This window comes from Durio zibethinus, chromosome 5 (assembly GCF_047325235.1).
Source record: "Durio zibethinus cultivar Kanyao isolate XHJ-2024 chromosome 5, ASM4732523v1, whole genome shotgun sequence".
In the NCBI taxonomy this organism is placed as follows: domain Eukaryota; kingdom Viridiplantae; phylum Streptophyta; class Magnoliopsida; order Malvales; family Malvaceae; genus Durio; species Durio zibethinus.
Genome location: NC_143166.1, coordinates 32836951 through 32888927, shown reverse-complemented (window position 1 = coordinate 32888927; position 51977 = coordinate 32836951). Strand labels below are relative to the sequence as shown.

Genomic DNA, 51977 nt, shown 5'->3' with positions numbered 1-51977 from the left:
TTATTTTTTTTATACTTTATTTTTTCAAATCAAAATTTATAAATATTTTAATTTTTTTTAAGAAAATAATTATACTCATTTTATAAAGTTTAATAATCATAAAACCTTAGTTAATTGTTTCATCTCTTTATTTTTATCTTAATATTTATATGAAAAATACTTATTTATATTGAAATATTGACTCAAATCTCATAAGAGATTTGTTAGAGATTTGTTTGAGATTTGTTAGATATTGCTTGATGGACAAGAAGACTTGTAAAAGAAGAATTCTAAGAGAAAGAAGATTCTTAATAGGTAAGTTTGACTTGCAAAAAAAAAATTCTAAAAGGAAAGAGATTCTTAATAGGCAAGTTTGACTTACAGGAGAAGAATTTTAAGAGGAAATGGATTCTTAATGGACAAGTTTGTATGGTTATAAATAGGTGAAGTCTCTACAAGATTAGGTATGAGAAAAAGATATAAGAGAGTTGTAGGATTTTGTGGGATAGATATCCCATAAGAGTATTTGGGCTCTACGTCTTATGGATGTGTATGTTTGTTTGTGAGTGAACTAAAAGAGACTGAGAAGGTCCACATAGGTATGATGTATGGGAGCATATGAGTATGTGTTTGGTTATGCTGAAATGGTGCACAAGGGTTTAAGTTTGTGTTTGTTTGGATTGAGAATACTTAGGACTAGAAGAAATTGAGAGTGTCTTATAAATATTGATTGTTGAGTGAGGTTGATGATTTGATGTATGTTTATAATTCTTTACAACTATTGGATCTTATTTCTCATCCGTGGACGTAGGTTGATTAGACCGAACCACGTTAAATTATTATTTCTTGTGTGTTTGATTTATTGTTTGATTTCGTTTCCGTTTATGTGATTAAATTAGAGGCTTTTAGCTCAACAATTTAAATATCATATGATCAAATTAAATGTTTAAAAATATAATGAAAAATTTATGATATTATTTCTTATACTTTTAAACTTGTTTATTTTATTTTTGAATATATTTCATATTTATTTTATAAATTATTAATAATATTATAATATATAAATTCATATATGTTTATAAATATATTTATATTAAATTAAAAAAATGAAATAATATGTTAAAATAACTTATATCAATATATATAATTAAAAAAAATAAAATAAAAGATTATTCGATATAATATTAACAACCTTGATTTGAACCCTTTCCCCTCCGATTTGAAATTGGAAGGACAGTGCAATAGCCCAACCAAGGGAGAAGTTAGAGGGGCAGGCAAAGGCAACGGCCCTACAAAATTTTTTACCGTCAATGTTATATAATGATCAATCTCGCTTAATTATTATTTTGATCTTCTCTTTTCTTTTGAAATTATTATTTGACTTGCTTTTTTTTTATCAAATTTCTGCCTTCGTCTCTAGGCCAACCGTAATGCGAAGGTACCATCTAAATTTATTCACGGTATAATTGGCAACCAAAATCCTCTTGGATTATTTAATTTAATTTGCATGTTGCTGCTTAGAAGAAAGAACCATGTGGAGAAGCAGAAGCAGTAGGTCTAGGAGCTGAAACTATTCTAAGACATAGCAAGCTGGACATGTTTGGCTGCATGCAATGGGAAAACGTGCTTCTGTTACTACTTATTCTTCATGCAATTCCTACTTATAAAAGTTGTCAATGCTACAATTCACCATTTTTTTCTAATTTTGAATTCTTACTCTTAAACGCGGGTTTGGATTCCACTCCATCTTCAGTGTGATACAGTTAAGTTTACTGCACCACCAATTGAATTTAAATATCAATTTCAATAAGATTCATAAAATTCTTTTATGAAATTTTTTTTTCAATCTCTACTACAGAAATTTTTTAAAAAAAATTTTAGTTACAATAACTTTTATTATTATTTTCAATCACATCCAAACCAATCACTCTGTCCAGGGATAAGAGGTACATAAAACCAACATTACGTAGCTTCATCTGGAAAATAAAAACAAACAGCATTTCAAAGCTGTGAAAATTCCTTTCAACGGTGTCAAAACGTAGGGTCCAAGAACCCATATATCATTTGAATATAGGAGTAACTTAGAAAGTGCTGGTAATTAATTAGAGTAACTCAGATGATTCTTTAATATTTGACATATGAAAGTTTGACTACTTCATTGTATGATAAAAGTAAAGGTCAAGGAATTAAAGGATCAATTCAAGTTTCAAGTCTGCAATCAGCCAGATCATTATCTCATTGCAAATAATCAGAGCAATTCAGATCCCATTAGTTTATAATATCCTTTGAAGCAATCCAGAGTTTTGACTGTTGAATAAATGAACAAAACAAAGGTGTCACCATCCAGTTCACAGCCACGTAGTTCCTTACTGTTTAAATTTGATTTTTTTTATCAATAAAAGCGTGGAATTTGTCAAACATAATTAAGCAAAAGCCACCATTTCTAAGCTCTTATATATTTTCATGAGGTCAGTCAAACAGAAGAACTGATGTCCAACTACAAGAGCTTTTACAACAACAGACCTATAAGCCATAACAAAGCTTACTTCACATATACTGTGCTTATAACTATATATTACGGTAACAGGGCTTGCATCACATCTCTATAATTAAGCCCCATTTACAAACCAACAACCCGATAAGCACAATCCAACTGTCCTACACTTTAAACTGATTACTCACCACTCCCTAATGATAATCATATCTTAAAAGACTCTGAACCAAAACAAAAGTACTAGTAAACATTAACAATCACTCTTCTCTCTCTTAATCATTTTTATTTTCCTCCCTTTGATTAGTACTGAAACATGCTAGCTGCTGATGCCGTGATAGGCTGATTCAAGTAGGCCAAATTGAGTGGGTTAAGGAAGCTGTCAGCAGGCTCAGTGAAAGCAAGGCTTGTATTATCAGCATAAAAATTACCACCATTGCTGCTATTCAGGAAACTGATGATCTCATTCAAAGACTCTAATCTGTCGCTAAGCTCATTGGCATGAGCTCTAAGCTCATAGTTGTCAGCCTCAACATTCAAGTAATGCTGCATGGTGATGTTTATCCTTGTAATGATCTGATGGTTCTGTTTCCGCAGCTGAGTTACCTGAGCCATGAGATCATCCAAATGCTTCTGCTTCTTCATCCTGGACCTCCTTGCCGATTCTCTGTTTGATATCATTCTCTTCCTTTTCCTTTCATCCATCAATGCCTGCAAGTCCTCATCAGACCCTGAGTTTTGAAGCAAAGTTGATGACCCTGTAGATGTCCCACCGGGGGAAGCCATGGAAATTGCAGATACTTCGAGCAAATTTTTTATTTCTTCTTAACTCAGAGACTCAATCAAGAGAGAGATAATAATAATAATAATAATAATAGCAGGACCCAAATGAAAATAAAATACGCCTTGTAAAGATAAATAATGCAGATATATAGTATTAGCAGTAAATTTATTTATAGATTATAGACTAAATAGTAGATTAAAGCCAAAATCATGAAACGTAATAAAACCAGTAGAGGAAAACAACTGAGAATGATTGAACAAGATGGGTCCTGCGAATGAACGTGGAACTGATCATAAACTCACAAAGAAAGATTTCACTGAGAATTGGAGACATGAATCTCAAACATCAAGAACAAAAGATTGAGCATGAAGATATTGCTGTTAAAAAACCTCTCACTTGGAAATTTAAACAAAAAAAAAAAAGAAAACTTCGACTTGATGCTGCTTGAGACAGTCTCAAGAACACCAACCTAGCAGCTCCAGCAGAAATATAAGACAAAAAGATAGATTTCTTATGATGGGTAATGGATTCTAAACCCAAAAAAACTCAACTTTGAGTTCAAAAAGAAAAACCCAGAACTTGGGTTTGATCAAAGAGAAGAAAACACGAGCTTGAGTTTCATATCAGGAAAAAAATTTTCTAACAAGAGGAATCTAGAAGAAAATATGCTAAAGGACTGATGATGAGAAGGAGGAAATGTAGAAGAGCTACCTAAGTGAATGGAGGACGACTTATAGAAGGAAAAAAGGCCAACAAGTTGATGAAAATTGATTTAAAAAAGAAAAACAAATATTATGTTGAGAAAATGAAAGAAAAACAGATAAAGCTAAGGAAAAAAAAAAGTTTTGGAATCTCCTCTGATAGAAAACAAATTATTGAAAAAGTTGATGTAACATGTGAGTGGGGGAGAGAAAGAAGGCTCCACAATTGGGCAGATCCAGCTGGGAACCATCTCCGTTTACATCGTGGTGGGTAGCGGTTGCAAAGTCATCAAATTGTTGCTGTCAAAGCAAAAGCACATACAAATGGTAGAAAATTGACGTAGAAAATTGACGGCTTACTCCAAAGGAGAAGGTAATAAGAAATTTGAGTTTCTAAGTGAAAATGTTTTTTTTTTAATAAGTAAAAATTTAAGTATTAAATTATATTACTATTATATAAAATAATTTGTTGTATTGATTGGGAAGCCTATTGATTATGTCTACAACAAAGAAAAAATTGGTTGATAATAAGTTAAAGAATTAAAAAAATCCTTAAATTATAATTAAAATTTTTTTATTACAATCAATTAATTCTTTCAATATTTATTTATATTCAATTAAGTTTTTTTTTAATGAAAAAAATTAACATTATTGATTTTTTTACCAATTAAAATAAAATTCTATATAAAATCAATAAAATTGATAAAAGTTTATTATATGATTCAATTAATATATATGAAAACTAAATAAAATAAATGTTTTTTTCTTTATTTTCTCTATCCTTTTTTCTCAAAAATCTCTTTAAAGATTCAATTTATTGTAGATTGAGGATTAATCAATTAAATTTTATCATGTAATTAGATTTCGTTTATTTAAATATTTAATTGAGTCGAAATAAAAAATTAATGGTTTGATTAATTATAATAAAAATATTAAACGTTTAAATGATTATTAAATTATAATTTTAAAATAATTTTATTCTTTAACCTTGATAATAATATGACAAAGTAAAATGATACACTCATATAAATAATACTAGCTTTTGTAACCTGTATAATGTATGGGATTTTTTATTAAATTTTTCATAATTTTAAATTTATTTTTAATTATTTATCTAATATATAATAATACATTTATAAATGTTAAGTTACAATTAAATGATAATTTATACATAATATATTATAAATGATATTATTCATCTAAAAGAAGTCTAAACTTTGGTAAATTTTCGAGAATTATAAAAATCATTTTTTCATTAAAAAACATTTTCTTCAATTTTTTTGCTAAATACTAAAAATTTTGCTATCACTTTTTTCTTGTTTGATAAAAAATCAAGAATCAATATTTCAATAGTTAAAATTAATAATCGTTTTTATCATAATGTTTATTAGGTGGTGTGTGTGTGTGTGTTTGTGTGTGTATATATATATATATATATATATATTTGATTGAACAACATATCACAATTATTAATTTTGTTATAATCATTTATTAGTTCTTATTTTTAACATACTTCGAGTAATTATTACACAAATATATTGGACTAACAATTATTTCTATATATGTTAACAAAATAAAGTTATTTTTTAGATAAAAGGGAAAGAATAATTCTTTATGTTATGCTTAAAAACTTCTTTTGAAATTTTTTTTTATTTTTAATCATTTTTAACATAATTGATAGTATTTTTTATGAATTAGATATGGTAGTGATCATCATTATTCTCATATCATCCATTGTAGATAAAGAAATTCAATAATATAAAAATGTAAACTTTTATTACTTTAAAAATATATGCTTTCTAGTCAATAATTTATTAACTTATCTAAAAGTATTAAATATAAATAATCTATTAAATAATTTTTAATTTTTGATAGATTTTGATTTGAATTTAAATAATTATCTAAAAATATTAAATTCAAATAATTTATTAAATAGAATTATTTGATAAAAAATAATATTTTATTAAGCATATATATTTGGAACTGTAACTAATTTTAAAAAGAAAAGATAAATTATGATTTAATATATTTGAATTCAAATCTTATGCAAAAATTTTAATTTTAATTAGAAATTGATTTCAATTTAAATAATTATCCAAAATATTCAATTTAAATAATTTATTAAAAAAATTTTGTTTGATAAATAAAATAATATAAATACTATCCTATGTGTTATTAAAAGATATTATCCATCCAAGCATCCACATAAGTAATTTTGATTATGTAACTTTATATGTTGTAATATAATATATATATATATATATATATATATATTAGATATATTAGATTTTGAACTTAAAATAACCTATGCTTTTCACCTGTTGTTTGAGATAACCTATGCGTTTCACCTGTTGTTTGAGAATTTCCAATGTTCCATCACCTTCTAGACATTTGGTTTGTTGACAATAAAAAGTTATAATTTTAAATAAAAAATGATTAAGATAATAGTTTCCGGCTTAATTTTTTCTACAATATTTGGTAAAAAAACACTTTTCTGCTATTTATCTTCATTTCATTGCTGATTTGTATATTTTTTATCTTAAATTTTATAATAATTCATTAAAGTATGATAAAATGAAATTATAGTCTTTGATACAAAAAATGCAACATTACTGCTAATGTAACTATATATGTTATTATATTTAAAAAAACTATATATTATTAAAGAAAAATTATAATACAACTACATTGTGTTATTCAAACAAAATATTCTTAAATTTTCAAAATTCTCCATCTTCTTTTAAGTTTCTTCATAAACTCCCAAGAAAATTACAATCTTTTTTTTTACTGTATGTGAATAATTTTTGAATTTAATAAAAATACAAGTCTTTCTTTAATTTAATAATTTAAAATCTTATTATCAAAATATTTCCATAAAAAGGAACAAACTCTGATTGACAATTCTTTATTAGTACTAGTCTAAAATTTGTCCAAACTACCTTTTGATTTCACATGATATATTCAATATTTATAGGACAAATCTGTCTTTTTTTTTAGTAAAAAAAAATTTAAAAATAAATAAATTACTCAATCTCTCAAGTTAAATCAAAATATGCCGTACTTAATAACTTATAATAAATGATTGTATGTTGTATATTTGAAATTACTCCAACAAATAATCACCAATAAAATTTGAACTCAAAATTTTTTCATAAAAAAATATAAATTTAACTGATTCACTTATTGATTATCTTTCAAACCATGAGATTCCTCTTCCAAACTTATTGCTTCTTCGACAGTAACCGCCAGAATCCGCAGCTGAAAAAATAAATAAATAAATAAAATTACTGTTGGAGAAAGCAACTCGATTGAAAAAACTTGTGCTGTTGATGAAAATAATAATGTTTAAAAATTGGAGATTAATGGAGTAATTGAATTTTTTGAGCTTTTTAGTTAGCAGCCAAAGTTGTAAAGTTAGACACGAAAAATGTTCAATCGTCAATGGGCGGTGCTGAGTGCTGACTTTAGCAATGGATGATAAATTGATAATTCTAATTACAGAATAATTACAGAAAATATGCTTTTAAAATCGTGTTTGAATAAAAATTAAATTCAAATAAAACTTAAAAAATATCTTTAATTGTATTACAAAAAAAAAATTCCCTCTAAATGTCTAACTATATTTATGTAATATAATGCTATATAGTTATAATCTTCAAGTTAACAATTTCAATATTTTATATTTATTAATAAATTTATTGTTTAATTTAAGAATAATTTAATATTTTCAATTATTTATTAATTTTATAAATATTAAATAATTTAAAATTTTAATTATATATAATTTTTAATCAATATTTTTAATGATTATTTTCTCTTCTTTCTATAATTTACTTAATTTTTACCGATATTTTTTATCTAAATATATATATCTCATCATTAATTTTAATTTTATTATTATAATAATTAATTACTATTATTTTTAATTTTACTAAAATCAATTTTACCATCAATTCAAATAAATTTAATAAAAAAAAAGTTTTTTAATTTTAAATAAAATGTAAAGCACTTTATCTTTTGAATGTTTTGACTTCGTCATGAAGAAAACATTAGCGGGTAGCCGGCCCAAATACGGAAATGCAAGCAGTGGGTCTTTAATGCCGTAATTCGTTGGTTTTAGACAAATTGGGTCATGTTTTTAAATATATTTCATAAACTGCTTTCGGTTCCTTCTATCCTTTTGCTTCGTTGCATTCATTCCCTCGCGCAAATTTTTTGTAATTTAAAAATAAAAAAATATTTATGTTAAATTTTAAAATTTTAAAATGTTAAATATAATATTTTTAAAATATTATATAAATTAACTAAATTAAGGAACGAAATAAAATATCACATATATCATGCATAAAAAAAAATCAATTTTATCCATATTTCATAAAAAATTTAAAATTTTTATCTGAATGAAAATTAAAATGAATATTATATTATATGAATGAAGATAAAAATGAGCAATAATTTTAAATTTTTTATTAGATACGAGAAGACAGATAAAAATGAGTAACATAGTACTTATCTTGTATTCCTACCCATACTATATATATATATATATATATATATATATAGCAAATGGATTTTTATTAAACAATATAAATTATTATTTTAAATTAATTAAAATCATTTAAAATATATGTTAATATATCTATAACAAAATTATATAATTATGCAAGATATTTTTTTAAGTTAAGAAAAATACATTTTAATTTTTATTCTTTAAAAAAACTATACTACAGATATTACACATATTCATTAAATATTTATGAGGGTATAGATAAAGATAAATTTAAAATATTCATTGAGTATAAATATGATGATGAATATAATATAAAAATTTAAAAATAAAAATAAAAAATATTTTATTCATCTCATATCCTATTCATTGATATCTTTACATGCATATATCAATTATAATAATAAAATGTTTAGTATAGTTATCTTAATGCAACAAAACTAATAAAACGTGAATTAAAAATTCATCAATTTATTTTTGGCCTTCAAAATGTTTTGTTCAGATAAAAAAGAGAGCCTTTTGTTTTCTTTTTCATTTTATAAAATGAAATGATGAGCAAGCTTTTCCAAAGTGAAATCATTCGATCCAAAAATAAAAAAAGAAAAAGAAAAGGTTGGAAGAGAAAGGGTTAGTCGATGATTCTTGTTTATTTGACCATAATTTCATTTCGATGAATGGTGAAAAAAATTTATTTATTATTTTGGAATTGAACCTCCCCCCAGTTATCTAAGTGAAACATATATCATTGAAGTAAAGAGTGAAGATTTATCTTGATAAATGACATATTTGACCACAAAAATTAAGATATACTACTTTCTTCATATTTTTTTTATTATTTAAATCTTTATTATCTTAATGGTAGGGGTGATAATGGTTTGATTTGAATCGAATTCGACTCGATTTTTAAGATATTTCATAATATTATGAAAATTTTAATTTGAACAAAATTTTCTTTTGATTTGAGTTAAACTGAACTAAATTTTATCGATTTGGTTCAATTTATCGATTTTTAATTTTTATATATTATGTTAATATCAATTTTTAATATATTTAAATAAATTTTGATATAAATTATTAATTTTATTGTATAAAAATTTGAAATATATATAAAAACTAAAAAATATATATAATTCGATTTAGTTTTGATTTTTTTTTTTTTACTTTTTGATATGAAATCTGACCTAAACTAGTATATATTTAATATTTAAATTTGATTAAAAATAATCAATCAGAGCTGAATCAAACACTATCATGTTAAATTAATTTTCGGAATTTTTAAATTTTTTTCTCACCCCTGTTTACTAACTAAGAACTAAAAATGTGAGGTAAATTTCATTTATGGAAGTGAAAAATACCATTATCAAATGGGCTTAGTTTATTTGGGCTTGTGCAAGTTTCGAGACCAAATAAGAGGAAGTTTGTTCCATCTTTTATTACATTGGTGTATTGAACTTCAATCCGTATGGCCCATGAGTGGTGCGGACAGGAGTCGAGGATGACTTGACTTTGCCTCTTCCACTTGAATTTTACACTCCGTAAAACCTTCACACCTTTTTCTTAGCTTTGTTTTCTTTCAAATATATGATAGACAAGTTAACAACCAACAAATATTATGCCCTAAACGTGTTTTGTTTGTTCTGACATTTAAATTCTAAACCACTTGTATAATGTCGAGTAGTGTTTTTTTTTTTTTTTTTTAAGGTTTTAAGATTTAATTTTTGATTATTAAAATTAAAAATTAAATATTTTATCAACATGTCACAGATATATTAAATAAAAGTCGTAAAATTCTTTACTAAAAACATTAAATAAAAATTAAAATTGATAAATTAAAAAAAAATTTATTACATAAACTAAATATGTAAATTTTGAAAAATTTTAATAAAATTTGATTTATTTATTAATTTTTATTGTTAGTAAAAATTTTGATATATTTTTTAAATTTAAATAAGTATTAATCAAATTTGAATTATAAATAATTTTTTAAATAATTTTTTTACATATTATTAATTTTTATTAAATTTTATCAATCTATCGTTTTAAAATTTTTATTAATATTTGATTGAATAATTTTACTATAAAACTTTATAAATTTCACCTAAAATCATCAATTACACTAAATTTCGGATTCATTATTAGATTCATTTATATGACTAATGTGCAGTAGATGTTTGGTGAACTATAACTTCTTAATTTCTTACCTGTACAACCAAACAGCTAATACAAACACCATATTACCCTATATTATATATTGAAGAAAAATACTGGCACCACCCATGTAAGTTTGCAATAAATAAAGAGGATCGGCAAGAAAAAAAAAAAAAAGAAAAAAAACAGAGGAGGTTATTTAATCGATTGGAGGACGCGTCAAATCATCTGTCTGGGGTTGGGTGCATCTATTTATGCTGTCTGCTGCATTTGGGCTTTTGCAGCAATTAGTGTTCGTGTCGGTCAATTTTTTTAATGCAATTATTTTTTTTTATTTCTTAATTTTTAAATGTTTGATAATTATTTTAAATTTTAATTAATATAAAATTAAATTAAATAAAATTTTACAAGAAAGTAAATTCTTTTAATTCCTATTTTTCTCATTTAAAATATTCAAAATCAAAATATTATTTTAAAAAATCGAATTCTTTAATCACTTTATATATCAATTCTCTCTCTCACTAACCTTTGTTTTTCATTGTTTCTGTTAATTTTTTAAAATATTAAAAAAATATTTGAACTAGTTCATTTTTAATTAAAATTTTATTATATTTTCAATTACGGCATGTCAACACTTTAAAAAGTCAACCGCTGCCGTTATTCACAAAGAGAATAAACTTAAAAAATTACTATTAAAAATTAAAATATCCTATTTGCCAAAGTTTGACTAAAAAATAAATAAATAATTGTAATTTAGTACTATTATTATGATGTAATAATGTGGTAAATATCGAGATGAACAAAATATGTAAATATTTGGATTTTTTCCTTTATTAAACAAGAAACAAAATTTTGGTTTATAATGAGAAAATTCAACTATGTCGTTTTACAAAACCGAGCGATAACAACAAGCTAAACAAAAAGGAATTTTCTTAATATATTTAATCCATTAAGTTAAACTTTTACGAGTAAAATAAATAATTCAATTATTTTATCATTATATATTAGTTCAAAAAATAAAGAGAATTTATTTATTTTTTAATTATTTGAATTTAAATTCATTAAAACCTATAAAATATAATTTTTTATTAATTTATTAGATTCGATATAAAAATAATTTTGCAATGGAGAATAATGTATTTGGAATTTGTTGGCAATTGACATTTCTATTAAAGCACCGTCATTTGAGAAAACATGTTTTCATCTCTTGATTCTTTAGTATGTCTTTTTAATTAACTTTTTTGGATTGAAGGTGTTTGATAATTTTCCTCAAAATCCAACCGTTTACAAGACAATTGGAAAGGTCTGAAGTTTCTTATACCTTGCAACCGAATATTAAAATCTCTTTGGATTCCATTTGATGACATTCGAATCTTGAAAATTTCTAACCCGAATCATAAATTCCAAATTTATTGATAAAGACATGTTATTTTCGTACAAAAATTGACAAATCATGCACCTAATTTATGGCTATACTTATTTGCTTGTAGTTGAAATATTATTGTTTTAAAAATAAATTTTATTAAAATCTAGATTTTTCATTATTGACCTCTACATATAAAAAAATTAAAAAAGGAAGGTAAAATAATCTCATATATATATATATATTATATAATAACATACATAAATAAATTTATCAGATAAGTGCTTATATGGACAATCATTTTAAATGATACATAGGATAGTTTTTTTTAAAAATAATATATATATATTTAATTACAAATTAGATAATTTAAAAATTATAAAAATTAAGTTTATCTAAATCTCTCAACAATATTTTTTTATCTTGATTTAAAAAATTATCTTTTAAAAAAATTTACGTAAAACATTAAAAATTCAAGTAATTTTATGTAAGATTTTAAAAATTCAAAAAAATTTCATCTTAAATTTTTAAATAATAAGATTATCAAAATGATTATATCTATTTAAACTCTAATTATCAAATTTATATTTCAAATAAATGTAAAAAAAATTAATATTATCTTTATTACTTATTATATTCATTTTAAATCTTAAAAAATTAATTTAAAAACTATCTATTTAATTATAATTACCACTAAAAAATTCTTCTATAAATTTAAGATTACGAATATAATATGTTATACATCAATTTTTATTTTTTCAGTAACTTTTTTTAAAATATATTCTATTACTATTGCAATTTTTTTTTGTTTATAAAATTTTTTTGATATATTTTATTGTTATTACAATTTCATTCATATAACAATAATATTTTTTTCAATTTATTTTTTTTCACATATTTCTAACATTTTTCATATTTTGTATAGTAATTTTGTCAAGATTACTAAAATGAAAATGTGTTAATATTTCTTTTATTATTTAATTTATCATTTAATAATATATATTTTATTTTTTTAAAAATACAATTTATTTTTATTTGATATAATTTTACATGTGTATAAATATTATTATAAACAAAAATATCCAAAAGAAAGACTTTTTTTTTTTGGTTATTTTCAAGAAGTTTATTTTTAATGACAAATTAATAAATATAAATTTTATATATATCATGAGTCTTAAAGATTTGAATGTAATTAAAAATATTAATTTATATATATTTATATTAAATAAATAAAATTATTTTGTGCAACGTATGACTTATAATATAATTTTTTAGTAAAATAATAACACATCAATGATTAATAAACCCTTAGAAAAGGCGTTTCCATCTCTTTTAAAAGCATTAAAGAAGAATAAAACCCTTCATGCAATGAAAGCGGCGTGACCGCGTGAGGCATGCAATGAAACGTGGCTTTTTCAGATTTCCATCATCATTTAAATCTTAAAAAGAACAAAAAGAAGAAAAATCACGGCACATACCCTCCATTAAAAATAAAAAAAAAATAATAAGCAGAAAAAAAATACAAAAAGAGAAAATTTCCGTTTGGAAGCATATAATTCGACCGAATTTATTTATACAGTGACGGCAGAATTTCATTTGTAATTATTATAATATAATTAATTATATATCAAATCCATTTAAAATTTATATAAATATATACTTTTTGTTCTAACTAAATAATTATAATATTTATTAATAAAAAAATTATGGGTGATACGGCAATGACCAAGTCATTACCCAAGTACACTGCCACCAATCACCTTATCGCGTAATTTTCACGTACCGCCTATAGATTCCCTCCTTCCGTGCACTCCCTTCTTCTAATCTCGCCACGTGTCGATACAAATCTCTGCGCCCATCTTCCCCCAATCAACTCCTATAATAACCCCCTTTCATCTCTTTCTCCCTCTCTAGAAAAGTCGCCAACAAATTCCCTCTCTCTCTGTCTCTCTATATTTGCCGTTGTTTACTCGGCGAATTTCTAATTTGTTTTATTTTTTTTATTTTACACCAAAATTCTTTTTTGATTTATTAATATTATTATTTTCCGTTACAGTCTCCAAGATCGGTTAAAATTATTGTCAGATGCATTTATGACCGTCCGATCTACCTCGTGATCCGTGACGTCAAAATACAATTGTTACTGATTTTGCTGAAAGAGGTAGTACTCTATTTTTTTTTCTTCGTCACAAATTAAATTAAAAGAAAAAAAAAAAGAAAGGCAAAATTCAAGAACCTGAAATTTTGAACTCTTCGTTCTACCTTATCATTGCTGCTTGATGGTAATGCGGGTTTTGATAAGGTGCATGCAGGTATATTGATGCCTTTTTGCCCTATTTTGACCAATCGATCTGAAGTCTGATTTTTTGCGGCGGCGCATTGATTCTTCGTTGACGGAGCGTAGATGTCGGGGCCACTCGATCGATTCGCGAGGCCGTGTGAGTTAATTTCTTTCGTTTCTTGAACTGATTTTTACTAATCCTAGGGTTTCAATGTAGCTTCAGTTTGATTGCATATAAATTTTTGGTAGTGTAGATAAAGGAAGAGAAATTTAAACTCGATTTAACAAAAGAAGAAAGGATTTCGATTATTATTTAGGTTTCAGAAAAAAGCATTGTAAGATACAAAAAATATTTTTATTTTCTTTAATTATTAGTACGTTTTATATTTATTTATTTATTTTTTGTGAGTTTTTATTTTGGTAAATTTTTTTGCCATGCGTTTTTTTTTTTTTTTGCTTTGGGGTTTCTGAATAATTTTCAGAAATATATATATGAAAATGAGAAGAAAACAAATTAGTAGTTGCCTTTTCACTTTTATTTTTCTTTATTCGTTTTTTTTTTTTTTAATCTCTGAAAGATCTAATAACCATTACTTGTTCGTAATTGTAATTCTCTGGTATATGTTATGAGGCAGGCTTTGAGGGGCTTTCAAGTAGTGATGAGAGGAGAGAGAGGAAATCTGACTTCGAAAACTCCGAAGATGAAAGGCGCACAAGAATTGGATCCTTGAAAAAGAAAGCAATAAATGCATCTACTAGATTTAAGCATTCTCTCAAAAAGAAGAGTAGTAGAAGGAAAAGTGATGGTCGTGTTAGCTCTGTATCCATCGAGGATGTTCGCGATATTGAGGAGCTACGGGCTGTTGATCAATTTCGGCAAGCGCTGATTTTGGAGGAACTGCTTCCAGAGAGATTCGATGACTATCACATGACGTTGAGGTGCTCTCCTTCTCTTAATTTCATTTCATATTCCCAAAAATAGTAGTGTTTGCTGTTGGATGATTCTCTTTTAACACTGCAATGCAAGTTTTATTGGTTCAGTTTTCTTGTCGAGTCAGCAGTGGACAGCCTCATCACTGAACATGCTATCTACAATATGTATTAGTTTCTGTAATGATTTGTGAATTGTATGCTTCATGGTTCATGATTAAAATCTTGATGTTAATTTGATTTGGTTATTCAATGGTAAGGGAAACTGATAAGAATAATTGTGAGTCCATTGGTCATGCTCTTTGTTATTTTTCTAACACATGTTATTTGCTTTCTGCTTGATGATGTGATATATCCTTTTCTTTATTGCCTAAAGCCTTCTGCATCATTTCTGTTGCTCTGTTCTTTTTCACTTGCTTTGCCATCTTTGAATACTGTGACAAGTAATAATTAGTTTGTAGCCTTACTTTTATGTAGGTTCTTGAAAGCAAGGAAGTTTGATATAGATAAAGCTAAGCATATGTGGGCAGATATGCTCCAATGGAGAGAGGAGTTTGGTGCTGACACTGTGATAGAGGTAATTATGGTTAATAATGTGCCTGAAATAGCATTTGTTGTAATCCATGTTTTCCACTGCATTAATCTTTGGTTTTCAGGATTTTGAGTTCAAGGAGTTGAATGAGGTTTTAAAGTATTACCCTCATGGTCATCATGGTGTTGATAAGGAGGGAAGACCTGTTTATATTGAAAGATTGGGAAAAGTTGATCCCAACAAACTCATGCAAGTTACAACTATGGATCGGTATGTAAAATACCATGTCCGGGAGTTTGAGAAGGCCTTCTCTGTGAAGTTTCCTGCATGTACAATTGCTGCAAAGAGGCACATAGATTCTAGCACAACTATTTTAGATGTTCATGGTGTGGTATGTTTCTTGTAATCACTTGTTGCCATGTTAATACGTGAATTTTTGGCTGCTAAGTAGTAGCTAACAGATGATTATTTTCTTTTCATCTACTTATTAGGGCTTTAAGAATTTTACTAAGTCTGCAAGAGACCTGATTATGCGACTGCAAAAGATTGATGGTGACAATTACCCTGAGGTCTGCCATCTCAATGTGCTTGCATGATGAATTACGAACTCATGCTTCTACCCAAACTTATATATTATTTTGTGTTGAGCTGAAATTTTATGTTGTGGTTTTTTTATTCTTACAGACTCTTCACCAAATGTTTATCATCAATGCTGGGCCTGGGTTTAGGCTGCTTTGGAACACTGTGAAGACATTTCTAGATCCCAAAACAACTTCCAAGATTCATGTATGTTAATAGTTTTCTTCAATATTTTTGAAATTGACTGTACTTTTTTTTTTGGCTTTTGACTTCTCATTACACATATATGTATTGTGGAGTGACTTTAGGTTCTTGGGAACAAGTACCAGAGCAAATTGCTTGAGATTATTGAAGCCAGGTAAATGGGCTTAGAACTTTCATGACATGATATATTGTTATCTTATCTTTATTTTACTCCTTTTGCAACACAATGTTCATCATCATCTGTCTCACTTTAAAAAAATATATATATACTCTATTACTATATTTCACTATGTGGTTACCTTGTTCTCTCTAAAAGCTTATGGCAATATTTGAAACCCATTCAGTGAGTTACCAGAATTTCTGGGTGGTAGCTGTACATGTGCGGATCAGGGAGGTTGCCTTCGGTCTGATAAGGGGCCTTGGAAAAATCCAGAAATATTGAAGGTTATAAACTGGGCTTGGTACTTATATGTTGTCAATGCTTCAATGGCTTCATCAGCGCACTAAAGAAACACTTTGTGCCATGTATTTGTTCTCAGATGGTTCTTAATGGTGAGGCACGGCGTGCCAGACAAGTCGTAAAAGTTTTGAATAGTGATGGGAAGGTTATTGCTTATGCTAAGCCATCATATCCAATGGTATATGGTCTTTCTAACTTTCAATGGTTCTTGCCTATTCTGGTAAATTCAGATATTCCTGTTTCAAGGTTAGATTTTTGGTTTATCTCATTGCTTATTGTGCCCTGTGAAGCAGCTGAAAGGCAGCGATACATCCACTGCTGAATCTGGATCAGAAGCTGAAGATATTGCATCCCCTAAAGCAATGAAGAGCTATTCTCAACTTCGGCTGACCCCTGTTCGTGAAGAAGTGGGTTTTTTTGTAACTTCGTATCTTTCATTTTGGTTAGGGTATTGAATTGCTTTGCTTGCAGTTGATAATTTGTCAGATTACATTCATTATGAGAAATATAAGTTGTTGGATAGGAAGAGATCTTAAAATGGAATTCTGTTTTTGAACAAAAAAATGCTTTTGGAATATTGGGTTCATTAATATGAAAATTGTTATAAAATTTGACTAGATGTTTTTACTTTATTTTTATTTGGATCAGCTATTTGCATTCTTTTTAGGGTTTTCTTCATTTTGTTTGGTTGTCAAGTAACAAAATGCTATGACCTATGAGTATCACAATGACTTAAAGCGGTACTTGATGATGACTAGATTATGCATCTGATTGGGTCTACACCCAAGTTTAGTATCATTGTTATTTTTGTCTGAGTTGCTAATCCTCTTGTTTGGCTTTGTTAATTATGCAGGCCAAGGTTGTTGGGAAAACAAGCTACGCTGGTAACTTCTCAGGTTATGATGAATATGTTCCCATGGTTGACAAAGCTGTTGATTCTAGTTGGAAGAAGCAAACCTCCCTCCAGAGGCCTTTTGCTTCCAAAGGTTAAGAAATAGTCTTGTTTACCGTGTTACCTTTTGGATGCTAGATTTCTTCATAAGAGCTTGCTTAGACCTTTTATGACATGCTTAAGAAAATAAAATGCTGTTTCGCAATTCAGGTACATTAACGTTGCCTGAAAGTCCTAAGACCCCGGAAGGAATTCGAGCTCGAATTTTCCTGACTGTTATGGCTTTCTTCATGACACTTTACACTCTCTTCCGCTCAGTAGCGTGCCATATTACTAGAAAGCTTCCTAACACAGTTTCTGATCATTGTCAAAATGTTATTGAACTTACCCCTGATGCAACTCAAAAGGAAGAGTTTCGCCCCCCTTCTCCAACCCCTCCTTTTACTCGGGCAGATCTTCTATCTTCTGTGCACAAGAGGTTGAGTGAGCTTGAGGAGAAAGTTGATACACTACAAGCGAAGCCATCTGAGATGCCTTGCGAGAAAGAGGAGTTGTTGAATGCCGCTGTATGTCGTGTTGATGCCCTAGAAGCAGAGCTAATTGCTACCAAGAAGGTACTGTTGGCAATCTTAATTTTGTCATTATTTGGAAAATATTGTCCATATTTCTGTTAGAACTCCCTGAACCCTTTTGGGTGAGTAGGTAATTCAGACGTGTAGTACCAGAGTGACAAATATCTCAGCTTTGTTGCTTTATTTGTGAATTGTTTACATGGCCTACAAAAAGCATTAAATACTATTTTCATTGAAGAATCTGATACTGCTAACAACATTACATTCTGCATTAGTGCATAATTATTAATAAATCGCCTCTGGAAATTGGATTTATTACCTGTAATAGATGTGGGAATGTTAACTAAAGAACCCCAAGACTTTAGGCTAACTGGCTTTCCAGGCTGCATATATTTTCTAGAAATCTCAATTTCCTCTAGGAGAATATTTTCTGTCAACTGATTAATTACTTATTTTGGCATAGTTGCAAGCCTTTAGATTCTTGCAGTTATGGTCTTTCTTACATTCGTTTCTTTTGTATGTGCTGTATTGAATAGGCTCTTCATGAAGCTTTGATGAGGCAAGAAGAATTGCTTGCTTACATAGACAGTCAAGAGGAAGCCAAACTGCGGGTATGTCAATTTCATTGGTTTTCCTATTGTTTATGTACATTACCTAGATGTTTGTATTTTTGGATGTTAATTCCGTGTTATGATTGTGACTGATATTCCTCTGTTTCAGAAAAAGAAGTTTTGCTGGTGATATGCTTTGCTGATGGAGAGACTACAAAATTACTTACTGTTTTGAGTTCCTTGCTGATCGTGCAATGTAATTGTCTATCTTAGCACGATTCCTATTGCCCATAAATGCACAAGAACCATAATGGAACTGTCTTTCGGTGGGCTCATTTCATTTCCCTTCTCGGTTTGCATGTAATGTTTGAAATTGCTGCACTTAAGTAAAAGCGTTTTCACATATACGTTGCTTTTGGAACTTTGTTGTCAAAAGTTTGGTTTGCTGAGTTTTAAAAACTTTTTATATCATGATTTCCTTACTTTGTAAGTTCCCCAATTGGTACATGGCTTTGGATGTCAAAACTTGGTTTTGAAGGGTTTAGTGTTCGATATACAATTATATACGATACTAGCTGTTTACCACAAAAATCCGACAATCATAAAAAACCAAAATGTTAAAGAACCAATTACAACGGGCCTTAACAGATTTTCCAATACAAGAAACTTACCTGGCTCTCTCCGAATGATGGAAAAAACAAAGTGAAAAGAAAGAAAATGGAATGATATTAAAAAGATGAACTGCATTAGTAGGTTATATTTACAGAGATTTTCGATGGTAATCTTGTTGGTACTAGGTTATAAACACTGCCTGATGTTTGAAGCTTAGATCTCAGAATATATTACCATTCTCCTCTGTGGCCAAAGCTTCACCCTTCTTACCACATTTTAAACTATAGCAGAGCGTTACAACCAGCATAAGCCAAGACCACCATTGCTCTAAATTTGAGCCAATAATTGCTCGACATATACACAAAATTCAAGAAAAATGCCAAACTCCATGGTTTACGGGGTCTTGCAATCGAATGTTTTACAAAGCAAAACAATATATGAAAGGAATTCATTTGTGGGGCTGAATATCACGAAGGCCACCAACATCAAGTTCACATTACCACCGGAATGGGTTCTGCAATCACAATCCAAGAAAATGAAAAGTGAAAAACAACCTCAATATGCAACTAAAGTTTGCTTGATCTTAACTATTGAAGCAGTAAAAACTTTGGTAACTTACAAACTTCTTCCTCTTTCTCTTCTTGTCAATGTAGGTTTGAAGCTCCTGCTGTTTATCAAAGGCTTCCTCAAGTGCCTGGAAGAAAGGAAGCAAACAAATAAAATTCAGAGACAGTGACAAATACATGCTCTTCCTTGGATACTTCAGGATTTGGGGTTAAGGTAGCCAAGCTGTAAGTATTACCTTCTTAGCTGCGGATAGCTCTTCTTCCAGGATGCAGACCCTGCTTAAAGCAGCATCCAGCATCTCCTCTTTCTCAGGTGGCATGGCTGCTGGTTTTACGATGAGGATATTCACCTTCTCTTCCAACTCAGCCATGCGTTTCATCATGGAAAAGTAATCAGAACTAGTGATAGGTGGTGGCAACTGAGAGGCATGGCCTGTGATCATTGGGTTAGCATAGTAAACTTGACCACCATACAAGGCAGCTTCACTTAGTTTCCTGGGAATGCTGCGGGACAAGCGAACCATGGTTACAATTCCCATAACGAAAGCCATGATTCCTCCAAAAATGTTGGTGCCCATTCCTTCAGTAGCCCTCCCATCATCCTTCACAAGGTAACAATCTGCTGTTTTGGGAGAAAAAGTGGCGAAATAAATGTTGTTACAAATTCTCAAACTACAGAAAATTTGTATGGATGCAAAATCAACTTAAAACATTAGATTCATCTACTGATGGAATGTCATTTGGTAGCAATGGAAATAAAGTTTTAAGGAATTAACCTTTGGATATGGCAAAATTTTCATCTACCCCTGTTTTAGTCCAGGAAGCATCCATACCCTTGTCAACTATTGGGATAAATTTGTCATCAGCAAAGGAATTCTGGCACTTTTTCTTGATGGGAGACTGCAATATATAAAGACGTGTACTTATGTTAACACATGGGCTTAAGATTGACAGAAAACGTGAAAAGCCGAAACTGCAACATAAAATATCCTGTTTGATTATTTACAAAAATTGCAGTGCAGTTATCAGTTTACAACTTTGTGAAAAACTTACTTCGGCAACAGGAGAGAGTGGTGAAACATCAAAGAAGGACTCTTCAGCAGTGTCCATAGCTGTTTCTGTGTCGAAGGAATGACTCTTCATGTCCTAAACATCAAAGAAAAAGTTAGGCGTTCAATTTGTGGATACTAGATATAGCGGCCTGGGATAATTTGTGAAAATTGAAATGGCAGAGCCTTGGTTAGCAGTGACTACCTCTAGGCATACTTTCTCCTCAACGCCTGACATATTTCTCCTTGTGCACTTGGCCTCACCATTTTGAACTCTCTACTCATAAATGTGTATTACTCCATTTTATTATTCCAAGAATAATGCAAAATATACCAAAAATCAATCAAGCTTCAGGTGAATACCTTTAATATTTCTGGATCGTTCCATGGACCCTTGTCAGAAAGCATGCAGCCGCCTTTGTCAGCACAATTGCAGCTGCCACCCAAAAACTCTGGCAGTTCACTGTTGGAAAACCACAACAAAGAAATGTTTCAAGTATAGAAAGTTTGAAATGCATGGCGCATTTATTTGTCCGAACAACACAAACTGATGAGGAATTAGACTGGTTAGTTTTGGTAGAAGGAAACTGCAATGGATTCAATTGGTCTAGAGGAGACTCACTTTGCATCAATTACTTCAAGCAATTTGCTCTGATATTTGTTACCCAAAACCTGGTGAATATAACATAAAGTTGTTTAGCAACATTATAGTATCAAAATCAAATCTAGTTTCAGGTAAATTGGTGATTCATACTTACATGGATTTTTGCAGTGGTCTTTGGGTCAAGGAACGATTTAACTGTGTTCCATAAGAGTCTAAATCCAGAACCAGCATTGATGATAAACATGCGGTTCAGAGTCTGCAATGTAGAAAGCATTCATTTAGCTTCATCTTGACTAAAAAACTTTCATCCTAGAGCTTATGGAGTAATGACTACCTCGGGATAATTGTCACCATCAATCTTCTGAAGGCGCTGAAGGAGCTCTCTTGCAGTCTTGTTGAAGCTTTTAAACCCCTGAAAGTTCATTTATGATGGCATTAGAAGTGCAATGAAACAAATTTGGAGAAAAAAAAATATAAATCTACTCAAGTTGAGAACATATATAAGCAGCAAATCTCACATACCACTCCTTCCACATCTAATATGGTTGTGCTCTGATCAATGTGCTTTTTTGCTAAAATTGATGCAGCAGGAAACTTAATAGCAAAGGTCTTCTCAAACTCCTTTACATGGTACTTCAGATAACGGTCTATTGTTGTTACTTGAGTTAGCTTGTTTGCATCAACTTGTCCAAGTCTTTCAATATAAACAGGTCGTCCATCCTTATCAACTCCATGATATCCTTGCGGATAGTACTTGACCACTTCGTCGTATTCCTTGAAATCAAAGTCCTTAACAAAGAATCCGAAAGAAGAAATTTCAGATCTTGCAAATTAGAAAGTTGCACCATATAGTGTGTTAATCAATATATATACCTCCATGATTGTGTCAGCACCAAAATCCTTCCTCCACTGGAGCATATCAGCCCACATTTGCTTTGCTTTCTCGACATCAAATTTCCTGGCCCTCAGAAATCTGTACCATTAAATAATGAGTTAATGACGATTCATATTAAAATTACTGCATTTAGGTTAACATTTTCTGTCATCTAAAATTTGACTTTAATGCTTGTGCATTAAACTTTATCTTTGTCCGAATCAGTGACAAATGAATGAAAGATTGTCACCTTAGCATCATATGATGATCATCATGTTTAGCAGGTAGTAGTTCATCTAAGATAAGTGCTTGACGGAATGCATCCACTGCCTGTAGCTCTTCAGCATCAAGGTTATCCTCAATACTGGCAACCGACAGAACTCTGCTATGTCTCCTCATCTTTTTAAGAGAATGTCTAAACTTGCTTGAGGCACTGATTGCCTTTTTCTTAAGAGACCCAAGTCTTCTCTTCCTCTCATCCTCAGAGTTGTCTACATCAGATTTTTCAAGACCTGTAAACATGGGAAGGAAAGCCTTTTTCTGTTGAGTTCAGTTATATCTTGACATTAGCCATAATCAGTATCTTATATGCATCTAAATCCAACATTAGTATATATGAATCAAAGAATGATTGAAAAAAGCTGCAATGTTTGTAGAAGACTCACCCATTCTAACTTGTCGTTCAACAGGTAGAGACAAAGTGTCAGCCATGATTACAACCTTGCAATGTCGTTCAGTGCCTGGTTAAAAAAGGGCAGCAGGTTCAAACACTAGAACTCATACAAAGATGTTCAAAACTATGCCCTAGCTAACTAGGCTTAAACCTGTAACCACATCTGAAAATAAGCCAATGAAATCAAAGGAAATAACATGTCTTCTAAGATATTCTACAAAACATTTGAAATTAAAACGAGAATGCAAAGGGTTGTCATGTTTGCACGTGTAAAGATCAAAACATCAGTAAACCATGATCACATATACCTATCAAAATTGAAAAAAAAAATGTATACGCACGATGTGCAATTGTAAGGGGGATTGAAGTCAAAACTCAAAACCTATGTCTATGGAGGATAAAAAAGATAAGAAGTTTGAACCATAAATGAAGATCCAATGACAGAAAATTTTGTGCAAGATGGAAGAAAAAGAGACAAGAGATCATACCATATGAGAGGAGCCTGAAGGCGAATAGAGAGGGAGAGGTGTATATATCACCCGAATAAATCTCTTGAACAGGTGGCTCTTAGAGATGTCTATAAAAGACGGGCATATTGATATTGACAGATTTAGTTCTTCTGAAGATAGATTCTTTTAACATTTACTAATCTTGACATGTTCTAATGAACCTACAATTTTTTTCTTAGAGTTTTTGTTGAAGGGAGGTACGTAGTGTAGCTATATGCATTCCACTCCATTCAAACTTTTTAACAGTCTCGTATCTTTAACTAATTTATTAACAACCTCCATCATTTTCCGAACAAAATTTGTTACATACAAAGAAGGTCACAATCTAAAGATAGACAGAGCTGCCAAATGCCGATGCTAGGTCCTATTTTCTTTTATTAGTCACTTATATTTAGCACGAACAACCTGATTTATACATATTTAATTGGGACCTATTTTGAAACAACCGAATATATACATGAGTTAACATCTTATTCTACACGAATTATTCCTTTCACATGAACCTTCTGATTTGAAAAAACAGTGAGATCCCAAACTGGAGTATAGGCATGGGAGTTTGGGTTTGTCAATGTCTCAATGAATAGCAAATAAAACTTGCATATAGTTGCTGTTAAGTTTCATTTTGTATGCTATTGTTTATTCATAATGGCTAGTTTCAAAGTTGAATTATCAACGCTTCTTCAGCTAAATTGTCCACTATTAAAAATTTCACCAGGAATATTGGGGTTGAACTTGAATTTAACTTCGGATTGTGGAGACATTTCAGAATCATTTTTGTTTATGTAATTAACTAATTTTCGTATTATCGAGAATCAGTTGGTTGTTGAAGTTTGGAGAAGAAAGTCAATCTGCTTAAACGAGTGGTGCTCCACTAAGAATTGCTCTAATGTTCTTTCTATTGCTCAGTGCTAACTTCCATTCTTTTCATTTTTCTTAATTATCATCCTTATATTTCACCCTTGGAAACAATAAAAACAAAAGAAAAGCCAACTGTTGAAAAGATTATGTCAATTTTATTTTTTTAATACATAAAAATTTAGGATGAAAAAAATTATCACATTTCAAGTTCAAAATATATTGCGAATTTCTTTAAGAGCTTGCATAAGACCTATAAAAAAATTGTAATGAAAATTAAGTTTTAAAATCAATTTGATCTTTATCAACTCTCATAAGTTAAATATGTGCTGATGAATAATGAATAGAGAAGATATAATAATACTATGAATGACCCCGTATCGAACAGTGGTTTAACATTGTTGAATGTCAACTTTATATTAATCTACTCAGAAAGCTACAAAATCATTCAAAGGACAACCTCGTATTCAGGTTTTTGGGCAAATATTCTTTGATCATCTAGCAGACTAGCACTGGGAGACTACTTGTGAATCATGACTCCAATATTTTAATTTTAAAAAATTTTGCCAATTGGACAGAAGGAGATTTAAAAGATTCATGATGATTTTTCTTGTTTTGACAGATGCTTAAAAGGAAAAATCAGAAATAGAAAGAGCTTCGAGCCCAACACTACAACTAAACTGCATGTGTAATAACCAAGTACTCCTCCTGGGTTGTCATGGCCAAAGATTTATGCAAAGGCAGGCATAGCCCACTTTTTGTATATAGCCCAACCTTGGGTCTTAGGAGGAGCCTCTTTTTTAATCATAGTGGGAGCATTATGGAAATGCCCTAATCTTGAAATGAGTCCCTCACAGTGAAATTGGAAAACATTTTTCTTTAATTGAGGGACACGTTTCAATTTTCCAAATCTTTTTCAGCGGTAACCCTTTCTAGTTTCTACATTATAAAAGGATTCCCTTTACTCTTCAACAGTCAACAAACGCATACTGCTGCATCTGCATCATCAATGGCAGCTACTCACCTTTTCCCTCATTCCCCATCTCTTCCTAAAACCCTGAACCACCCTCTAACCCAAAAGCCATTTTCCCAACTATCCATTTTGCCCTTCATACCCGCCAAAAATCTCTTCAAACGCCAGTTTCTTTCTCTCAAAGCTGTCCTCTCCCAAAACCCTGCTAAAACCCTGACGTTTCAACACTGCTTCACAAAATCCCCAGATGGGTTTCTCTACTGTGAGGATACCAAGGTTCAGGACATCATGGAAAAGGTCGAAAAGAGGCCGTTTTATTTGTACAGTAAGCCTCAGATTACTAGGAATGTGGAAGCTTATAAGGAGGCTCTTGAGGGTTTGAAAAGTTCGATTATTGGGTACGCGATTAAGGCCAATAACAATTTGAAGATTTTGCAGCATTTGAGGAAGTTGGGTTGCGGTGCTGTGCTTGTCAGTGGCAATGAACTCAAGTTGGCTCTTCGTGCCGGCTTCGATCCAACTAAGTAAATTTCTTACATTGACCAATGCTTAGTTTTGCTTCTCATTTCGATTTTGTTTATATTTTTGTCAGCCACTTGCTTCTTCTTCGCATTTGGGTACGAAAGTAAATAACTTTTTCAAAGATGTAATCAAAAGGTTAAGTTTTGTGACTAAATGCGTTATTTTTCTTTTATATTGAGCAATTGTGTCTAAATGTGCATTGCATTTTAATTACTGTTTATTTTTTATTGATTTTGCATGGAAGCAAATAGCTAATAGTAATAAAAAGCAAGTAACAAAAGCAACATCCAAACAAAGTTGGTTGTTCATTTGTTTGAATAGTTAGCCAGGTGGTATTCTGAATCTTGTCAAATTGTTTAGAGGAATGTTATAATATCGAAAGGAGTTCCTTTGCTCCTGATGGCCCTGCTAGAGTAGAGTTCTAGGAGGGGTTATCTGGATATGGTTTCACCTTTTGACAATTTTGCATAAAGTAACAGCTTTAAAAATTGTAGGTATGTTCTTATGCTTGTTAGTGCTAGACTTTTTAACTATACACCATAATGCATCTGTCATTACAATTGCATATGATATTTAATGCATCTATCTTGCTCAAAGATGTCCCAGGTTATGTTATGTTAAATTAGTTTGTTATTATTTTAGTAGGAATGATTTGGTGGTTCTTGTTAACTGTTTATTTGGTTTGATTGGTATTGATACCTAAATGTACAGGTGTATATTTAATGGGAATGGTAAGATCTTGGAGGATTTGGTACTAGCTGCCCAAGAAGGTGTTTTTGTGAATGTGGATAGTGAGTTTGATCTGGAGAATATTGTAGCAGCTGCAAGAATTGCTGGCAGGAAGGTTAATGTTTTGCTTCGGATCAACCCAGATGTGGATCCTGAGGTAATGCAGTACTTTTACTATTAAGTGTTAACCATCAGGACATTGTAATGTATATGATTTAAAAATTTTAATTTTATATTGAAGCTGATAACTTTTGAGAACTAAATTGATTAAACTTGATTTTGAGTTGACATTAGCAAATATAGGTAAATATAAAATGGTGTAAAACAAAATGGAACTTGCTTTGTAGTGTAGTTATTTTGTGGCACACTTCTTGTCTTGTCCCTTGAAACCATAAGACTGAAAAATATGATACATGGTGACCTAGTTGATATGTTTTATATGGCTTTCTTATAGTAAATATTGGTTTATTCAAGCGTGATCAGCAGAAATTTCATCCATTTTTAGGACAATCAACATACCTTAATAGCCTTTATTACTCAATCTCCATTTCCATGATGGCTCTCTCACCATTAAACCACCTCATGTCTGCCTTTTTATTCCATTTTTTTTTTGGGCACCAGTTCAGCTACCTCAAGAAACAGATTATTGGTCCTTAGCTTGAAATCATCCTACTTCTCTCCATTCACTATTTTCAAGTTGATGATCCATGATAGGAAGGCTAGTAGATTTATTCAAGATAATTGGTTTTTGGTTATGCAACTTAAACCTAGCATTGAGGATTACCTAAATTCAAGGAGAAGGCACTGTAAACATCAGAGAAGGCCCTTAAAGATTTTAAGATTTAAGAGATACTAGGAGCAAGTTTTTTATCTGATTTTTATATTTATGTTTTAAATGACTTTGCTATTACTCTGTAGGTTCATCCATATGTTGCTACTGGGAACAAGAACTCTAAATTTGGTATTAGGAATGAGAAGCTGCAGTGGTTTCTGGATGCTGTAAAGGCACACCCTAATGAGCTGAAGCTAGTGGGGGCCCATTGTCATCTTGGTTCAACCATTACCAAGGTATCTCAACGACATTATGTTTATTTGATTAACTTTCTGCTAGTTAGATCTGGTAAGAGAGAAATTTTGAGGGCAGGTTTCACAGTGGTTAACCAATACTTTTCTGATGATCAAGTTGACTGATTCTAGATCAACTAGTACTTGTTTTCTTTAAAAGTTGTTTCCAAGATCTTCTTATCACTCCTATTTGCTTATTTTCTGTATTCAACTTTATCGTTTGTCTTTATCTAGTTGACGAATTGCACATCAGTGCTATTGCTTCTCATGCAAGTGTAATTTGAAGCCCTCATGTAATGTTGTCCAGGTGGATATATTTAGGGATGCTGCAGTTCTTATGGTCAACTACGTCGATGAAATCCGTGCCCAAGGTTTTGAAGTTGATTATTTGAACATTGGAGGTGGTTTGGGGATAGATTACTACCATACTGGCGCCATCCTTCCCACACCTAGAGATCTCATTGACACTGTAAGGCTCAAACTTCTAAATCTTGCAAATTGTTGTCATGATATCTGTGGCTTATTCATCAGCTTGTATAAAGTTACTTTATACAATAAAATAACCAGTCATATACTTTCTAGTATAGATTGTCTTTCATGTTTGAATAAAACGCTATGGTACTTACCATGGCCATCATCTTTGTTCGACCTATCTGAAGCATCAATATTTATATGCTGGGAGTGTTAATTTTGACTAATATTATTGTTCTTTGTCTTTCTTGGTGGTTTAGGTGAGAGAATTGGTCCTTTCAAGAAACCTTAATCTCATCATTGAACCAGGGAGATCACTCATTGCAAATACTTGCTGCTTAGTCAATCGTGTCACCGGAGTCAAAACCAATGGAACAAAAAATTTCATTGTGATTGATGGCAGTATGGCTGAACTTATCCGTCCTAGTCTTTATGATGCTTACCAAGTAAGTATTAGCAAACCATTTCCATCATGCAGAATATTTCTAAAGATATGTATGCTAGTGATGCAAATCAAATTTCATTTTGCTTTTCTTTTTCTGAATCATGTATTTATATCCCTACAGTCTCAATGAACCTATTCATATTTGATTTCAGCATATAGATCTGGTTTCTCCTGCACCTCCTGATGCAGAGGTTTCTACTTTCGATGTCGTTGGCCCTGTTTGTGAGTCTGCAGATTTCTTGGGAAAAGAGAGAGAACTTCCAACCCCAACTAAGGTATTGAGTTTTATCTATAATGGGATGTTTGGAGCATCAATCATTTAAGATTGTATTATCAGGATTTTTACTTTTGTAGGGGACTGGCCTGGTTGTGCATGATGCGGGTGCTTACTGCATGAGCATGGCATCAACTTACAATCTCAAGATGCGCCCTCCTGAGTACTGGGTAACAAACTTTTAATCTTGATTATATTTAGGGCAACTAGTTGTATTAAATTTGTTAAATGAAAGTCTCTGCATCATAAGCATGACTCACTACACAACTGTGATAGCAAACAGTTGTTAATTTCCATAGAAAAAGATAAATGGGAATTTCGAACTAATCTTTTCAGGTTGAAGAAGATGGATCGGTGACCAAGATCCGGCATGGGGAGACTTTTGAAGACCACATGAGGTTTTTTGAGGGTCTTTAATTTGATTAAAACACCAAAACCTGTTAGATGCTTGAAATTGGACCTGGTTTTGCATTTGTCATGGATATGTTATGTTTTTGAATTTTCATTTAATTAGCCGCTGAATTTGGTATGATTTTATTTTCTAAGCCTTTGAAACTTGCACAAAAATTAAATAGATGAAATCAATGTCCCCTCCCCCGTGTCTCTGATGGCCACTTCTAGTCCAACTACAGTCTTTTGACTAGGTTCCTTATGGTTAACCAAAAGAAACAAAAGGATTAGGATTTCAAAGAAGACCACTGGCTTGGAGATGGATGGCCCATGGTGTGGGGCCTTGAGCTACTTGATTTGCATGTTTCAGTTTCAGGCCTCATGGGATGCTTAACTGGAAACCAAATCCACCACCTTATGTTTTTTTTTTCAATATAAAGATTGAATTTTTCCCTGTTTGATAGTGTTGATTTTGTCAGATGCTGCACATTGTGAATGCAGTGAAAGCTACAATTTTTGGAAATGATGGCATACCAAACGCATGAAATACCAAATAACTTGTCAGTTTGTGTTGAAATCATGCATTCAAATTATTTCATCTTCCAGAGGCCAAAGCTTTATTATTGCAACCGGAGAAAAATCATTAGAAAAAAAAATCAATCACATTTCATGACATAAGCAAAAGGAGAAAAAAGAAACCGATTTCAAGTGGAGAGAAAGAAAAACAAATGATTAAATGATCTACTTTGATTGACAGTGACTATTTATTGAAATTGAAACACATTAATGCTTTAGTTGGCTTGTCAATTCTTCAACATATTAAAAAAAAACTGATTAGATGTGTGGGGCAGCACCCGCAACCCAGACTTTATGCCACAGATTGTATGTCCAAGCAATTTATCCAGATTGACCTTGAATGTCTGTATTTTCATTTTACTTGAATGTTATTTCTTTTTGCCAAATACGTTGAGGTAAAATTTATTCAAAAATTAAAAAATTTTCTCTATTTTACTTTTTAAAAAATAAAATAAAATAACTAGTTTAATCTTGTATGTATGGTCAAATAATACTGGGTATATTATTTAATAAATTTAAATTTTTATTTATTTTTAAATTGTGATTTTTTATAAAAGAAATGAAGGAACGTTGGTGAGTCATGGGTAAAAAAAAAAGTAAATTGATAAATTATAAAAATAAAATACATAGATGGATCACGGGTGAAAGAAATAATAGATGTAAGTTGATAAGTTATCGATGAATTGGTAGCTTAATAATGTTGAAATTGCTTTTAAATTTAAAAGTTTTAAGATTGAATTTTATAATACATAAAAAAAAAAAATTATCTCACCCAAATATCGCATCATTTGAGAGATGGTGACACGGACGGCTGAGATTGCATTTACAAGAATCATCAGCTTAACTCTACTCTTCGTGTTGCAGTAACCAAGACGTGCAAGCTATTGCGTAAGCTAATCTTCATTAACCACCGAAGCTAAACGACACTGACAGTATCTACCGATCGCTGCCAAGTGGATGGTCATGATGCAATGGAAAGTCCCAATATAAGGATGACAAGTGGCAGATCATAATTTGCTGGTTCTGGATTTTCCCGCCTTCCGGCCTGAGCATTCTGCTTTGGGTGTTCATTATTCCTCTTTTTTCTCCTTTGCTTGTACTCTTTATGATTGGCCGTTTCGTACGGTCTTGGGTCATACCTTAGTTTCAAATTACACATTTACCCCTTATTATTGCCTTACCTTAATGCTTCATACAAAAGAAACTATCACATTTTGATTTTTGTTAGTAAAAAAATTTCAACTTTAACATTCTAAATTTTTTTATTTATTATTAAAAATGTAAAAAATTAATTTAAAAGTTTTGAATGAAAATTTTATATATACTTTATAGAATTTAGTTGAATAAAATAATAAATAATAAGTTAAAATAATAAAAATTATAAAAGCTAATAATTGAATTATAATTTTTTAATATTTACCTTTTAAAAAAATATTTAAATTAAAAAATTTGACAAAATGAAAAATAAATAATTTATTGAAAACGACAAAACGGTAAATAAGAGCGAAAGTGGTGGCAATTGACATGATAAAATTCTCATTTAGTCATTTTCTATCCATTTCCGTATTTAATTCATGAGATAAGATAATTTTAAATAAAAAATATTTTTTTTATTATTAATCGTAGTATTAAATTAAATCACAGAGAAACTAAAACCCATCGGCAGCACTCCGCGTCGAACTGGTTTTGGATTTTTTGCGTCTCTTTTCTATTTCTCTAAAAAAAAAAAGGGAACGAAGAAGAAGAAAAAGAAACCGTAATTTCTCTGTATTTGTTTTCTGTTAGTATAAGTAGAAGCTTACGCGGTTGCTGATCGAAGATTTTGTGTTTCCGTCTCAGATCTGTTGGTAACTTATTCGCATTTCCTTTTTTTTTTTAAATATTATTTTTTATTTGGATACCTATTTTTAAAATTTGGTGTCAGAGAGCTGGTTTGATTTGCCTGGTTCCATGAATGTTTGGTAGAAGCGCAATTATTTATGAGTTTTGTTCGTTTTTAATTTTTTTGACCTTCGAATTTACTCTGGATATTGCCCTCGTTATTTGTTAGAAATGTTTATGAATTTTTCCTTTTGTTTTTCTTGAAAAAATAACCGTTCTCTTTTTTTTTTTTAACTTTTTTTTTATAATTAAAATTTTAGCTCCCTGACTCTCACATGCATCGAGAGTTCGATTACTCTTTAACCCTGAGATTTTTTTTAAAAAATTTTGGATATGAATGTTTGGTTTTGTTTTGTTATAAGACGAGATTAATTTGTCAAAAAAAAAAGTGAGAGGCAAAAACTGAATTTTTGGGCTGATTTTAGTCACTCTATTACTTAACTGTTGTGTAAACAGGGTTGACTATAAAGGACATTGATTTTTCTTCTTCAGAATTTTTTATTGGAATTAGGTTACTTTGAGTAGTAAAAATGCTGGTAGATTCGAATGCTTGCAAGGCTTATTTCTGGATATTACTTGTATTGCCTTAAAGTCTTAATGTACATGTTTTTTTGTTTTGTATTTTTGACTTTACTCTTGTTTCTGACATAGATTCTATCTCACTTCCACAAAAAGTTGGCTGTGCGGTTTACTTTGGAAGCCTTTATCGATTTTTAGTTTGATTATGTCTGCTGAAACTACGATAAGTATTCCAAATGGAAATGGTAATTGCAATGTACAACCTGATCCACAGCGAACTTACCAAATTGTTGTGGCTGCGACTAAAGATTTGGGTATTGGTAAGGATGGGAAGTTACCTTGGAAATTGCCTTCTGATCTCAAATTCTTCAAAGATGTCACTCTGACTACATCAGATTCTGGGAAAAAGAATGCAGTCATAATGGGTAGAAAAACATGGGAAAGTATTCCTCTTCAGAATAGGCCTCTTCCAGGTCGTCTTAATGTTGTTCTGACTCGTTCTGGAAGTTTTGATATCGCAACTGCTGAGAATGTTGTTATATGTGGAAGCATGACATCCGCTTTGGAATTATTAGCTGCATCTCCTTATTGTCTTTCAATTGAGAAAGTCTTTGTCATAGGCGGTGGCCAGATATTTAGGTGCAGAACCTATTTTTTTAAATACTTTGCAAGAAATTTTGTTTCAGTCTTTTCCTCCCCCTCTTTTCTTATATGCACTTCTTTTTGATGCAGGGAATCCCTTAATGCACCTGGATGTGATGCTATTCACATTACAGAAATTGAGTCAAGCATTGAATGTGACACTTTTATGCCTGCCATTGATTACTCTGTATTCCAGCCATGGTATTCATCATTTCCTGTGGTGGAAAATAACATTCGATATTGCTTCACAACTTATGTTCGTGTGAGAGCCTCTGCAGTTGAACACCTCAGCCAGAACTGTGATCAGGTCCTTGATAATAAACCAGATACTGGTAAGTTTGAGGTAAAGACGTTCTCTTTCCTGCCCAGGATGATTTTTGAGAAACATGAGGAGTACTTGTACCTAAAAATGGTTCAAGACATTATCTCTGATGGTAATCTGAAGGATGACAGGACCGGAACTGGTACTTTATCAAAGTTTGGTTGCCAGGTAATTTGTAGCTCTTAATTATAGTCCTGTCTGTCTTGCTTGTAGAAATAGGTTTCCAGCTATCTTTTTTGGTTTCTAATTGCTGATATATATATTTTCTGTCTTGTCCACAGGTGCGGTTCAATTTGCGAAAAACTTTTCCACTTCTGACAACTAAGGCATGTACATTATTATTAGGTTTATTTAACAGTTTCATTGTAATGTTGTTCGTTCTTCTGTATATTATTTTGAATATTGATTAGATGGAGAAGTTGATTTGCATTAGTATGATTTGTCTGCAGAAAGTATTTTGGCGAGGTGTTGTTGAAGAGCTGCTTTGGTTCATCAGTGGTTCAACTAATGCTAAGGTTTTTATTTCTTGAACAACATGCTCCATTTACGTTGCTTTTTATGTTCCTTGGAATGAAGTTGGAGCTATTCTCCATTTTTTTCTCTTGATATTTTATTTGTTTCTCGTAGAGTCCATTTTAACATATTTCTATGTGCCTTCAAACTTTTTTGTTTGCCAAATGAACTGATTTGATTTACAGTATGGCCTACTAGGTTTTCTTTTGATATATCAGATCTGTTGACTAGAGTTTCGTCCTAAAATATTTGTGCAATTAACAGGTGCTTCAAGAAAAGGGCATTCATATATGGGATGGTAATGCATCCAGGGACTTTCTTGATAGGTATTATTTGAGTCTTTTGCTATCAAATTCATGTTGTTTTCCCTGTTGTTACTAACTTGCATTTGAATTGCAATCTCAGTATTGGGTTGACTAATAGGGAGGAGGGTGACTTGGGACCTGTGTATGGTTTCCAGTGGAGACATTTTGGTGCTAGGTTGGTGGATTTTTACTTTGTATATGCTTTGCTGGCCAATCATATTTCTGCAATGATGTTTTACTTCATTTGCCTTGTATATGATATTTTCCAGCTATACTGACATGCATGCTGACTACACTGGACAAGGATTTGATCAGTTGTTAGATGTTATTGACAAGATCAAGAATAATCCGAATGATAGAAGGATTATACTCTCAGCTTGGAATCCTTCTGATCTAAAACTGATGGCGCTTCCACCTTGTCACATGTTTGCTCAGGTTAGTATCAAGAAGTGACCTTATGTCTCACTCTTTATTTTGTACTTAAATTAATCCTTTATATGAATGTTTGCAGTTCTATGTAGCCAATGGGGAGCTATCATGTCAAATGTATCAGCGCTCTTGTGACATGGGCTTGGGCGTGCCATTTAACATTGCATCTTATGCTCTTCTGACGTGCATGATTGCTCATGTTTGTGGTATGTTGCCATTGAGGCAAATACTATGTTTATGTGTGATTGAATTGCTGGAATGAATCATATTAGATCGTATCTGTAATTTTTCTTTTACCAATTAATGGCTGAAGGTGTGGCTTTGGTACCACATCTGTTAGTGAATTATGGTGAGCTGGTGTGTATCAGTGCACAGATGCCTTCACCATTTAATAGATTCATTATGCTGGCAGAGGCTCCTAAATTTTGCTGGAAGAAGCAATACTGACTATGCCAGAGCTTCTTTCTACATAGATTAGATTAATGGTTTTCACTTCTCCTGGACAGCAAAATCCTATGATTTTAAGAACATATCTTAATTTTTTTATTTTGTACAGGTCTTGTTCCAGGTGATTTCGTCCATGTGCTTGGTGATACTCATGTTTATAGCACTCATGTCAGGCCCCTGCAGGAGCAACTTCAGAAACTGCCAAAGCCTTTTCCAGTGAGTATAGTGTATTAATTTTAAAACGATGCAGAAGTATTCTCCCCACCTACCTCATTTCTTCTAGAGAATTTTCTTACCATATTGAAATGCAGATTTTGAAGATCAATCCCAAGAAAAAGAATATAGATTCCTTTGTAGCATCTGATTTCGAGCTCATAGGCTATGATCCTCATGAGAAAATAGAGATGAAAATGGCTGTATAGAGCACTATTTTAGGTTGAGTAAACTCAGAAGCTCCAGTCCAATTTTAGGCAGCATATGCTCAGTTTGAGGTAAATTCATGATCCTACAATTGTGGTTTTGGTGATTAGTTTTATCCAACCTGTCTTTATAAATCCATAATTATGTTTTGCATGAAACTGTAAAGTAATTTAGGTTAAAGTAGTTTATGGTGAGAGCTGGATGCTTGGAGCTCTATGTAGTTGGTAGGCATCCTTGCTAAGTTGTCATGCAGATGCTCTGCTTTCTGCCACTTGTTGGTACTTCTCTTTTGGCTAAAACCATTGTATTGGTAATGTGTGCATATAATTTTTTAGCATTGGAGGTGCAAAATCAAATGATGTACAAGTTGTTGTTGGCAATAGAATGCTTTATCCCCCAAGCAAATTATTGGCGAAGTTGTACTCCATAGGAAAAAGGTCACTGCTATGGCTCGTGCATGCTAACATTTGTTGAGCAAATAGTTTCATTCAATGGGCCCTCAGCATACGACTTGCACAACATGGAATTTTCTTTCCAGTTACATGGATTTTACTCTGTGGGACTGATTATTTGTTTTGGTATAATATTTCAGGGCCAGCTACTGGATGGCTTATGTTGATGTAGAGACTTGTATTATTAGCAAAGTAAAAATTTGCTAGTTGGATGGAATTCAAGGATGATATGTTGTCAAGTGAGAATCCTTTAGTTCCACATTATTGTTGGTGGTTCTAAGGTGATTTAGGATACTGTATTTTCTTTTTGTGAAGTTATTACTATCATTTTTTTTTGGTCTTATGTCTTGCTTTCTGAATTGGCTAACATATTCTTTAAAGAGATTAAAATTTGGAAGACGGAGTTCTTTCAGCGAAAGTGATGGACTTGGTACATCGTTTTGTTGTACCGAATGATAAGTGTTTGTTGGTTGCCCTTATCTTGGTCTCACCTTGTTTCTCCTATAGCTTTGCCCCACCTTCTGCTGCTTGAAATACTACTACTGACTGCGATTCAGTAGCTTCAGCTTCCTGAACTCCCTCTAGCTTGGCCTCAAGAAACTCGATGAGACCTCTTGGCACAATATCAGGCACCTCATCTTTCATCAGTTGCTCACCTACTTCTGCAGGGGTCACCTTTGTTATCTCTAGCAATTCCTCAATCTCTAAGAAAAGTGGGTGCTTTGGTATCCCGAGGTAGTTTGAAGCCAGCATTTTGAACCCACAAGGAGCGCAGTAAGACATGTGGATGTGCACGTCCATTCGACCAGGGCGCAGTAAAGCTGGGTCAAGCCGGTCCTTGTGATTGGTTGTGAACACTATAATCCTTTCATCTCCACAGCTTGACCATAACCCATCAAGAAGTTCAGCAATCCTGACAGAGTCAACTGATACTGAAAGAAAGCAAATTGCGAATCTGTGGGTTCCAATGAGTTCATTTCGGTTCTCAATGCAAAAATCCACATCGAGAAGACTCGATCAAAATTCATTGCCTAACTATCATAATCAAATGCTGCAGTACTCATAAGAGGCAAGAAGAAATTTCCCCTCAAGAATAAGTTTGGTTCGACAAAATTTATAAATTTTCTTCAGGAATTTTGATGGTGGGTATCTGCTATATGTTATGTTTTGCCAGTACATAATTCTTGCTTTAACCTACTATCCTACTTCTATGTAGATTTTGAGAAAAGCTTCTATATGAATTTTCATGGTATAACTATGAACTTAGATTTGCTATGATAAAATTAAGGGTTAGTATTTTGGCAATGCAATATAGTGTTCTAAAATAGTTACCTGAGGTAATTGATTATGTCTATGAGAACCTTGGGACGTCGCAGCCCTTGCTTGAGCAAGCCTATCCTGCAACTCCAAAGAACAATCAATATCCTCCACAACCAGTATTGATTTATTTCCAGTTGAAATCAGCACCTTCCTCAGCTCTGAATTCCTTCTGATATCAGTCAACTCCAAGTCATAAATATCAAAATTAAGATAGTTGGCCATGGCAGCAATCAAGCTTGACTTCCCTGTGCCAGGAGGCCCAAACAGCAAGTACCCCCTTTTCCAAGCCTTGCCTACCCTCTTATAATACTCATTTCTTTTCATAAATTTATTCAAATCCTCCATTATTTTCTTCTTCAGCTCTGAATCCATTGCCAGGGTTTGAAATGTAGCCGGATGATCAAGATTCACTGAGTGCCACGTATCCCCTCTTTCTGTCATCTTATCATATTTCAAGGTATATAGCTTCAAGGTCTTCTTTTTCTCCGTCAATTCGTTTGCTTTGGCCAATATATGCTGCATGTAAGTGTTCAACATCATTTCTTTATGTTTCTTGTGGAAACTTAGCTCGATGAGGCGAATCTTGGATTTAAGCACTGGTTTGTCAGGATCAGACCCAGGAATAGACTTGGAACGGTTATCTTTTAAAACAAACTTCCACTTCACTTGAACCCCATTAAAGTTATCAATGATTTCTTCATTCTTTTCAAGGGACAATGAAATCTTGCCTTCTTTTTTTGGCATGATTACTCTAATTCTCTTTGTGTTAGGTGGAATTGTGGACTCGAGATAGAGTTCTGCAGCCTTGTAAAGAAGGTTATGGTTGAGACCATCGTATTCTTCAATGACTAAAGTGAGCTCCGAAGAGAAAGAGACAAAGAGATTCTTGATTTTCAAGATAATGTAATCTCGGAGCTCTCGAGGAACGAGATCTCTGACCAATGAGCGAACCAACATGGCAGTGGCGGCAACTGATGCAGCAGCTGGGAAGATGGCCTGGGCCGAAGCGACTTGGTTAGTAGCATTGAAAAAAATGGTGGGTTTTGGCACTATAGGCATTTTGTTCACTTTTTACAGAACAGAATGAAAAGAAGAAGGAAAAAAAAGGGTTTACTGAATTTTAAGAGTAAAAAAAAAGAAACTGTGGGCTTTCATATGCTTGAATGTATGATCAAGAAATGGTGTTGTGACAATGTGAGTAGGAAAGAAGTGGAAAAGTAGGAGACAACTTCCTTGTTATAAACGGTGGGTTTGGGCATTGTTTCCCGCACACTATTAACTTTGCCGACCAAATAAAAAGATCAAAGTGAGTTACCTAAAAGAAAAAAAATAAAATCAATTCACTAGTCAATCCAGAAACCAAGATTGAAGTTCACAGTCCAATCTTTTCTTAGCAATTCTAGTAATAGCTCGTGGCAAATGGCAATAGCTTTTCTTTTCACCCTACATATATCTGTCAAGATATTTCTCATCACTTTCCTCACCAATATGATAAGTAATATTTTAGTTATCGGTTTGGAAAATGGAAATTCTAATCAGCTTCCATTTAGTTTAGATTAAATTTTTAGTTAATCCTTGATAATGCTTTTTTTTTTTTTATAAAAAATCCCATTATAAAAATTAAAAAATTACATACGCTGAAATTTAAATTTAGACTTATTAAATGTTAAGAGTAATAATTTTTTTTAATAAAAAAGATCACGACCTAAATTAAAATTTTAATATTACAGATATTAAAATTTAAAATTTTTTCTTATTTATTGTTATGTTTTAAAATTAATAGCATAAATTAACTGAATTAATTAAATATCAAGTTCATTTTAATTTGTTTTTCGATATTATTAATCAAAGACAAAGATTGATTTTGCATCGGTGGGGAGGATATGAAGAGATTCGAGGGTAACTTTTTTGTTTTTTTTTTTTTTTTTTTTCTGGTTGCTTTCTTGTTTTGCCTCTATGATGGCTTTCTCGAGCTACAATGGATTAAAATACACTTCGGCCAACCCAAAAGAAGTGATTACTTCTCTACGGACTGTTCTTTGTTCTGGTTGATGACAAAAACAAGAGTTTTGATTTTCACAGTAATTTCTGGATTTAGTAGGGAAAGCTGTCTTCGATTCGTCCCAAGATTATGCTTGGTCTACTCGGTTCGACCGGGGGGGGGGGGGGGGGGGGGGGGTTTAACACACATTGATACTTTGTTCTTCGGTTGTCATGCAAAACGATACAGAACAGGCTCTGTTTGTTTCGCAAAATTCACTTTCTTATGTAAACCAACATGTCTTAATCTAAATCCCACCATAAACAAAGTGCTCTTTTGACTCATAGGATCTAAATCTGATACCCTCAACCATCCTATGCCAAAAGAGCTCCTCTTGACTGTGTGCTTTACTGCCAAAGCTTCTTCGGTTTCTCTCTGCCCATATCAGAGTAAAGATGGAAAATATTTTACTCTTATTTAAATTATCAACAATTCTTTGGTCAAAAGAACAAGGTTATCAACAATTTTCTTGGCGATGCATTGCGGCACAAAAAACACTAGATAGTGATTATTGCGTCGCGTTAGCAGCCGATGTATCTCCTTATAAGCTAATTTTCATTAATAGCGGCAACTTGAAGATGGTGCATGCTATTTATTATTCAAGTCATTTTTTGAAGATCATATAGGAGGGAGACTTGGAAAGAGGGTGGATCTTTAATCAATCATCGAAATTTTAATTTCTAACGTCACATTTCCCACGATTAATTTTTCTGGGTTTTCTTTAGAGAAACCCTAATCTGCCAGTTTAAAATAGTTGAAGATCAAAAGGCTGCCATTTTTATTACAATTTCAGTGTATGTCCTTCTTTGTCAAGGACATAACTATGTTAATATACTGACATTTATGTGCCTCCATGTACTCAAGGACAACCTCTTTAAACCTGCCAAACAAATCGTCCATGATGTCTTCCCCAAAGTGGCTGGCTAATATGGGTTCACCAACCGTTCGAATGTCTTTAGCAATTATTGCTGCTCTTGCAGTCTTATCCAGGTTGCTGTCAGCTTTCTTTATGTAATCGTCCCAATCCAAATTGAAAGCCTCCAGTCTTTGCAGATTGAAGGATCCCTCAGCTTCTATCACGGTTTTAACTTCTTCTGTTGTAGCTGCATAGTATGGTAAGTCGAAAGACTCCAAATTTTTTTCTTCAATCAAGCCCTATGTGATCATTAATTAATTAACTCGTTAATACATTATTTTCTCAGGACTGTCAGGGGTTATGTTCGATGAACTTACCATATAATAATAGACGTTTATGATAATACTTTGATTTACTTATATATTTTATTTAATACTTCATTAACAATACGAGGTTGCTGTCAATAAAAATATGCAACTGGTCTATGGGAATAATCTACATACATATGAAATTGGTTAATTTGTACGTACCTCATTGACCCTTTCTAGTAGTTTCAATCGGACAAATTCCCAGATGCTAAGGTGATCATCACTCTTGATGCTGCCCATGGTAGTTAGGACCATACGGCCTTCCGGGACTAGCTCATCGGCCCGACATCTCAGAAACAATGCGAAGTCTCTCAAACACAGCAGGAGGGCTTTTTTTTGCAACGCAAATGTTTCCCTTGTTCAATGCTGATCCTGTTTCAGCAACCAATTCCTTTGGTGCCTAAATCAATGACTTCCTGTTGTGAGGGATATTATATTTGTCAATACCTTTGACAATATGTTTCCTCGGAGGCTGACCTATAAATATATATGTATTTATTAATTTTTTACTTAGTGAACTCGATGGATTTTGAAAATTTGAGTTCATTCTATTTTATTTAATCACTTTAATAATGAATCTCACCCTAAATGGAAGAGGATAAATATAAATCTACCTACCTTGGAGGTCCACATGATGGCATAGGAAGAATGAACAAAGTGCATGCAATTATGGGGAAAAAGTCTGCCATAGAAGGATCCAGGAGCTCCTGCTGTGAAGCACTTGCCAAACCTGTTTCCTTTCTCTTGCTCCAATCTCTCATAAAAACTTGGCAATGACTTAAAAAAGGGTGTTGAAATCATTTCCAGGAAGATCATTCAAGAATGCCTGTAAACATGGTGGGGTATGCTTTAAACTTTGGCATGTTTCATCGATGATGTCTATGATCTCAGATACCACTGAAAGAGTGTTGGGTCCAGAAGAGCAACCTAAATCTGCAATCTTCAAGCACTCTGGCGACATTGCACAGTAAAGCTCTACTATGCTTTCTTCCAGTATTGGCTTCACCATGGATATCACGGTCCTCTGAAAGAAATCACATATTAATTACTATACCAAATAAAAGGAACAAAAAAATTAATGAAATGAGACAGATCAGCTAGAGAGATCTGCAATTACCGGATGAGAGGAATTGTTTGCATAGCTGTCTTTTCCTACTCCTCCATTCATGTGAAGGACTTGCTCTACCTTCATTGCTGCTTTAAAAATTAAGAAAGCTCTTCTCTGTACTTTCTCTTCACCTTGGTTGTGTTTGCACGTATTTATAGACACTTGCTGCCCATTATACCTATCAAGTTTAAACACAATGATACGATAAAAAAAAAAATTGACATGAATTAAATTTTAGTAAATATTGTATTTGAATTTAGAAAAAAAAATATATTTTGTGTTTGACGCTTAAACATAAATTGTGACATAATAATTTTTGTATTTTACCCATATTAAACATGAAATAGACAAACATAAATATATGAATTACCGGATCTACTATTCATATATTATTCTATTTGTAAATTTGTATAAAATTTAAATGGTTTTGGATGAGTACAGAACAGGAGAGCAATTGGTGGTAGGCCCCAAAGTTCCAAAAATGTTTTTATATTTACTGCAAGTAGGCCTCCGCCGTGGGGTGTTTTTTTTTTAATTTGAAATTACTTATATATATAAAGGAATTAATATGTTATTAATAAGTAATACAAACAATCAAGTATGGTATTAGAATAGATTTTTGGCCTAAATGTGAACCATCAGTTCTTTAAATTTTGTTATGGAAGTTAGTGAGGAGGGTCAAGATAATATTAAGTTTTTTTTTTTCATTATAATTTTTAACATTATGGGTTTGAAATTATATTAACTAGAATGCATGCTCATATTACGTTGTGGAAATAAGAATAATAATATTTTTAAAAATATATAATATATTCAAAATAAATAAAATAATGAATGTTGATTACATTTTTTTATCTAATGTATATGACTTGAAATAAATATAACCTTGAATGTTTTTTGTCTAAACAATATAAGATAAACAATGTCCATGCATGTAAGAGAAGTTTAGCATGCAAATATCAATAATAAAGATTCAACAACAGCCCATATCATTCTCAACCAATGTAAAATATGAACTTGCAAAACAATTATAAAGGAAATCAAAATCAAAATTTCCAAAACACCATCAAGGTGAACTCTTTTATTTTTGTTTGGAAAACATTTGCAGTAGATTGAGCAATGAATGCTACTACTAAAGATAACCTATCAATCTCCTACATTAAACACAAATTCATATTTTGAGAAATTTAATTTGAGGAATTCCAATACATTAACAATTTATTTAAAAAGGTCGTGTTAACAGATACAACAAATTCAAAATCTTATGGGTTTTATTTTTTAAAATAATGGCACAAATTAAAAATTAAAAAATATATTTTTGAAAAAAAAATCTTTAAAATGGAAATTTGAAAAAAAATATTTTTGAAAAAAAGTTGAATGTATCAATTTCTTTTGAACATAAAAATTAAAAAATATATTTTTAAAGGAAAGCTGAAAGTATTCATTTCCCTTAAAAATAAAAATTAAAAAAAAAATATTTCTTGAGAAAAAGTTGGAAGTACCAATTTTTTTTTTAAAATAAAATTTGAAGAAAAATATTTTTAAGGAAAAGTTGAAAGTATCAATTTTTCTTATATAAAAGCATGAGTTCTTTTTCTTATAAAATAAAAAAGAGATTTATATCAAAAGTCAAATCATCATTCCTTTTTCCTTTGGTCTTTTTCTTTTCTTAGATAATTTTTAATGTTAAATAATCCAACGACGGAACCTATGCAAATGAAACAGTAATTTTCTTACATACTCTTGAGGTGAGAAAATTTTCTTAGTTTTCTGTCAAAAGTATTGGAGTCAATTAAGGATAATTTTTAATAATTAATTATTTGGTAATTTTTAAGGCTTATTGGATAACACGAAATTGAGCTGATACCATCTTTCGATGGGCATTGTGAGGGTGCTATAACTTTACTCACATGTAACCGTACTCTAGAACCTGGTTCTGGTTTGTAGATATTGAATCTACCTTTTAAAGGATATCTAAGTCAAATTTATTTCTCTTTAAGAAGGGACAGATTCAGTCAGGTGACCAATCGCGCCTAAATAAAAAAGATTGGTGGCGACTCCTTAAGTCAATGTCTAGCGATAGATCCTCAGATCTAGATGTTATGACACCTTTAAGAATAGATGATATTCTACTCATCCATATCTTATCCAGTAATATCCTTACTTAGACATTGATGCTATTGAGATTAAATTTTGTCAACAAACAAGTTCATAATTTTATAATGTATAATTTATTTAGGTAATATTAACATAAAAAATTTATCATAATTGAAAATTTTAAACTTCATCACATCAGTGTATATTAGATGATAATCGACTAATTTATTTTTATTGCTATTAACAAGGTTGTAATAATGGGATCATAGGTTGAATCAATCTAGATTTAATCAGTAGATTAATTACTAAGCTAATGTCTTTTTATTATTTTTTGCTTTGAAAATGTTTAATTTTATTTAATCAAATGTAGTTATAATTTGATTGCCCTGATTTTTGGTTTGAGTAGAAGGAAATCAAATACTTCCTTGATATATAAAACTTTTAAAAAATGAAAGTAAATCAAATACTTCCTGAAAATCAAATATGTTAAATTGTAATTTTTATATAAAAAATTTTAAAAAATTAAATATTTCCTTAGCATATTGCTCTTGAACCACAAATTATAACTTTTATATAAAAAATAATTTTAATTCAAGTTTCCCTAAACTTCTAAACTACACCATTTTAGATATTTTATTAGGTTTTTCACACTCCCTCCAAAACCATGCTAACAATCTCATGTATTGTCATTTTGCCAAACATATCCCTTAGTCAAACTCTCCTCTACTCTTCGCAAACCACTGTCGATCGGTAGTAAATTCAGCCATCGTTGATCGACTAAAAGTGCGCCCAGGTTTGTCTTTATCCATTTTATTCTATTATGTTTGGTCTCTTTTCTGTTCTATTTCATTTGGTTTCTTTTCTGTTCTCTATTCTGTTCTATTTTGTTTGGCTGTAATCTGGTCTATAGCAGGGCTGGCTAAGCCATTATCTAATTATGACTAACCCTTGACAGGCCATTCTCCTCTGCTTTCCCCACTGTCGACCAGTAGCAAATTCAGCCATCGCTGATCGACTAGAAGCGCGCCCAGGTTTGTCTTTACCTATTCTATTCTATTTTATTTTGTTTGGTCTCTTTTCTATTCTATTTTGTTCTATTCCTTTTGGTCTTTTTTTTGTTCTATTCTGTTCTATTCAGTTTGGCTAACCAAATTAAGGAAATCAATATTTATTTTGTGTCTAACCAAATTAATTACACATATAAGCTAGGTTTCTCAAATCTCAACTCCCTGATAGGAAAGTGATAGACCGAAATGTTATAATCACAAGTTTTAGCATCTTCATGAATGCATTATAATAGTAAATTGCATCACATCCATGTTAGTGTTTGATTATTTTCAAATGAGGCTTGAATAATGGAAACCAGGCTATCAAAAGACAGGATAGCTGGAACATAAGGCAACTAGAATTTAGAAAGGAATAAATTGTATTTTTTATTTCATAACAAATTTATAATAGTACATCCAACTTGCAAATAAATTATTATATAATAGTGCATCCAATTTATAATAGTACATCCAATTTGCAAAATATCATAGATTTGGCAGAAGGTAAGAAATTGCCCTTCCACCATTATTTTCAAGACTAGTAAGGCATTATAATGACAGTGTCATGCTGGGCATTCCAATAGGATATATACAATTGGCAACATAAGTAATAACCATGAATTGCAATCCTTGTAATGCTCCCCAGACCTTGTAATCCTTCCCTTCAAGGACTGAGGACCATTTTTCGGGTCCATTTGGTGGCTTATAATAACCTGGTCCAATCTTCATTGCAACTTTTTCATCGGTGATGGCTGAATGTACATCCCTATCTGCCTTGACAATTTTAACCTACCATATACAATTCAATATATGAAGTCATCAATAGTTTCTTTTTCATAATTTGCTTGTCAATTTTTAACTTGATTAGTGATTTGCCAATAAAAAAACTGCCTAAACTCTTTTTAAAAGGTCAGATGAAGAGCAGTCAGGTAGCATATTTATGGTAGAGATAAATTAGAAAGCAGAAACCAATTTAGATTCATATATTCTCCTTCACTTTGTTCCCGAACAGTTAAAAGCAATCCATATGGGCAAGGTAGATGCACTGGAATCAGTCCAGGCAAAGCTTTCCAATTTTTCACATACCATATATTGGAAATCTACTAAATAATGTTGATACGACACAACATAAACTTCACATGAGCCAAACTACTCAGTTTACATGTCAAATCATTCCTGCTACTTTTGCCATGTATTTTGAAACCATTACTCATTAATAACGTTAAAAAATTATGGTTGTAATGCCATGTCCGAACTCTAATATAAACACAGTTTTTTTATCATCATCCCAAGCTGCTAATATTCTGTAAGTCCCATACGTTCTTGATTATGGACTGAGCATTTTTTGGGGATTCCTATACCTGCTTAGACAATCTGCTGGCAGTGCATGAACCATTTGCATGCTTAAGCATAGAGTTCTTCAGTTAACACTTCCTTATTTGGTTTTGTTTTGGATTGCCTGGGAAAGCTGATTTTAGTGAAAATATTATTTGCTCCTTACTTGTTTTGCCTATGCTGCTTATGCTACCTTTGTTTCTCAATTGTACTTCTAGCTTGTTGTTTGTAATGTTTGATGTTTTGCAACATGTTTATTTGTTGCAGAGATTGTCAAAAAAGGTTTTCTCTTTAGATTGGACCACTTGAAGATTGTCAAAAAAAAAAAACAAGTAGGAATTTTAATATAGTTTTGAATTGCATTATTTCTTGTCCCTTTTATGTGCATGTTTAAGGAATATGAATATTTCAATAATGTTTAGGGCACATTATATATATAGTTATAATGATTGAATTATATCATGCTTGTTTAGATTGAATTATTATGAATGTTTCACATGCCCCGTGTCTAGATTTTTGTGTTACCTAATTTCATAAAGTAATTTTGTTTGGTGTTCAAATTCTTTAGGAACATATGATTAACATAGATAAAAGTTGGATGATGGAGTCTAAGTATTCAAACAAGTATGTTGTCGGAGTTTCAACTTTTATGAAATTTGTAGTGCAAATTTGGGAGCTGAATGTAAAATTCATTGTCATTGTCGAGTTTGCTTAAATGTATTTACTAGGAATCAAGATAAGGTAGAAGATCATTTGCTTTTGAAAGGTATATTAGAGAGCTACACCAAATGGATTTATCATGGTGAGCAATCTGATTTCATAATGCCAACTTTTGGTAAACAATCTACTGGGAGTACTAGTTTTTGCGAAAGAACAATTATTAATGATGAACCTTTGGATATGGTATGAATGATCTGTTAGAAGATGTATTTCCTAGAATGGATGCAGATGATCATAGTTTTAATTCTAATATGGGTGAGGAAGACACTGAAAATTTTAGCAAACTTTTAAATAAGGCATAATGTGGACTATTACCAGAATACACCAACATGTCTAGGTTGGAGTTTATTGTAAAATTATTGCACATAAAGGTTTATTGCTAAATGAGCAACAAGGCAATAAATATGATATTGGGACTATTGAATGAGGCTTTTCCTACTAGTACAATTTCTTTATCGTACTATGAGGCAACAAGAACTTTGAGAGACTTACGACTTAATTATGTGTCAATTCATGCATGCAAATATTGATTGTGCTCTATTTTGGGGGGAAATTTGAAGATAAACAAAGTTGTCCTACTATTGGGACATCAGGGTGAAAGGTGGTTGACAAGCAAATTCTTTGAAAAGTCTTGCATTATTTTCTCATGAAACCAAGACTCCAAAGATTGTTTATATCTAAAAAAATAGCAGAGGATATGTGATGGCATAAGGAGAAATATGTTGATGATGATACATTGAAACATCCAGCAAATGGGGATGCTTGGAAAGCATTTAACAAAGAGAATGACTAGTTCACACATGATGCATGAAATGTTAGACTTGGCTTAGCAATTGATGGATTTAACCCTTTTGGGCTCATGAGCTCTACCTATAGCATGTGGCCTATTGTGGTTATGCTATATAATCTTCCACCTTGGAAGTGATAGGTTACATGGTTGCATGACCAAAGTTCTAAATAAATTTTTGATGAATTACTATCATTAGCTTATGGTCCTGATAGATGTGTTTGAAAGTATACAGGTTGCATTGTTAATGGGGTGAGGTATCACATAAAAAAGCATGATTTCCATTTGAAAAGTTAGAATAGTGGTGTGATGGTTGAAGGCAATCATGAAAATGAACAAATTGACTTTTATGGTATTCTTACTGATATAATTTAGTTAGATTACATAAAAGATTGTCAAGTTATTTTGTTTAGGTGTGAGTGGTTTGACCTTGATAGAAAACGAATTCATATAGATGGTCATTTAGTAAGTATCAATGTTAATAAATATTTGTATGAGAATGACTCATTTATTTTATCAATTCAAGCAAAGCAAGTGTTTTACTTGGATGATACCAAATTAGGAAAAGATTGGAGAGTAATGCAAAAGTTTCATCATAGGCACTTGTATGATGTTTCAGAGATGCAGTATGATGAAGTTGGTGAAATGTTTGATATGGAAGAAGACCAAATAGATCAAGAGAATGAAATGTTTGACAGTGATAGGACTATATAAATTGATAAAAATGAAAGACCACTGGATATGGATGATATTGCTCTTGATGTCATTAAGCCTGATTTGATGAAAAAAACAAATGAATTACTTAATGATGTGTCTATGGAAAAATCTGATCAAGAAGGTGAAAAAGGGTTTGAAAATTATAGTGAAGAGGAGGAATTTGATTGTGAGGAATATGACAGTGATATAGATCCTATGTTGTAACTATTTATGTTATTTCTTATATTATGATAAATACTTCATTGATATAGTTTTTTTTTCTAACATTAATAGTTGTTTTAATTTTTTTAGTTGTTAGCTATAGAAGCTTCTGGTTTGTTTTTCAATTTAGAAGCTTCTCCTCTTGTTCTGTTTCCAACATTTGCCCTTAATTGTTTTAAGACATTCCTTATGTGTACAATAAATTACAATATAGGGACTGTTTTTATCATAAGTTATAGATAACTCTCAAATATTTTTTAATACCAAAGCTGATTTGGCTTTAAATTTGAAGAAAGGAATAGCTTTAATTGTATGTATAACTTCACAAATTGATTTTACAAGGTAAAAAATTACAACTTTGTCCTCCAAAAGTTCAATTTAAGTTTTTATCTTGATATTTTATATTAATTTAAAGTTAAAGTTACATAATTTTTACTAATTAATAGATACATGACCAATAACAATTTTAACTATATTAATCTTTTTATTGGATTTTTTTACTCAAATACATGTAAAATTAGTTTTTTTTTTTAAGTAGTTTAAGTTAACCAACATGATGGTGCTTAAATTGGGTTTATAATATTAGAGGTATTCACAATTAATCAAGGTTATGTAGGATTCACTTCTTAAAAATAAATTATATCATTTAACTATACAACTCACTTAGTTCTCTATTTCTTCAATTTTTTCCTTGATACTAGAGTGTTTGCATATCATACAACTTGAGCTGAGACTAAGGCAAACTTATCTAAAAATAAGATAGGCATATCTTTGGTTTAAATTCACTAAGTAAATGCAGAAATAAGGTGAGCTAAAATATAAAGATTGTTTTCATACTAGCTAGAGAATAAGAGCATGAATATGGATGTGATTATGGTCTTATTCATTATTATGTAATCTGTAATAGTAAATGAGTTCACATACAAATCTCTTGATTTTAGGTACGATTTTAGCAATGTAATATGAAAGTTTTCATATTTGAAGAGATGTTCCTAGCCTATATTCTTTGGTAGAAGGCAAATATAGTTTTTTTATCCTTAAGCAATCTTTTAGATTGTTATTCAAGTTTTGTATCTCTTAGGTGAATTTTCTAGAGCGATGAACTTCTATTATTCCTCATCTTCGATTAGAATTCTTAGGATAGTATTTTTGTGTCCCTTAGTTTCTAGTCTTGGTGGTGAACTTTTATCTTTTTTAATCCAATAATCATATTCTACCATTATTCAAATTTTTATGAGTTTTCTTCTTTATGAGTTTTTCTGTTTATAGTTAATCTCCACATCTCAAACATCAATTTTTGACATCAAATTGGTATTAGAGTTATGGTAGGTCATTGTCATCAAACACTAGCAGAAAAGGTTGAAACCAACACTGACGTTGTAGCAACTACCAATGTTGACCTAAAAGATGCCCTCATAGAAGAGATGTAATAACAACTCCTTCAATCACAACATCAATTGCATATATAAGAAAAGAGAGAAGAGATAAAGAGACAATAAATGAGGAACAAAGAAGATGAAGAAGAAACCAATCCATACCATGGAAGCAACAACAATTTTGATGACAGTACCGTATCTCACCCATGATAAGTCAGATACTATCTACGTAGAAATCAACTTCAACTTAGCATATTCAATTCGAAGATAAAGATTTCTGAGTTTGAGGGAAAGATATAACCTGAAAAATTTTTAGATTGGCTACACATAGTGGAACGCATATTTGAATACCATGATGTCTCTGAACATCATAAAGTAAAGCTAGTGACTATCAAACTTAGAAAGCATACATCCTTTTGGTAGAAAAATTTGAAAAAACAAAAGAAATAGAAGGTAGAAGAAAAAGAGCAATTTAGGAAAAAATAAAAAGAGAGTTAAAAAGAAAGTATCTCCCAGATAACTTTCGATAAGATATCTTCCTTAGGCTTCATAACTTGAAGTAAAAAGATCTTTCAGTGAAAAAATATATGGCTGAGTTTGATTATCTCATGTTAAAATACGAATTAGTGAAACAAGAGAAGCAGATTATTACTCGGTATCTTGGAAAATTAAAGATTGAGATAGCTAATGTGGTGCAGCTACAACCTTATTAGACTTTTAATGATGTATATAAGCTTGCCCTTAAGGTGGAAAGACAACAAAATGAGGCTTGTGGTAGTAACTTGAGATTTGGGTCCAGAGAAGGCTATATCAATAAAGTTGGCTCATCCAAAACTGTTGTTCTTTCTAAGCCTATTCCAAAGCAGCTCCAAAAGAAAGATAGAACCTCAACAAGCAAGTCTCGTCTAGTGCACAGACTAGAAGGTATTTTAAATGTCAAGGGCTTAGACACATTATCTTAGAATGCCCAAATAAAAAGATTATGACTCTAGTAGAGGAAGATTTAAAGAAAAATGAAGAGGAGCTAGTTGAAGAAGATCAAAACCTTGAAAAGGAGAAAAAAGTAATCTATGGCGATTGTGAAGCATCCTTAGTCATACAATACAACTTGAGTACCGCACCTACTAAGAAAAAAGATTGGTTGCGTAAAAACGTGTTTCACACTCAGTGTACTATCCATGAAAAGGTATGCGATATTATAATTGATAGTGTAAGTTTTGAAAATATTGTTTCTACCTTTAGGATGTAGAAATTAGGCTTCAAGGCAGTGGATCACCCTCAACCATAAAAGCTATCTTGGTTGTAGAAAGAGAATGAAATCAAAGTTAGCAAAAGGTGTTTGGTTTTTTTTTTTTTCATATAAAAGCAATACAAAGATAAAGTATGATGTGATGTAACTTTAATGGATGCTTGCCATTTACTGCTCAAAAGACCTTGACATTATAATAAAAGGGTTATTTATGATGGTTACCGTAACATTTACACATTTAAAAAGATGGATGTAAAATCATCATAGGCTCTACCAATCCCATAGTTATGTCAAAACCAACCAAAGAAAAAAAAAACAACTTACTTACCAAGACCAATTACAAAAAAAAATTAAGATAGATAGTACTATATATGCACTAATGCTGATTGAAGAGATTAAAGATAATGAAGAGCCTCTTGTAGTGATACAACCATTATTGATAAAATTTTAAGAAGTTATTCAGGAAGAGTTACCACCTAGTCTATTACCAATTAAGGACATTTAACACTGCATAGACCTTATCCTAAGAGCTATTCTACCTAACAAGGTAAATTTTCTTGAGAAGTTATGCAAAAAAGAAACTAAAACAATGAGAACTTGTTTTACTATAAATAGAGTTTACTTACAACCATTCACCAAGTCAAACCATTGGTTGCAGCCCTTTT

The 51977-nt window shown here is 31.3% G+C and overlaps 4 protein-coding genes, 2 long non-coding RNA genes and 3 pseudogenes across 17 annotated transcripts; 5 read left to right on the top strand and 4 right to left on the bottom strand.

Annotated features, from left to right (window-relative positions):
* Nucleotides 1-2402: 2402 nt before the first annotated feature.
* LOC111282407 (bZIP transcription factor 44 pseudogene) lies at nucleotides 2403-4043 on the bottom strand (annotated as a pseudogene). Its single transcript, XR_016342362.1, has one exon. The product of XR_016342362.1 is annotated as a bZIP transcription factor 44 pseudogene (transcript).
* A 9842-nt stretch (nucleotides 4044-13885) lies between these two features.
* On the top strand, nucleotides 13886-19395 carry LOC111282941 (phosphatidylinositol/phosphatidylcholine transfer protein SFH8-like). Of its 10 annotated transcripts, none has more exons than XM_089761213.1 (16): nucleotides 13886-13934; nucleotides 14030-14134; nucleotides 14286-14411; nucleotides 14890-15193; nucleotides 15662-15761; nucleotides 15841-16107; nucleotides 16208-16285; nucleotides 16401-16502; nucleotides 16604-16653; nucleotides 16844-16943; nucleotides 17039-17137; nucleotides 17253-17366; nucleotides 17813-17945; nucleotides 18062-18465; nucleotides 18960-19034; nucleotides 19144-19395. In XM_089761213.1, the coding sequence occupies exons 3-16, from the start codon at nucleotides 14378-14380 to the stop codon at nucleotides 19162-19164; spliced, it is 1881 nt and encodes a 626-aa protein (XP_089617339.1). In that variant the 5' UTR covers nucleotides 13886-13934; nucleotides 14030-14134; nucleotides 14286-14377; the 3' UTR covers nucleotides 19165-19395. The 10 variants fall into 10 exon arrangements, with proteins under 10 accessions (XP_089617339.1, XP_022726983.1, XP_089617340.1 ...); XM_022871248.2 differs by having other exon boundaries at nucleotides 17250-17366; XM_089761214.1 differs by having other exon boundaries at nucleotides 14276-14411.
* Nucleotides 19396-19876: 481 nt separating this feature from the next.
* On the top strand, nucleotides 19877-20895 carry LOC149518929 (uncharacterized). Its single transcript, XR_016342361.1, has 2 exons — nucleotides 19877-20128; nucleotides 20240-20895. It is a non-coding gene; the product is annotated as an uncharacterized LOC149518929 (long non-coding RNA).
* LOC111282942 (phosphatidylinositol/phosphatidylcholine transfer protein SFH3-like) lies at nucleotides 20135-23293 on the bottom strand. The gene is made up of 12 exons (XM_089761218.1): nucleotides 22930-23293; nucleotides 22679-22778; nucleotides 22328-22594; nucleotides 22140-22217; nucleotides 21960-22061; nucleotides 21824-21873; nucleotides 21565-21664; nucleotides 21407-21478; nucleotides 21206-21298; nucleotides 20929-21052; nucleotides 20389-20774; nucleotides 20135-20280 (listed from the first exon to the last, which is right to left on the bottom strand). Exons 1-12 carry the CDS (start codon nucleotides 23199-23201, stop codon nucleotides 20170-20172), a joined length of 1755 nt encoding a protein of 584 aa, XP_089617344.1. The 5' UTR covers nucleotides 23202-23293; the 3' UTR covers nucleotides 20135-20169.
* A 2229-nt stretch (nucleotides 23294-25522) lies between these two features.
* Nucleotides 25523-30039, top strand: LOC111282814 (diaminopimelate decarboxylase 1, chloroplastic-like). Its single transcript, XM_022871070.2, has 8 exons — nucleotides 25523-26213; nucleotides 26923-27097; nucleotides 27859-28008; nucleotides 28313-28474; nucleotides 28737-28922; nucleotides 29074-29196; nucleotides 29276-29365; nucleotides 29532-30039. The coding sequence occupies exons 1-8, from the start codon at nucleotides 25726-25728 to the stop codon at nucleotides 29610-29612; spliced, it is 1455 nt and encodes a 484-aa protein (XP_022726805.2). The 5' UTR covers nucleotides 25523-25725; the 3' UTR covers nucleotides 29613-30039.
* Nucleotides 30040-31819: 1780 nt separating this feature from the next.
* On the top strand, nucleotides 31820-36509 carry LOC111282035 (bifunctional dihydrofolate reductase-thymidylate synthase-like). Of its 2 annotated transcripts, XM_022869928.2 has the most exons (12): nucleotides 31820-32008; nucleotides 32694-33200; nucleotides 33294-33693; nucleotides 33807-33851; nucleotides 33975-34040; nucleotides 34303-34364; nucleotides 34444-34518; nucleotides 34613-34778; nucleotides 34855-34978; nucleotides 35329-35435; nucleotides 35531-35710; nucleotides 36232-36509. In XM_022869928.2, exons 2-11 carry the CDS (start codon nucleotides 32767-32769, stop codon nucleotides 35639-35641), a joined length of 1590 nt encoding a protein of 529 aa, XP_022725663.2. In that variant the 5' UTR covers nucleotides 31820-32008; nucleotides 32694-32766; the 3' UTR covers nucleotides 35642-35710; nucleotides 36232-36509. The 2 variants fall into 2 exon arrangements, with proteins under 2 accessions (XP_022725663.2, XP_089617342.1); XM_089761216.1 differs by lacking the exon at nucleotides 34855-34978.
* Nucleotides 36510-36592: 83 nt separating this feature from the next.
* Nucleotides 36593-38618, bottom strand: LOC111281682 (AAA-ATPase At3g50940 pseudogene; annotated as a pseudogene).
* Nucleotides 38619-39594: 976 nt separating this feature from the next.
* Nucleotides 39595-41868, bottom strand: LOC111281681 (S-adenosyl-methionine 4-1-methyl-2-pyrrolidinyl-3-oxobutanic acid methyltransferase-like; annotated as a pseudogene).
* A 2681-nt stretch (nucleotides 41869-44549) lies between these two features.
* LOC111282263 (uncharacterized) lies at nucleotides 44550-46719 on the top strand. The gene is made up of 3 exons (XR_002689222.2): nucleotides 44550-44674; nucleotides 44837-44912; nucleotides 46530-46719. It is a non-coding gene; the product is annotated as an uncharacterized LOC111282263 (long non-coding RNA).
* The last annotated feature ends 5258 nt before the right edge of the window (nucleotides 46720-51977 follow it).

Bases quoted from the DNA above. Each gene is read 5' to 3' on its own strand.
- LOC111282941 (XM_022871248.2), top strand. From the start codon at position 14,378: ATGTCGGGGCCACTCGATCGATTCGCGAGGCCGT. The intron at 16,108-16,207 runs GTATGTTTCTTG...TCTACTTATTAG, and splicing joins TTTTAGATGTTCATGGTGTG to GGCTTTAAGAATTTTACTAA. The intron at 16,286-16,400 runs GTCTGCCATCTC...TTATTCTTACAG, and splicing joins ATGGTGACAATTACCCTGAG to ACTCTTCACCAAATGTTTAT.
- LOC111282942 (XM_089761218.1), bottom strand. From the start codon at position 23,201: ATGTTTACAGGTCTTGAAAAATCTGATGTAGACAACTCTGAGGATGAG. The intron at 22,062-22,139 runs GTAGTCATTACT...TCTACATTGCAG, and splicing joins ATGGTGACAATTATCCCGAG to ACTCTGAACCGCATGTTTAT. The intron at 21,665-21,823 runs GTGAGTCTCCTC...GTTTTCCAACAG, and splicing joins CTTGAAGTAATTGATGCAAA to TGAACTGCCAGAGTTTTTGG.
- LOC111282814 (XM_022871070.2), top strand. From the start codon at position 25,726: ATGGCAGCTACTCACCTTTTCCCTCATTCCCCATCTCTTCCTAAAACC. The intron at 28,009-28,312 runs GTATCTCAACGA...AATGTTGTCCAG, and splicing joins TTGGTTCAACCATTACCAAG to GTGGATATATTTAGGGATGC. The intron at 28,475-28,736 runs GTAAGGCTCAAA...TTGGTGGTTTAG, and splicing joins CTAGAGATCTCATTGACACT to GTGAGAGAATTGGTCCTTTC.
- LOC111282035 (XM_022869928.2), top strand. From the start codon at position 32,767: ATGTCTGCTGAAACTACGATAAGTATTCCAAATGGAAATGGTAATTGC. The intron at 33,694-33,806 runs GTAATTTGTAGC...TCTTGTCCACAG, and splicing joins TATCAAAGTTTGGTTGCCAG to GTGCGGTTCAATTTGCGAAA. The intron at 33,852-33,974 runs GCATGTACATTA...ATTTGTCTGCAG, and splicing joins TTCCACTTCTGACAACTAAG to AAAGTATTTTGGCGAGGTGT.